The sequence below is a fragment of the Mytilus edulis genome, chromosome 3, assembly GCF_963676685.1.
Source record: "Mytilus edulis chromosome 3, xbMytEdul2.2, whole genome shotgun sequence".
In the NCBI taxonomy this organism is placed as follows: Eukaryota; Metazoa; Mollusca; class Bivalvia; order Mytilida; family Mytilidae; genus Mytilus; species Mytilus edulis.
The window spans coordinates 85,923,565-85,975,217 of NC_092346.1; the positions used below are offsets into that span (position 1 = coordinate 85,923,565).

The 51,653-nt window shown below is 32.4% G+C and overlaps 2 protein-coding genes across 3 annotated transcripts; both read left to right on the forward strand.

Moving 5' to 3' along the window:
• Window positions 1-16,642: 16,642 nt before the first annotated feature.
• On the forward strand, window positions 16,643-20,509 carry LOC139517670 (putative ankyrin repeat protein RF_0381). Its single transcript, XM_071308954.1, has 4 exons — window positions 16,643-16,738; window positions 17,577-18,147; window positions 18,527-18,839; window positions 19,937-20,509. The coding sequence occupies exons 2-4, from the start codon at window positions 17,593-17,595 to the stop codon at window positions 20,374-20,376; spliced, it is 1,308 nt and encodes a 435-aa protein (XP_071165055.1). The 5' UTR covers window positions 16,643-16,738; window positions 17,577-17,592; the 3' UTR covers window positions 20,377-20,509.
• A 1,210-nt stretch (window positions 20,510-21,719) lies between these two features.
• Window positions 21,720-33,340, forward strand: LOC139517669 (apicoplast pyruvate carrier 1-like). Of its 2 annotated transcripts, XM_071308953.1 has the most exons (12): window positions 21,720-21,874; window positions 22,124-22,216; window positions 25,317-25,506; window positions 26,222-26,348; window positions 26,994-27,133; window positions 27,450-27,567; window positions 27,999-28,054; window positions 28,735-28,855; window positions 29,268-29,390; window positions 30,806-31,015; window positions 31,767-31,866; window positions 33,209-33,340. In XM_071308953.1, coding segments are annotated over exons 1-12 (1,335 nt in total). In that variant the 5' UTR covers window positions 21,720-21,873; the 3' UTR covers window positions 33,265-33,340. The 2 variants fall into 2 exon arrangements, with proteins under 2 accessions (XP_071165054.1, XP_071165053.1); XM_071308952.1 differs by lacking the exon at window positions 21,720-21,874 and having other exon boundaries at window positions 22,059-22,216.
• The last annotated feature ends 18,313 nt before the right edge of the window (window positions 33,341-51,653 follow it).

Sequence of the window (51,653 nt, forward strand, 5' to 3'; positions counted from 1 at the left end):
ACTGGCAACATAATTTTGATAAGATATAAACTGCAGTTTAAGTAAAATTGTGCAAATTAAGAGACCCATATTATTTAATTTGAGCTCATTTTATCCTCATACTGGAAAAGCAAGTTACCTTCTAAAGACCTGCTGTAAATTCAATTTTCAGCAATAGTGCTTTATAAATGTTCATTTTTCCCCACCATACCTTAATATGAAATAATTCAAACTGATCTTCTAATCTTTCCATGAGTGATTTCCATCACTTTGATTAAAGTTCATATTAAGGATTTTTTATTGTTGGTCTAAGAAATAATAAGTCAGAGTCTTTTGAAGGTTTACTTTTGTATACACAAAAAAATATCCATCAAACAGTTGTAGACTTTAAAACCATTTATCGACATGTGAAATTCTGAGGTGGAGTGAATATAGTTTAAAAAAACAAACTTATTACAACATATTATCAATAAATTATACATACTATGCTGTTAAGCTGTTAATGACGTTAAATATTACAATGCATGAAGGTATATAAGTGTTCATCAAATTTTCTTGTTTTCATAAAACCATGACACATTTACTCACACAAATATCACAGATATAAAAGTCAGTAGCATAATTTATGGCAGTGTGCAAATATTCAACAGAAATGTTTATGTGTTTGTTTCTGTCCATCAATTTCAACATTGTTTTCATAAAGGAATCCTACAAGATATCACAACCGATTTGCTTTTTCAACAGTCATATAATTTTATGGAGATTCCATGATTGAACACATATTTCACACTTTAGAAACAGTTAAGAATATTGTTTAAATACAATGTATATTAAAATAGCATCTACATATCACCTATATATGACATCACCATTTGTTGTGACAGTGATGACATCCACAACGTAAAATATATCGGTAAGTGGCATATGCAAAATCGTCATCTTTACATTGTAATCTCACAGCTTTCATAATAGATAGTGACTGTCTACAACACTGACAGGTATATCTAAATGGTGTATATAGAACTGGAGAAAAAGATATCTCAGGCTCGGTTTTGGATTTTCTACAATGTCCCTCACACCTTGACATTAAAACATTCTGAAACGAAAAATAATTAAGAATAAGCATGTGACAAAAGTATAATAGGCACTACCACTGAAATAAGCATAAACATAAATTTACCAAAGCAATATTATAGTCTTAGAGTATGATGTTTAAGCTGGACCCTTAAGGAGCTACCTTTTTGTTGTAAATGGACGGACAGGGGGAAAGGTTACCGATATATTTAGTATAGTACACTCTTAAGGTTTACCTAAAGCCAAAGCCTTAAAAAATTCAAGACTAACTTTCTATGCATGGACAGCAACCAACTTTGTATACACAATTGAAGAAGTGTTGCAGATTTTGCAGATTGTGACAGGTAACTGCTAACAGATTTGTCGATGAAAGGCATCTGTCAACCCCAGAGCCAAAAAACGTATTTCTATACAAGAAGTGCAATTATTTGGATATTTTTTGCTGATATTCCAGATGGTACCTTATTCAATTTCGGTAGCATTTCTATGGGAGATTCCCATTCTGTGAAATAAACTTCTAGCTGTCAAACTTTCAATGTTTGCATACACATTTAAAATAAGGAGATGTGGTATATGCTTGCTAATCAGACAACTATTGGCCAGAGTCCTAATGACTGATATACGCAACTACAGGTTACCATACACTCTTCAACAATGAACAAAACCCATACCGTATAGTCCAGCTATTATATAAAAAGGGCCCTGACATGACAAATTGCGAAACAATTCAAACAGGTAAAACACAAAAAGAATGTGACCAGGTTAAACATGTTGAGATTGTTCAACCCTCCACATAATCTGGAACTGTGGTGAAAAAGCAAAACTAAACTAAAAATCATATGGGAATGGCTTTACTTGTCAGAACAGCACGAAGCAACAAAAGAAACACATTAAAGTAACGATATAAGAGTACAACATCCAGTTATGACTGAAAGCTAGCTTTAAACCCATTATATCTTATAAATACATCATGTTCTCCAAGACAAAATCATCAATCAGTATGTATACATCCAACAGATTTAGTGTAAAAACGTTACATTATTTTTACTGAAACTGTCGAAGAATTGTCAAAGTATGCATGGTATGTATAATCTTTAGAACATTCAAAATTTAAGACGGTTTGAAGTTTGTTTTGCACTACTGTATATTGTACAATCATCTGCTGAATTAGAGTGTCTTACGTAACTTCCTTATCTTAGAATTGGAACAATCAGGATACAATTCTTATTAAATGATTACCATAAGAACAATAATAAAACCTGAAATCAAAATCAAATGATTCTTCATCAGAATAAAAGCAATGGGCGTTGGAATGACGATTCTGAATTAAACTAATAGTAGTTCTCCATGTGATCTACATTTTTTTACCTTACATTACGTGTGCCTTTAGTCTAAATTTGAATGGTAATGTTCTCTTAATTCAGAAGGCTTAATTACACAGAAAATCACATTCAAGAGGAAAAATACTCTTCCGTCGTTTATTAAAAGCTGTAGGAATCATTCATAGACAGACTAATTCACTTATGTCTAATAAACCGAGAACAGCATTTATTAAACACATTAATTTACAGCAGGCCATGTGTGCATCCGTCTTATAAAATAACGTTAAAAAGGTTAATATAAGTGACGTCACAAGAACTGCAATCTACAATTTGGCGAATCATGATCTCCTTTCTTTAAATCAATGTAACCTGATTTTGGCGCCAATTGACCGTTTTACTACCTGGAAAAGCATCTGTTTGGCATACAAGTATATAATAAAAGTTTCGACTGTGGTTAATTTAGATTTTTGATTCCGTTATATCTCAACAAAGTAAAGGCGTGAAACAAAATATTAAGTGCATGTTTACCTTATGTTGTTTTTGATGAGGAGGAACAAGCTAGAATTTGACACAAAGAAGATAACATGACTTTTACGATACTTTAGTTTTATACAAAGTTGTTAGCTATGACGTGTATGAAGATTATGAAGGTCATATATCAAGGTCAAATCAAAAATATCACAATCGCAGGTGCCAGAGCAGAATTATAAAAGTGAAACAATTGGAATATCAAACTCAAAATCAAGCAAGACATGATCTTAAATGTGTCGACTTGAAAATTCATAGTACAAATATCAAGCATGTCCTGGATACAACAATGACTCTAGTATAGATTAAGAGTTGGTTCTATTCTTAGTGAATGTTAGGTTACCCATTTCAGCGAATCATTTGTTACTTCATGGTATGGTTATTCGTGTTGTTTCTACTTGTGTATTTGATATCTATTTGATCAGGGCTTTCCTGTACGAATTTTCCGCGTATGTTCTCATATGTCCATTTTGTTAGACTACTGAATGATTTTGAAAGATTGACTGTTTAAATTAACAAGCTTAAAGGCACCACCTATTGTCTAGGCTATCTCTTGAAAGTCAGAAGCATCGCCTTTGTCTAATCTTCATTTCACGTGTTTTTTTGTTTATCTGAAAGACGGTATATAGCTTTACTTCATTCATATCTTTGGATTGCTGTTGATATTTGACCAAATTTCGGTTCTAGACTATTAGCAGACGTTTATATCAGCAGTTTTAATTTTGTGATCTGTTAAGAAATAGGCGGTCATAATAACCGATGGTAATCCTACAGGCACTCGTCTCTGGAATTATTTTCCCTATATACCTCAAGATAAATGCAAGTAAGGTACCATGACTCATTTTATTTTTAAGGTATATAGGAACAAAGATTTCAGGAACAAGCGTCTATGGTAAATCATAAAGGTAGACTCGTGTACCCGACTGTCTGTGATACTGTTAATTTTAAGTTAAGATTGAAAGACAGACCTTTTGAAAATGCTCTCGTGTGAAAAACATCGAGTGTACTTGGTTCCATTATATTATGATTTTAATATTAATAAAAATGTAGTCTTTGTATACACACATGAATATATCAAATAGATACAGTAATGATAGCACATCATAACATATAGATAGTGTTAATCCTTTGCTTACCTTTGAATCACATTCTTTTGAAGGATGTTTGATAGTTGTAACAAAATAGTGGCGCATACATCTGTTTTCTCGTTTAACAGTTTCAACTGTTACAAATCCAATGTAAAACATAGTCCATACAAAGATTAGTCCATTTTCCATCTGGCGATATACCATGTTATGTCATCTGCATAAATAAAAATATATTTTTAATGACAATTGTGTGTAAATATTCATGGTCATTTGAAAAATTCCACACCACGTGAAATATTTATCTTAATAGTTTGCATGAAAGTTTTAGATAAATTGACAAAAATGTTTTAAATGCTAGAATTTGTTTAATCTATTAGTGGGGAGTTGAATTAACCATTTATTATAATACAACAAGTGTTTTACCGTGTGAAATACTTGTTGCTGATAAGGTTAACATTGTTTACAGAAATTTGTAGCTGACAGGTATATAAATTAATAATTCTTAAAACACATTAGCGACGGATAGAACACTTAAAATGTGTCAGAACTATGACAATTCTAAATATTATGTTATCGATAACTCCAAACTTTCACTGATCAAAAAGTTTGAATAATAAACTACTAAATGATGTAACGAAATATATTTGACATTTCAATTACCCCTTTGAATAAGCTACAGCTCGAGAATACGGTTGACTGATTTTTCGCAGAATTAATGCCCTTGGACGAAAATAATACTTGTCCAGAATTTTTTTAGTTAAGTGCCTTAAGATCTGCTTTATTTTGGTTCAATGGAGTATAATGATGACTTACAGGTCATGTTTGCGGTTCGCTCTGGCTGACCTATATTTATTGAAATCGAATTTCGTTTTTCTAAATCAACATTGTTCAGAAAGTCAACTTTTGCCTTCAAGTTTTTTTTCTAGAAATTATATGTTTTTGTCAAGACTTTTTACAACAACTAATATATAAAAATGTTGTTATCAATGGACATCTCTCTTACTTAGGGGTCAGAGAGATAACTCTTGAAATCAGCTATGCGTTTGTAAAAGACAAGTTTGTATTTTGTGAAACAGGTTCGACAGATGGTTTAGCAATTAAGCTAGCTAAGGTAGTCGTGGCTATTAGTTAATGTCTGACAACTTAATCCACAAGTGAACATCAGCTTCTTGTTGCAATGTCACGTGTTGTGTGTTGTGGACTGTTATTTGCTTCTTTGTCTTCCTTACGTGTTGTCTGTCCTTCATCGTGTTATTTTTTGTGAGTGCTCCTTGATATCGATATTTATGCCTTTTATGACAACCATAAAGTCCATATCTTTCAAACCATGTCTGATATGTCATTTTAAAGGACTTCTTGACAAATTTGAAATAACCAATATAAAAATAAATTTGTAAGCGCACAATTTTTATAATGTTCAGCTACATGAATAGGAAAATATCTTTCTTTTAAACATGTTTCAATTATCTGATGCTTTATTAAGTTTGGTGCACTAATTTTTCTTCAACACGATATTGGAATTATGTATGTAATATATTCATACGGATTAATACCTGACAATCTACAGATAGCCACTTGACAACTTAATCCACTACACTTGATAAACAGTCAACTGTGGTTTAAACAAAATTACCCTATGTACGCAAGCATGTGTTAAAAGTTAACTTAAATTGCTTTAGAAGAGAAACATTGGACATTCTATCTTGTATTTTCATCATTTATACTTTTTTAAAGTGTTAACGTCCAATGACCGGTATCACAAATAGTTTAAATATATATACTTGGATAAAAAAAAAACTTCAAATATCGGCCACTTTAAATATTACCGACTGATAAATTTGCTCAACAGTTTATGTTCAAGTTGAAACATTAATATAGTATTGCATTGGTTTCCATTTTTATCCTAATTTGGGCAGAAATTTTGTTCACTTATAACTAGGCACAAAATATTCATTTTACAATCAAGAACAACAAATTTAAATGGTGTAATGATACAAAATTCAAGAAAAAGTAGTAGATATTTGTAAAATTATTTGTATGGTAGGTTGCTGTCTTATGGACATTTATCGAACATATCCGGTTGTTATATCGTTAGTTTTACACTAGTAATAAACATTATTACTTTCACAATGCACAATGCTCAAATCATTTAATAAATCACTTGTTTTTGATATACACCATATTCTGCTTTTAAAAATATATAAGTATTTAGAAGTATACCAGTAACCTTAGCACAAAATTATTGTTGATCTTGTAAAATCATAAATTCCATATTATAAAAAAATATTGAGACTTCTTTACTTGTAATAATCATAAGATTCACTTTACAACACGGAAAAACATCATTCGTTCGCTACCTCAAGCCTATATGTATGTCACGTTCAAGCGTATACTTATGTCCCCTAGAGAGAAAGCTAGTGCCTTCATTTAGGCTTGTTACTAGGATTTAGTACAAACACAACAATATATAAATTTACATACCAGAAACTATAGAACCTCTTCTTTAAAATTAGTTTCCTAAAATGTAAATCCTTTCCCTTTTTTCTCGAATTCATTTCTTTTGTAAATTTATAAACTTGTTTAATTTCACTTCTTTAATTCTATAAATTGAAAATCATGGCATATCAATACAGCAACTATTTTTCATCGCAAGTCACTAAAATTATGTTCTGTTGCAAACTAAATGCTAATTATATTCGTCTTTTAAGAAAGATTAAGTGAGTTAAGCCGTATATTTATCTTACTATTTAAAATAATTCTACTAAATTTATCTTTTTTCTATTAGATTTATATTGGGAATCTTATTACTTTTGTCGTCACATGACTGATAGAGATTCAACCACTTCTCAACCAGTTAAATTTGCCGTGGTAATTGCAAAACACATGCAGTGCTTTACGCCTTTAATTTCTCTTCACAGCACGCGCATCAAAGGGATTTATCATGACCGCACGCATCAAGTGTATTTTTGTTTTTCACGGAAAATATAATAATTTATTAATGAACTCCAATGAAGTCTAGACAACGTCGAATTACAGCAAAATAAATTCAATAATGAATTTAACAAACTTTTATAAGACCTGCAAATTCTAATGATTTGGCTCGTTAATGATGATACATCAAAAGATTATACAGATCTTGTAGACTTTCTGCTTTTACAAAAAGATCATACCTATAAATTAACAAAATTGCAAGAGTCATCGAAAATTTGAACACGCCTTCACATTCAGTAATTGTTCTTCCCCTCACAATGATGTGCTATAACCATGTTCAAGAAGAGGAGCAATAGCTGATACATCGTTTTATTTTCGCTTAAGTTTGTAAGTTGAAATGAAAATCCGCCTCTAAAGATGTTAAAAGCTACTTACTACCTTATGATTTCATTGAAAATAAGATGAAACAACACCAACAGACATATATCATGGTATTTAGAACTAGGGACGACTGAGAACTCGTAAATACAAACCTTGTATCTTAACAATATACCATAAGTGTCCATGTACAACATGGACAGCTCATCTTAACATTCCAGATTTCAAATTATTGTGTGTATATATACAGAAGGAATCAAAGATCTTTCATCAATTCTAAATCATCAGAATGATAAAGTTGCAATCCCTGCTGAAATGCCAAAAGATGCCAATGGATAACAATAGATACAAGACCATTTAACTATTTCGGTTCCAATGAATCCTTGGCTTTCAAATACTCGGACACACAATATCTACAAAGTCTAGTAATTTTATATAGACACAAACAAATGAAGACGGCATAAAGCACTTTTTTAAGATTTTCAAAACTCAAGTGTAATGTTTTCTTGTTATTATGTTTACCCTACGTCTTTTTTTTTTTTTTTTTTTTCTTTTTTTTTTTTAGATAAATGCAGACTTAAACATAGTTTATCCAGAGTGAAGATTATTCAATAAACACGTCCTCACGGAAATCTAAGCATTTGTTTGTTTAACAATTCGGCAAGATTACTGTTGGTGCACTATCAGAGCCCGTAGATACAATCCGTTCTGTAGTCAGAACTTCGGTATTGGTATGTTTGACATTATTGGTCTATAAAATTCCAGTGTATAACAAGTGAATGTTCTAAAACCAAGGTTGCAACTTTGGCAATATCGATCTTAGACGACTTCCATTATGCTGTTTATTTGTTTGTTGTATGCTCAAACATTTTTTTCCCATTTTTTCCCCATAGCTTTCCTAATTTTTGTATACCTGTATACCGAGTGGACGTAATGAGGATGATTTAAGAAACATGTGACATATTATACTACCGACGTGTTAATACCGCTACTGACAGACTCACAGTCCACCCGATAATACCATCCGTCAGGTAGGTAGTGGTTCGCATCAATTTTGCATGATTCAGTTGTTTGTGGTTATGTCTGTTCTGTGGCCCTATTTGCGCTTTTTTACTATATATAAGTCCAATATTTTGGCACATTTGATCACTTTACGGTAAAAGCATGAAACTTTGCACATTGTTAGATATAATGTTATAAACATTTTGGGATATGGAGCCATCTGAACAAAATTCATAATGGCCGCCAAAATTCAAAATGGCCGCCATTTGTCAAGAGGCTATGTCCTATATGTTGGTTTGATTGACCCCTTTATAGTATAAGCATAAAACTTTGCACAGTGATAGTCATGATGCTAAAAAACATTTTTGGTTATGGAGCCATCTAAAAAAAATTCATAATGGCCGCCAAACACAAAATGGCCGTCAATAGTCAAGAGACTTATTCAATATATTGGTATAATTAATCTCTCTAGAGTAAAAGCATACACATTTGAAAAGTGGTAGTTATAATGTTTATAAACATATTTGGAAATGGACCCATTTTTAAAAAATCAAAAATGTCTGCCAAATTCAAAATGGCCGCCAATAGTTCGACTAAGAATATGAACGATATTGAATGTTCGGTCCAAACTGAATCAGCCTGACCAAACATTTTTTTCCAAAGAAAGAATTTACTTGGGTACAGAAACTTCTTAAGGACTTCATAAATGTCTACATATACTAAAATGTTCATTATTACCATAACTAACACTGTAGAAAGTGTCATGTCTTTACTTTTAAGAGGTCAAGTATACCAATGTATTGGAATTAGACACTTGACTGTTGGGCGGCTATTTTAAAATGGCGACCATAAAGGATTAAAATGGCTTCAGATTTAAAAGTGTTCATTAGCATCATTGCTAACAATGTGCAAAGTTTCATGTTTTACACCTAAGAGGTCGATATATTGGACTTTTAAAGTCTTATTAACAATAGTGTAGGTTTGAATAATTCATATTTCATTAACAGGAAATTTACAGAAAAGGGACATACTCATCAATAATAATTTATGTCAGCAAACATGTGCTGACTACTTTAATAGGGACAAAATGTTCGATCTAGTGATTGTAAAAACACACCAAAGATAGCAGGCTTAATTTGATAACGGTGATGTAAGTCTCGTTCAAAAACAGCTGGGGTGGCCAAATCAAATAAAAAATGAAATAGCATAATGAACCGAATTTCCCAAAAGTTATGTCAAATACGAATAAGGTAATATACACCTCCTGGTAAAATTAAATTGTTTTTATTATTTATTCCTCTTATGAACCGCAAATACAATTGTGTCAGCATAAAAGTGCTTGCAACAAGTCTGGTAATATAACTTTCGGAGACCAATCAAACCGTCACATGGAAGATCATAAACACCCTAATGTGTGCTTATATGTGAATCATGATCCACTGTAAGACTAGAAAAAAGTAATCATGTAGAGAATTTAGTCAAACTTGCACTATCTTTTTCTTACGACAGGGTGTTAGACCTGGCTTCTTCGAAGGCAACTGAGACTTATTGTCGTAGATATATCCAGAAAGGTATTGTTTGCCCTTCCCATCTACTACAAAATATATTAACTTCGTCTGATGCAGACACCATTGATCATAATTCAAGCAGTATATTATTAAAAGATTTATTTCATGATACCAGTATGCCTTTATAACATCATATTTTGAAGGAAGTTTAAGAATTTGTGTAAAGTTTTACCAAAGAGGTAAATGTACCTTCCACCAGCTGTATTAAGATTCAGCAAAACAGATATATTAGTGGAAAGAGAGCTATCAATTGATTTGTGTTCATTCCCACGGGGAACTAGAATGATTCAAACATCAGTGGATAATTGACGTGTTAAGACAGCACTAGGGACATCCATTTCATGGTCCAACTATCATGCTTTATGGTTGTCAGATTGGAATAAACTACCTGCAATGTCTGCCTTTCTATCTCTGTTTCACTAGCAAGCTAAATCTATAACAATGAGACGACATTCTTGGACATTTTTCAAAGAGCAGTAAGAAAGATAAATTGAGGTCAAACTCCCCTTGCGGCTTTTGACCAACCACTTTCCAAAGTAGCATCACTAATACAATGGAACTGGCCGAAGTTGGCTTGGAAATACTATTAGTGGATGGACTAGTGTTTTAGTATAAGCCCACTTTACATCATCCGTCACAGTAGATTCATTCTTGAGGGCTTCTCATTTTACAAAATCATGAAGAGCACACCAAGTTAAAGCTGGCATGCACAATTTACCGTTTATTGTCAAACACTTACTGTCGGTACATTTATTCTTTTGCGATTTGAATTGACAGTTTTGGTTTTTGTAAGGTCTATATATGTGATACTACCTTCTTTGTATATCTAGAAGCTCTCGCGAAAATTATCCCTTGGTTCTTTGCTTTGAATCACACCAACTATTCACGATGGTGATAATTGATTAACGTGATATGCTTTATTCACAGGCACTTGTCTCAAAATTGTTTTCCCTATATTAAGGTATAAGAAAATATTTTCTGAGACAAGTGCCTATGGCTTTATTTATCGACATCGAATCAAGATATTCATAGAGCATTCCTTGACTGAAATTGTTTGATTAACCAGACAAAGGAGAAATTTTCTGGTATGCCTATTGACCAAGCCCATGAAGAAAATAAAGCGTATGTTAAAACAGATGGTCGTGCTGTTGGATTAAAGCAAAATCCAGGAGCACTTGGTAGATGAATGTTTGCTAGGGCTTTTAAAAATGGATAGGTTGGAAAATAATCATGTGGACACTAATGAAACTTTGAAATCCGTTTTCAGAGCCTTAACTGATATTTCAGTTCATTGATTATGATTTTCTCTAGGATAAAGTTGAGAATGGAAATGGGGAATGTGCCAAAGAGACAACAACCCGACCATAGAAAAAAACAACAGCAGAAGGTCACCAACAGGTCTTCAATGTAGCGAGAAATTCCCGCACCCGGAGGCGTCCTTCAACTGGCCCCTAAACAAACATATACTAGTTAAGTGATAATGAACGCCATACTAATTTCCAAATTGTACACAATAAACTAGAATTAAAATTATACAAGACTAACAAAGGCCAGAGGCTCCTGACTTGGGACAGGCGCAAAAATGCGGCGGGGTTAAACATGTTTGTGAGATCTCAACCCCCCCCCTTTTACCTCTAGCCAATGTAGAAAAGTACACGCATAACAATACGCACATTAAAATTCAGTTCAAGAGAAGTCCGAGTCTGATGTCAGAAGATGTATAAAGAATATTTCCATAAAACATTGGATGTGAAATACCTGAACGTATAAGAAGTCTGCATGTTGAGCTATATTTACGAATGATGTCCTTATACCGATGATAAAATTTAGTAAATGTTTTGACTAGTTTGTTTGTGATATCGAAAACCCTGGTGTAATAATTTTTCAGTAATACATAAATTTCTCTCGTTAAAATCTAAAACATTGTTACATACACGAGCGAATCGTACAAGTTGAGATATATAAACACCGTAAGATGGTGACAAGGGAACGTCACCATCTAAAAATGGATAATTAACGATAGGAAATGAAAAATCATCTCTTTTATCATAAATTTTAGTATTCAGCTTTCCGTTAGTGATATAGATATCAAGATCGAGGAAAGGGCAGTGGTCATTGTTAGTATTAGCTTTATTTAAAGTAAGTTCAACAGAACATTGAAATAGAAAGACTTACCATTGTTCCATACCGTCACTGGTTGTGACAAAGTGTCAGTTATGTTTTAGAAGGATATAAGAAATCAGCTTTGGTCAATATATAAAGAATCATAAGAAGCATTTCTGCAGTTTTTGAAAATTCAAATAATGAAAGTGGAAATATGAAAAGTAATAAAAGTTAAAGAAGAGTATGTTGTGCTTCTGTGTGGTCGGTCTAGTTCATTTAATAAAGTGAGTGAATATAGAAAAAATCAATTCCACAGAAGACAAGACCAATTGACAATATTCCTCCGACAATGACACAGGAAACGTGCAGCTTACCAAGTTAGTGGTGTTTGGGGTTTTTTTTTGTCGCAAATTCTTGTATGCCATCACTAGAATCATCTGGTTGGCAAAAACTTTATGATACATGGGTGCCATTCGGATCAGTGCTTGCAAAAGCTGCGATGTAATGTTAAGAACGAATCCACTGTAGCTGTACGAAATTATTTCCAGGGTCATGCAAATGCTTGAAAGCAGCATTAAAATGCAAAGCATTATGTAACCGCTCACCGGACTGTGAAAGGGAAACTGTGCTTAATTTTATTTCCTACATTTGAATCTTATTTGATTATCAATAATTTGAATGTGTTCTTTAAAGCTGTTATGCAAAATAATTATTTTGATGCACCATTTTTATTTTCGCTCCCATCCAAATATAATACTTGTATTGTATCTTTGTAAAGTTAAAACATATTTTTCATCTATACATTTTCGGAAGTCATGTAAATATTAACTAAAACTGAAACTTTAGAGCTTGTCAGAGACGCCAGTTTGTATATATGGCATCGGCAATTTTTATTACATAGTTAACGCGCGTCTGGCGTACGAAATTACAATCCTGGTACCTTTGATAACTGTTATGTCATCTCTTACAAACATATGATATATTCGTTGGTATTGGTATCCAAATACACTTTTTATTATTCATTGTGTTATTTGTGTATCAATTTATACCACATTATTACACAAATTTTTTGGGCATTTTCCATGGCGCCATTTGAATTTTGCCGCCATTTTGAAAACAAAATTATAATTAATACACTGTAGGCCTGTGTCTACACCTCATGATCAGTTTCACAAATCTGTTAACTTTCTGTTCATTATTGATATTGAATATATATAAATCCCTTCAAACTTTGACATTTTTTACGGCGCCATTTTGAATTTAGACGCCATTTTGATTAATTGTGTATTTCATGAAGTTGAAAAAATATTTATTGACATGTCTTACAAGTATTTTCTTTAACTTGTGGTATCTACTGAACTATTGCATTATGGTAGACTTCATCAAATGTTTGATGTTGTAATCCCTGTACCTTATGTCAGCCATATTTAATTTGGCGGCCATTTTGGTTTTTTTTTCGTGGCTCCATATCTCAATTTTGTTTATACCCCTTAACCTTTCATTGTGCCAAGTTTCATCTTTTACCATAAAGTGATCAATTATGCTTATATCCGCTGGACTTTGTATAAGAGCAGATTGATAACATGTTCTGAACCATCCTCAACTGCAACATGAAAAGACGATCTGTCGTGCATATCCTGGGCATCGACTGTTTTCCTATCTTTTTCAATCAACATATTAGCTATATCTAAATAATGTGTACTGATACAATTACATTATAGGAAACAACCCCCATGTATATCGTAAACTGACGGTACCACCGTGGTTCAGTAATAGTTTAACAGTAAATCCTGTCTTGTCCACTAGCAAAATGTAAGGGCTTACACAAAAATGAAAATTTTGCAATTAAAAAATGCCAAAGATGGCAACATAGGATGTTTAGTTACTCCGTATCCAAGTTTGTGTTAGGACTTTTATTTTTATTTCTGTGAGATCTAGACTTTGTTAAAATGGCGAACGTGCGAATGAAGTAACAACTTTTGCCGTTCTTGTTGTGGAATAGAATTATAAAAATCTATACATTGGAAATTAACAGAACAGAAATTAGCAGCGTAGAATTGACGAAATATTCATTACTAAAATTTTGATAATCAATTGTAAGACTAAACTTTGATTTAACTACGGCCTGCTGGTATATTACAATAGATATTTGGGCGTTTTTCAATAAAAGCGTTCCGTTCAGACCTAATAAAAATGGAAAATCAACTAGTCTAAAATTTATTTTCAAGAGTTATTTTGAATACCTCTATTATAGACTTGTTTGTAAACAAAAAATGCAATCTTAAATACTCTTTAAAATTATATTATTTTCATAATTTATGCACTGTTTCGTAGGGGACTTTTGTCCCCTACGAAACAGCTTCTAAACACACATATTTTTGCAATTTTAAATGTTTCCTATAGACATTCCAGTTTGTTTACTTTTGTACTAGAAAATCTAATTTTTTTCTAAATTGGAGAACCATTTTTTATCGATAGTGGACATTTTGATGCGTTTCGTAGTTGACAAAACCGTTTCGTAGTGGACAAAAAGTTTCGTAGTTGACATCAACCCTATTCTATGTTAATAAAAACATAATAAAAATTACATGAAACTAACCTTTGTTATTTACTTTGCACGAATATAATTGAAAAAAGAGTAAAACAAGACTGCATGGTAGTGGTAGTGTCCACTACGAAACGTTTTTCTCCGAAACTTGTTTCGTAGGGGACCGTTTCGTAGGGGACGTATTCACATGTTTTATTTTTTTCTCACAACCCCAATATTGCAATAGTAACAAGACTGACTATATTCATCAAAGCGTTATTTAGCTGTACACTGATATTTTTTTCATAATTTTAAAACCAGTTACTGAAGGAGATTTGACCCGTTTCGTAGTGGACATTTACAAAAATACGGTATCACTCTGGTCCATTTGATGTGCTCAATTTTTCTTACCAACAGTTTAATTGCCGTTATAAAAGCATCACTTCTTTTGTAAGACCCTAATGTTTATATCTTTTGCAAACAAAAAATTACATTGATTTTATAAAACTGTTTATAAGAAAGTTTTAATGACTTCGTTTCGTAGTGGACATTGTGTTAGGGACACACCTTCTAAAATAAAAAATCCGCTATGTTAAAAGCTGTTTATTAAAATGTTGGCTCTAAACATACTTTTGAATTATTAAAGAACTGATATTAAGTAAAATTAATATTTATTTCTACATTTTTTACGATATTTGAGAGTATGAATGTTGAACAGGCGGTCTAGGGACATGCCATTTTGGTTGTTTTGGACCATTCAGGAATCAATATCTTATCAATCCCTCTAAAAAATAAACTGTTTCTTTGCTTAAAAATGTTATATCTAATTCAATGTACTGACTGCACAAAAAAATACTTGCAAAGATCAAACACATTTTTTTAAAGTGGCTGGGACAAGAAAGTACGTTTTTATTGAAAAACGCCCATTTACGTTCCTGTAATCGCAATCGCATGCACATAGGGTCGATAGTTTAAAAAATGCTAAGTTTGTAAATGTAAGCTATTAAAGGTTGCAGTCTTGTAATTGACTGCTCCATAGGCTTACATGCAAAACAGCTGATTTTGGAATCCATAGGCTTACATGCAAAACAGCTGATTTTAATAAAAAAAAAGGCTACATAGAATTTTTTTTCATATTCATACCATGTTTGTACTAATGTCAAATTGTGATTAAATCGGAAAAAAAGTGGGTCATGCCACGAAGAATAAATAGTGAAGTCAAAACATTTTTTTCTACTTTCTGTTTGCTGTTTTTACTAGGCTGCACCACTTCCAGTAAACATGATATCCTTCCACTTTCCTGGATTGATATCCCCAAAAAGATGCAAGATTTTTTTTTAAATCTATATATGTTTCAATTCAGCATAAACCTATAATCAAACAGAAAAAAATGAGTCCAGAAAAAAATTCAGAAAAAAATGGACTACTAGTATTCTGTTTCCCTCCATGTTACCGGAAACTGGAGTTGTAATACAAGACTGGTACCTAAAAAACGAGTATTGAAGATGAAGCGTTTCCGCGCTTCATGCAAAATGTGTTTCATCACCATATCATTCGTATCGTTTAAAACTTATATCATCGGCGTTCAATTTAATCTGATGTTTCCTTCCTATTTCATATTCGAATTAACGTACATATTAGTATTGTTTCCAAATAATATGGAATTGAAATTTGATTTAAAAAAAAGCGGTTATATTTTTTGACATGCCCGGTCTTAATTTAATGTTGAATAGAAACGGAAATACTATTATGTTGTTTGTAAAGTTTGGGCAAAAGTAAATCAGTCATTTTCTTGGCAAAACACAAGACCGAAAAGATGGTCAAGAACTATTATTTTAAGACAGTTACGGCACGCATCGAGGGAATCATTCCATGATTAGAAACACTCTCTGCATCGTATACTCTAAACAAATTGAAGTAATTTAAAAAAAAAAAAAAAAAAAAAAAAAAAAAAAAAAAAGAAAGAAGTAATTCAAATGTTTTTTTATATACTAGTAATGTATGGTAAAGGATTAATGAAACAACATAGACAATCCATATGCTTAGTGAAGTTTCACAAAATGTGTGATTTCAAATTAAAAACGCAGTAAGTGGAAGTAATTAGGAACTCTCTGTATTTTACCATATGAATATACTAAGCAGTATGACTGCATAGCAAGTTATTAGGAACTCTCTGTATTTTATCATAGGAATCTACCAAGCTGTTTATTTTATGACAGCACTAAAATAACTGATACGGTAATTAACGTTCACTTACTCTTTTCTTTTTAAATCTTCACGATCAGTAAAATATTAAAGATGATATTGAAAATAGAAATAGAGATTGTTTCTTAGGTTGATGATATTAATAGAAAAACACACATATATACATACTGTACACTTTTAATCAGTGCCAAGGGGTTCTTTGAGGGGCGATTATTTTTTTATAATTAACAGGGCAATTATTGTATTTCTTATTTTGTAAATTAGAAGATGTAAACATATTTTTTTATATCTGATATGCATATTATATAATTATCTTATTTACAAAATGTAGTTAAATTTAAAAAACACACACACATGATTGACTCAAACATTGTTTTGTATTAGCTATGTAAAACAAAGAAGCACACAGGTTTGTTGGATTATTGCATATAGTATATGATAGCATGTTTATATTGTGATACGCAAATATTATGCATTGTAGTAGACATATGTTCAGAGTTCCGATCGAGATAACCATGATAACATGGCAACAGTCTTAATGAAGACACTTACATATCATCATATATAACTACTACTCGCTACTAGCGTACTCTCACTGAGCCGACCTGCCTTAATTTTCTGTTACTAAAATGCAGCTTGCTAGACAAGGAATCAGCAATAAAAAAAGTCGCGAAATAAACCCAGGACCTCACTTTTTTTTAAACTTGACTACATTAATTGTAAAACTAAAAAAAGGAAATATTAAAAAAAAAATACAATATACCCATATAATGAAATAAGATTTAAAAAAAATACTAATTTCAATTTGTTTTAATTAACTATGTAACTTTTATTTCTGTCCTGTTATTATCTATGATTATTATCATTGCAGTGTTTGTGTAAACAAAATGGAAGATCTATCAAGTCGTTTGTACTATTCAGTTGTTGATGACAATGCTGATGAACTTCGGAGACTTATAGAAAATGGAGCGGATGTGAATCAGATTTTCGAAGATTCTGATAGAATCAGTACAAAATCTATTTTACATATCGCAAGTGAAAAAGGGAGACTCGATTGTGTGAAAGTTCTTCTGGAAAATGGTGCCTCTGTAAATGTTCGAGATCCATGGGGTATAACACCAATTGGATTTTGCATAAACGCTGACAATGAAGAGATAGCTGATCTTTTGATAAGACAAGACAATGACATTGCCGATTCCAAGGACAAATATGGAAAATCGGTTTTACATTCTGCCGTAGAAGAAGGGTCAGAAAAGTTTGTGAAGCTGTTTCTTCGCAATGGCGCTGATGTTGATATAACAACAGACGTCGGGGTAACTCCTCTGATGACATTGATGACGACAAAAGGACTTGATAATTACTTTGTAATCATGAAAATACTAGTTGATGCAGGTGCTGATATTCATGCTCATGATTTTAGAGATAAAAGGACAGCATTGCACGTAAGATTATTGTTACAAATTATACCTGACAACACACGCGGAATATGCATGTGAAGACAAAGGAAAGACTTAAATAAATTACTAAACACAAATTCCCAAAGAAACAGATTAATTTTTTTAGGCTTCAGATAGATTGTTATGAGCCGATTTTCGAGCATCGCAGTCTTCATATTATTTAAAAACAAACGGTGAAAATAAGGCTCTTATCTTATACCCCAAAGCAATTGCTATTTTATTTTTTAAAACACTACCTTCACAAGATAATTATTTAAACTAGATATTAAATTGATATTGACATGTTTAAAGTGTGCTCCTCGCCCTTTCTCGTCATTCAATTGTTCATCGCTTTTAAATTTATATCAACTGTTTGTCTTTTCAGCTAGCTGCTATCACAAAGAAGGTAGATGCGGTCGAACTGTTGCTTAGTCTCAATGCTGATCCAAATGAATTGGATAAAGGTTTAAAAACTCCACTGACCAACTTAATGTGTCATCATATCTCACTGAGAGGTCGAACAATGGCGGACATACAAGATGACGTTATGATACTAGTTGTTCTCTTGACACAAGCAGGAACCGAGTTGAACAATAATAAGACAGACTTCGCAAGTCCTTTGATAGTAGCAGTGTATCTTAAATGTTCACAATTGGTACGCTTTTTTCTTGATAGTGGTGCAAATGTCGATCTCAAATGTAAGTAAAAATTTTAAATGCATGCGGAACATTTCACTATAGGTTAAGCTTTTATTTTTTTGGACAAATGATGCTTTTATACAGTATCATATATTTGCTTTTATTCAGTTATTTAATCCATTGAAAAGGCTAGTTATGTCATTCGGCACCAATGTATTTTCAAATGAATGCAAAGATATCATGGATATGTGAGAGTTGACGCCAATTTTAAAAAACAGTAATGCAATGCCACAAAATATCTTTGGAGATCAATATACATAGGTATATATAAAGATAAAAGAAGACGTGGTATGAGTACCAATTAATGAGATAACTCTCCATCCAAGTCATAATTTGATAAAGTAAACCATTATAGGTCAAAGTACGGAGTCAACACGGAGCCTTGGCACACAGCGAACAGCAAGCTATAAATTTAAATAAAGAACCCGAAAAATGACTAGTGTAAAAACATTCAAACAGGAAAACCAACGGTCTAATCTTTATAACAAAAAAAACGAGAAACGAGAAACATTTAGAACCACATCTCCAAACGACAACAGCTGTACATTCTGTTCCTGACTTAGGACAGGTGCTTAGGACATACCACTATCTATGTGCCGAGAGGTGCAAAATACCAAAGTAATGATCTGTTATGTGGTCAGTTTGTTTTCTAGATATTCACATACGACTGTTGTAAGCTATTTTGTTAGTTGGTTTTCTAGATATTCACACAGAATTTCCGATCGTTTGTTATTTTTTAAAAGTCATTACAAATGTCCTTTGGTACTTATACATTCACAGACATGTATTCATGTTATGATCTTATAAAATATAGAATTGCTGAATTTCAATGATTTTCGATGGCATATTAAATATATCGTTTAGTTTGATAAAACACACACTTAAACACGCTATAACTAAAAAAGAGCGTGAAATAAATATATATTACACATACGATACTCCTTGTGTGAAGTTGACGGATAAATGCCACATTTCGTTTCCTTCTACATGTATACATATCAAATACAAGCATAAAAATAGATTAATATATCTTAGATAATTTCGCAAAACAATTATATTCAATGCTATCTACATTTTTTTCTCTCTCACTATGCCAGTGCCTTTCTCTGGATTAACGCCTCTTTTGATTGCTGTAAAGCAGAACGACATCGACTCTATAAAAGCTTTGATAGATTGGAATTGCCGACTTGATATCGTTGGAAGATGTCGTATTCGGGGAGATGATCATGAACTTGATCCATTTGAACTTGCCATCGACCAATCATATTGGGATATTGTTGAAATGCTGTTGTTTGCGGGATATAATACTTCTAAACATTTGTTTCTTCGAGATTTCGATTCTGATGCTGGTATGCCATGTACTTTGAAAGATAATCCTGATATGTTGAATGTATTACGGTTGACTGCTTCGACAACCCACACGTTAATGAAATGTTGCGCATTAGCGATTAACAAAGCTTTAAAATCAAACATTTCATGCAAAATAGATGCACTACCTTTGCCTGTTAGTATAAGAGAGTACTTAAAAAATCAATAATGACTACATATATATATGATATTATGTTTAACTGTTATATTGTACATACTTCATTTTTCTTTTTCTTTTTTATTGTGCAAGATTATATTTTCGCTAATTTCTTCTATTTCTGATACCAATTCTACCATAGTTATGTGATTGCTATAGTGATGATGCATTCCACAGGAAGATAACCATTCGGATTGTTGATGTTTTTCCGTATTAATTTTGATATAGTTCGATCTTCAATTATCTTGTTATAATCAGAAAATAGCAAACCCCTGAATTAAAGTTAATATTCTAGTGATATCGTAATTATTTCGTCGCTTTCATTTACACTAAACAAGAAACTACGAATTGCATTTTAAATTCATAATTCACAATATTAACAACAGTTTTAATATTAACCCGACCCAGAAAAGGTGCATGATGGGTTTTCAGTATTCATAATCTTTCGAATTTTTCTGGTATATAAAATTTAGTACTGCGAATACATGTCGCCAGTTAGTTGGGACATATATACATCTTATCGATCAACCAGTTCGTGATGGTGACTGTAAACTTGGGACGCGTGGATTTCAGTCATTCTTCTTCGTAATTCTTTCGGATCAGTTTTTGCGTAGGAAGTGTGATCCCGAAACACTTATTTGTTGGGTAGTTATTTTTTTTCGTATTTAAATTGGTGATGTCTGTTTTAAAACAATTTATTTGCTAAACAAATATTTAATTTTCCATACATTTAGCAACAGGATTAGAAACGCCCGGGCCCAATGTGCCTTGCTCTTTGCAGTATGTTGAAAACCTAATTAATTTGAAAGATCTTTAGATGGCTTGTTGCAAATTTAACACGCTCAGCTTTTCATTGGTAAAAAGATAACAATATGACGTAATGAATGAGATGGCAAACCAGGTTTTCTGCCTTTCGTCCCTGGTCTGTAAGCTTTTTCGTGAATGCCTATTAAATAAATGTTACTTTTTGTTCATCGATTTTGAATAGGCATGAACGATTTACCACTGGACGCTAGGCAAATAAACTTCAAAGTCATTTTCCCCGTTTCCGTGCAGTATTGATCAGCTAAAGTCACACGTGTGAGAAACAGCTATAGCAGACAGGTTTGTTATATTAAAATTCTATTATATTTTTTACACCGTTCATCGTTCATGAGCAGGTAATTCCTCTAATAAATACAGTAAAGTAAAGTCTCATTAAAACTGGAATATCATGTTGTTGCATTTTTACATGTAATTGTACTATTACGGTAAAAGAATGTGTTACATATAATTAATCAATGGACAACTATTTAATTTATATCAAACAATGTAAGTTACACCAAGATTAAGATAGTTATTTCATTATAAATCGATTGGTAATTAATCATGTCTTATTTGTGATACTCAAATATTGGCTACTGAACTTCTAAATGGATTTTATAATTAATTTTTAATTGAAGGAAAAATTACAAGTCCAAAGTTATGTTGTGCTATTGTTTCAATGAAAAATAAAACAGATATTAATTAAGTAAGTATTTTTTTAATTATTTGTTCTGTCCTCCATCAATCAATAAGTATAATGGTATAATGAAAAGAAAAAAAGTTAAATGAAGATATTAGGATTATAGTGGGGTTATATTCGGTTAATGTTTAACGTAATAACCTATTTATGGTATTTTATATTTATCTAGTATTGACTGATAAGAGTCACGTGACTTGGGTAATGTGACTGTCATAAACAAAATTATTTATTTTTACATTTGATACAATCACATAGTGCCATCTAAAATGACTGCCAAGTGGAGAGGGTTTTCTGTTGTGGTGGCCGGAATAATCGTACATTTGACATTAGGAACTATCTACACATTTGGTAAGTAATTTTTTATATTTAATCTGTTACAAGAACTAACCATGTGGTTGCTAATTTTACCAAAGGTACATATGTTTATTAATAATGTGGATTAGTGATGTCTTGTACAGCCCGAAGGTACGCGGAATATACTGTCATACTTCAGAAATAATCCTACTATAATCGTTTACCTTTATTCAAATATAAATAACTTGTAACTAATCATATTAAAAAAGTGATAGCCAAAAATAGATAGAGGAATTAGTAGTGAAATTTATGATAAACTGTAGCTACAATATTATAAAAAAAAAAAAACATTATAAGCATCAAAAGTAGTTTTAATTGCAACTATTGTTTGAGAATCAGATATTGACAACGGAGAAGGTCTGATACGGTCATATTTGGCTCGATCAAATAGCATGTTGTATATAATTGTTCTCAAGCCATCAATTTGTCGGCTTTCGGCATGGTATTTTTTTTAAATTTTGTATTACATATGTGTGCTAGGCTTTCAAATTTCCTACATTCTATACAAAACTGCAAAAGACTACCAAAATAATCTCATTTTGGGTTATTGTCATCGATCTACGTATGAGCTAAAGCCTGATCTAAAGAAAGATTGTTTAGATGTTTATGGGCAAGTTTTAAAAGGATCGATGTTAATTTCTCGTACAAGTAAATCAACAAGAAAGACAGAAAAAGGTAACTAACAGAAACTGAGGGAACCACAAAACGTTTTATACCTGATTTGGAAATAAGATTAAAAAAATTTTGAACTAATAACAAAACAATTAAAAAAATAAAAATAAAAACTTCACAGACATTATAGGTCAACTTGTGGAGAGGACTGACGTTACTTTTATGAGGGGGGCAAGGGGGGTCCCAATAAAAGCAAAACAGCAAATTAATTTGGCTCATAACAGATAACAAGGAATTAAAATGGACAAAAACAGATAACAGTAAATGAAATATTAAAATAATTCGGTCTTTGACAAATCAGTATTTCTTATTACGGATATAATCCTTTGTAATGCATTCCAGTTTTTATGACAATGTTTTTAGTATTAATTTATGTATCTAGAATGTGTTTTTAAATAACTACTCAATATTATAATATTTTTTATACGCTCGTTTACGGAACGTATTATGATATACTGTTGTCCGTCTGTTGTCAACATGTCGGACATTAACTCAAAAACTCTTTAACTATTTGCATTAAACTTTGGGAAATTGTTTATTTCTATTGACGTGAGCTCCCTTTTTTTTTATAAATTTTAGATTTTAAGTTTCTGGGTAATGGGTTTTTATTCAATAGAATTGGTGTTTTTTTTCAGTTTTCTGATAATATCTCAAAAATGCTTTCACAAAGCAAGGAATTTTGGTGAATTATTTATATCTATTAACATGAGGTAACTTTCAATTTTTATAAATTTTAGATTTTACGTTTACGGGTTTTATTAATTAAAAAGGGGTGATTTTCCTGTTTTCAGACATTAACACAAAAATGTTTTCAGCAGTTCGCATGAAACGTTGGTGTATTGTTTATATATATTGACTGAAGCTCCCTTTGTTGCTAATCAAAAAAGTGACCAAAAAGAGTTTGAATATTCTGACTTTTTCTAAATGACCATTTAATGAGGTGTGTGAATTTTTCTTAATAAAACTATGAGGCAAAGTGGTATATAGGGTAGAAAAATCAAAAGCACCAATTATAAGCATGCAATTTATCAAGTACTTCGAACGAATTTTGACACTCTAAAAGCAATTTATTCCACTATTTTCAAAGGCCTTATTTGAACAATTTTTTATCGGCTGATGTTTTTGATTGTACCAAGTGTACTAGTAAGTACAATACATAGTTTAGTAGGGAAACAATGGCTTGAAACGAAATAAATCTTTGTTTGTAATGAGTTATGTGCAGCTTCGGACCCAAGTACATGGTTTTGGAACTTTCATTGTACAATGCATTTGGTTCTGCTTTGAAAAGAATTACAGAGCTGGGTCTATGTACCATATTATATAAAAGGTTAAGTGGTTGTTAGGACCTAGCCTTAATTGAGATCCTTGTCAGATATTCCTGGCCATATGTTTTCCTTTTTGTCATATTAAGAATTGTTTTAATTTAATATGTTCGTACGGAAAACAAGGAACATTATTCTCATACAAAAAAATAAGATAATTCTAAATACACATTCATAAAAAAAATGGAATTTATTACAAAGGATAATCATAAGATATACTTGAATTGTCCTGGACCTCACTTCTGTGATGGGTATATGTTAATGGAATCCTTCTCTGAATACGGGACAAACATATTAGTAGTGGAAGACCCCAATGACCAATGATCTTCAATTTATACCGAATATTGACTGTCAAGAAAAATGCTAACATTCCAATTTTCAATAACAGTTAACAGCAAATACATAATCACAATAACAGATAACAAAAAAAAATAAAAGCCCAATAACAGCTAACAAAGAATAAGACAATAACAGCTAACAGCAAATATATTTTCAAAATAACAGATAACAAAGAATTAAATTGCCCCATAACAGCATAACAGTTAAACATCTTGCCCCCCTCTTTTATAGACTTTAAAGTATCCCACCAAAGATTGGTTTCATTTGGCCAAGCAGTTTCTGATACGATTTCGAAAGTTGTGTAATCAACCAGATACATTTTTGTATGGTATGGAACCTGACATTGTTAATTTGAAATGACCATCAGCCAAATTAATTCTAAGATGCAGTTAGTTTCAAGAACAAGTGTTTTCAGAGACATTGGTATTGGCCTTCCATAACTGTAGAATATTTTAATTAAAAGACTTTCGTGATTGTCGGTATAAGTACAATAGTAGACAACAGAAGGATCATTTTAAAATTCAGGCTGTTCAAAACGCAACCCTCTCCTTTAATGTAGATCAGACAGTGCGACCTTGGTTTGATTTCTCTGTGAATTTGTACTACCACCCATCTCCTTCGTGCAGTGGTGTCCATGCAAAGCAGGAAAATAACTGCTACATTAACCCTGCGAATTCTTAACCATTGAATTTCATAATTTTTTTCTGGAAACTTTTCGCGTTTGAATGTTGAAATACTAAGAAGTTATTTTCATATTTTAGGCAACATGACACCTTATATAACGTCGTATCTACGTCAAAAGGACATCGATAACGATTTGACGTACTCCAAAAGTATTTGGATATTTTCCTCAGCAGCCATGGGCCAAGGAGCATCTATGTTTATCGGAGGATTCATGTATGAGAAGATAGGACCACGATGGACTACCTTGATCGGGTCATGGATATCCAGGTAATTTACACAGAAATATAGGCTATGCTATGTATGTTGGTGTTTGATTTTGTTGCACGTTAGTCTTTCTGTTGTTTTCTTGTTTTCCACTTATAGTTGATGACTTTTTGTGTTTCCCTCAATTTTAGTTTGTAACCTGGATTTTTTTCTCTCACTCAATTTATGACTTTGAACAGCGATATACTCATATACTACTATTGCCTTTATTTACTTTCATAGATTACTTATGCTATTTGCATGCATTATCAACATACAGTAAAAAAAAGAAATGCTTTCGTTCAATTTAAATAAAGAAAAGCAAGCATCTTTTACATAGAAGACTTCATGCACAATTTAAAAACAACGTGTGACCATTTAAGATATATTGTTGCATTGTATTGTAAAAGGATATCGCAACGTACTTGTACGGTTTCTTTTATTCACTTTTATAATTTTTCATTACCAAATCTTGGATTTTAAAAGAAATTGTTTTACGAATATATTTACATTTTTTATGATAGTGATCTTTTTATTTATGTACAATGTATTTATTGTATTTATCTAGTATTGACTGATAAGAGTCACGTGACTTGGGTAATGTGACTGTCATAAACAAAATTATTTATTTTTACATTTGACGGAATTGTTGAAAAAGAGGGGGGAATTCACCATGCAGCTCACAAACATTTTTTTGTATATTTTCTATGTGAATAATTAATCTATCCTACATTTTTAGTGGCGGAGTCGCCCTGACTTATTTTTCCGTCCAGAAATCTTTCGAGCTTGTCGTGGCAACGTATGGTTTAATGTTTGGATTAGGCGTTGGAATTGCCTACGCTGTGCCTATCAATTGTGGACATAAGGTGAGACCTAAATGCTTTATTGTGTCCTCATTTGGAGTATCATGCATATGGTATTCAATGACAAAAATAATATTATACACATACGCATTTTGAGCAGAAACAACCTCAATCATAAAGGCTAAATGTACTCCTTTTGATTACAGGTACTGCACACATTTCAAGTACAAAAAAAATCATTACAGAAATTTTGTCGTAATCAAACATCCCATAATAATAATTTTGATGTCGTAGTACTGTTTTGTTCAATGATATATATATATATTTTTAATGTGATATTTGGTAATAGTAAACCTTATCAAAGGTACCTATTGCATTGTTCTACATGATATATTTATACTAATATGCATAAACATTTGTAAAGTTATACAAAAATGAGGCGAATTATAGGGGCAATCAATATTCACAAATAGAAGAGAAACCGACAAAACACCGCAAAAATAAAATACGACTAAAAGAACCAAAAGATAGTCAACAAAATACTATATGTAACAGCTAAATATTGAGTAACACACCTCCCCCACAAGAAACAAAGTTTTGTGTTCTAATGTGCTCCGGTAGGGCCGTTCCTACTTCACATGTGCTGGTGTACAAATGTAGCAATATCTATGTGACTTTATCTGATATTAATATGTTTAATTCATATAGTGGTTTCCTACACATAAAGGACTTGTAAGCGGGTTAGTTGTAGCGGGCTTTGGTAGTGGAGCATTTGTATTTGACCAAATACAAACAGTTTTTCTTAATCCAGAAAATAAAGAAGCAGATCTGAAAGTTGGGGGAGACAAGTAAGTTATAATAATTTAACACCAGTTCATCCTATCTGTTACTTGAAACTATATCCGAAATCATGATTGACCACATAAAAACAAATGAGATCTCACAGTAGGTTTAATGTTTATGATATGCACTCATTTTCGCGTCTGCCTAGAACATTTACAAGGATGCCGGACACGAGTCTGAGTTTAAACAAAACATTATCCTTTTATTAGGACGTAACAAATTGCATTCATTTCCTATTTGTCCCAAACAACTATATACAAAAATAATTTGTTCTCAAGACTATCTCATATCAAAATATGATAGAGCGTAATTTTTTTGTAGATATTTTACAGAAAATGCAGTATTGAAAAAAGTACCAAGTTGTTTCCTTCTGTTAGGAGGATGTTATGCTGCTTTACAGTTGATTGGATGTTTAATGTTAGCTGATCCTCCTCATCAAGTAAGAATTTGTCCTCATTTTTATATTGATAATAATAAAGTGAAATAAAATGGAAATGGAAATGGGGAACATGTCAAAGAGACAACAACGCAACCAAATAGCAGACAACAGCCAGAGGCCGTCGATGGGTCTTCAATGCAGCTAGAAAATCCCACACACCGGAGGTGGTCCTCAACTGGCCCCTAAATAAAAATGTGTTCAAGTTCAGTAAAAACGGACGTCATATTAAACTCCAAAAACATGTTAAAGAACTAAAATTAAAAAAACATAGAAGACTAACAAAGGCCAGAGGCTCCTGATTTAGGATAGGCGCAAAAATGCGGCGGGGTTAAACTCAAATTAAACTACAAACTATACTTCTTAACTTTCATGATCATGATGAGTGTATAATAATACGAAGGCCTCTGTCATCTGCTATTTTCTCTATTAAGTATCAGCAGTTACAACAGAATATGGGTGCAGAAGAAGACGAAGGTGTAGTTCAAAAGTATGTTGAATTATATTAAGAGATATAACCAATGTAATAATGTGCATGTAATCATTGTTTTTGTGTGTGTCGTTCGCCAACCGCTGCATCTTACATAACCGTTGATGTTTTGTTTACTGACGCTATCTTCTTATCGACAGAATTACCTTCCAATGATTGACATAGACTTATGTCACGTGTATTCTTTAGTTGTCAGTGCAAAATGAATGCAATCTTTACCTTCAGTGTTTGTAGAATAACCTTTATTGTGTTTTCATTAAACCAAAGGTTTTGTAGTCAAGATACATTGAATCTATATGTATCATTACATGATTCAAACAGTCTAAAGTTATCTTTACCGAGGAAGTTGTAATCTGAGTTTCAGGAGAACTACATCATTTGTAAACTGAAAATTTAAAATATGAAATTATGAAATGATTGATGATACTATCGAAGCACTGACGACTTACTGGCTCAAGAACTAACAGTTATATCAGCGGAATTAACATAATAGTGAGATACCTATTTCACTGTGCATGACTAGTGTTTATAGAACAGTCTATGATTTGGGTGAATAAACTGAAATCAATGTGATCGCATCGGTTTTGTGTTTGTTAGTTACTTTATATTCACTAGTACTGTTGATGAATCTTTGAACTGTGATTTAAAAGCAACCGTCCTTTTTTTATATTTCATTGCAGTACAGAAAGTGAGCCCAATTTTACATGGAGAGAAGCAATTACGAAAACTGCCTTCTACCAATTATGGTTTATATACTTGTTTAATGGACAAGGTATACAGTTTGTGTCGGGACTATATAAGGTACTACAATTAAAGATATTTCTATATATGTTTTAGATTATTTAGAATTAAAGTAAATATCAAATTTGTAAATGACCTGCTATGTGTATAGATCTTCAAAATATTATTATTTGATATAATCTTTTCATTTCTACAGTTCATAGTCATTTATACATTCGACAAAATAATCGTGCATATAACACATTAATATCAATTGATCAAAGGAGCTGTTGACTCTATAACTTTCTATTGTGTATTCCATGTTGTTTAAATTATTCTCTCAATATGTTCCAAATTTGTTTGTAATTTTTGTGTTAGAGTATTCCTATTTGTTTTTTTAATTTAACTTGCTATTTTTATATGAACATTATCATTTTTTAAAAACATTAACATGGTTATTATTAATGTATTTGTTATAAATTCCTTTGAACAGGCCTACGGACAAAGTTTTATAAAAGATGACCACTTTTTAGCTATAGTGGGATCTTTGGCAGCAGTATGTAATGGTTCTGGAAGGATTATGTGGGGACATTTAGCTGACAAATACTCATTTAGGGTAATGCAATAAAACATTTACAACTTATTACCGTCCCTGAGCATCGGAGCTCAACTTGGTTCATATTTCTAAATATCTTTAGTTTGTTTAAACATATTTATTTATATTGGATAATAAACAAGTTATTGCAACTTATTTATCCCTTTTCCCTTTGCTGGTACGACTGCTGCCTTGTAGCGGCATAAACCTGTTCTTTTCGAACTCTACAAGTGGGTCTTTTACGCACAAGAGATATTGTTCTATCTTAACACGGGCCAACAATGTATCGCGCCCTTCCAACTGACTATCATCGTTACGCTAGACCAAAATTGCAAATGGTGTCTAGGCAGAGCCGAAAATTCAGTCCCTGAAATTTTCTCTCCAGAACTAGGATCGAACCAGGCCACTTTATGTTTGTATTAGTGCTAACCACTATACCACGGCTCTCTATAGTTATCTGGTTAGTGTTTTGTGAACGTTGTTCGTTTGTTTATTAAAATTTAAAGAAAATGTGGCATGATTGAGAATAACACAACTCTCGGCCAGAGACATAATGACGTAGACAATATAACCTATAGGTCATCGTACGGCCTTCAACGATTAAAAATATTAAATGTAAAACAATTCAAACGAGAAAACTGAATGCATGATTAATGAAAATAATAACAACTACAGGGAATTACTGTCTTTTTATTCATTTGGCCAGGGTTTCGGTCTGTTTTCGTATGTTGGTTTCTGTATGCCGCCTAATTATCATTCTCTCATCTCACCCAAAATTTTATTGGAACAATTTTCAATACATATGATAATTTTCGGCAGCACTGTTTAGATAGAGACTTACCCCAATATCCGACGACTTTCATTGTTTTGTTAACGTTAGACTTTTGAGTAAAATATGTTTCTACAATGCATTTAAAGAGTTAGGTCTTATGATACTTCTACCATGTTCATTTTCAATGCCAAAGATAATAATGTTACTGTGTTTTCGACCTGAATCAGATAGAAAATGTCTTATTGAAGCATTGAAGCAAAAACCAAAGCAGAACACTTATGTACACACACCTCTATCATGTTGTATACATTTGATAAACAAAAAACTGAATCAAAGAAAATTTGGTGCAAACCAGGTCTACGCCATGTGTCGTGTACTGTATTCATTTTACGGCGGGTGATAAATAAAGGCAACAGTAGTATACCGCTGTTCGAAAGTCATAAATCGATTGAGAAAAAAAATCCGGGTTACAAACTTAAACTGTGGTAAACACATCAAATATAAAAGGAAACAAAACAACAGAAACACTAAAGTGCAAAAAAAAAAAACCAAACGACAATGCAACACGCACAGAAACGAACCATAAGATGACAATTCCCATTTTCCTGACTGTACATTTATCTTTATACTTTTGCAAAAATTGCCGTTGTTTCTCTACTTGCAGCTTGCTATGATGTTGTCCTGTGGAAGTTTTGCTGCATTGACTCTATCATTTGGATTAACAAGTTTATCTGGGAAAGGATTATATCTTATTTATGTTTGTTTATTATTTTTATGTTTTTCGGGAAATTTTTCACTACTACCCACAGCAACGTCGAAAGCTTTTGGTCTAAGAAATTATTCAATAATATATGGATTAGTATTTACTGCATCTGTAAGTATATCACACATATTACACGTTAACATAAAAAAAATAACCACAATTTCCGATTTTATACTTTAGTTTCATTTCATTAAAAAATATTCATTTGAATTCGATTTCTATTTTATGACCGTGCAATTCGCATTACCGTTCGATGATATATATATCAGCATTTTGTGTAGTGTAGTCTATATTGAAGGTCACCATCTAATTTATCATCGACATGTCCTCCGAAGACGACTATCATATAACTTAATATAAACATTTAAATAGACAAAATAGATAGCGAACCCGTGCAATTTAATTTTTCTATGTCTGTTTGATTTCATATTATGGGTATAGAATATATGTTAATCAATGTTTTTACCTGAATAAGAATCGGTTTTAGTGGATCGAATATGTCAATCAAATTGTTTACCATTTTTTTACTTTCAATGTTGACTTTTCCCTTTTAATAGCTGAACACGTGTACTTCATAGGTAATCAATCTTTAACTTATGGGTTAAATTGAAGGTCGCATGGATACGAATTCAATGAGTTCATACTCACTTGAAACCAAACTGGCTGCTTAAAGCCAATTATTATTTCACTTTAACTAATGAATAAACTAAACAAAATCATATTTTATTTCACATTATTCACGTGAAGTTTATACATTTTTGTTTTGTGGACAGACAAAAGAAATAAAAGTCCGTCGCAGTTTGAACAGATGAATTTAGATATCAGTATGGATACACAGTAATGGATTTATCCTTTCTTGTAGGTGATAACCTCTCCAATTGGGGCTATTTTATCCGATAATTTGAAATCTGTGATAGGGTGGTACTGGATGTTTATTATGTGTGCTGCATTTTCCTTGATTAGTAAGTATTTCAGTATAAAATGAACAATATTAATAAAGTGTAGCTTTCAATCCCAATTCTGAGATTTAACGGCAAATAATTAATAATTTTATCTACTCATTTGTGAATATTGCAGTATTTTATAAAATTATTGAGTATACACATTTTTCTGATAATCCACTGTTCTTCATAAAAAAATATTGGAATAGTAAAAATAGTTGACATACAATGTGATTTGCGCGATCGAATTTCCTTTTATGGTGTTTGTCTTTATTAATATTGCCGTGATCATGGTGATATGAGCCGTCCCTTGAATTATCATATTTTACCCCCTGGTATTACCTTTTTGTTCCAATATCATGTTCTGCAGGGGAATATGTTTACTCAAGTTATACTTACAAGGGTCAGTAACTTACTAATTTATAAGGATAATTGGTATATGTCATCATATTCTCATATCCATATTGTACTGTTATGTAGATTTTTAGACTTTTGCAGGAGTTACGGACTTCGATTATTTTTATCTATCATAACAGATAATGTTTTACTATAACTTTGAATAATGATTTCTTGCTGGAGTTAAGGAACCTTGACTATCGTTTTTATTAGTAGTATAACAATGAAACCTTGTTCGGAATCTAAACCGTTAGCCTGTGTGTTCGAAAGTTACTTGACAGATTTGTTGTCATATCTGTTATATACTCATACTATATACATGTTTAACCAATCCATATTGTCGTTTTGTCTTGACAATTCTTACTAAAGTTGTAAATTAAGATCTTTAGTCACTACTGTAATGCAATGGAACCGTGTTAACCCTTCTATTTCACCGTTTAACCAAAAACTTTAACTTTTAGTTGTTTAGACCTTCCATTCATTATGCGAAGTAAACCAGAGTTACGTCATTTTAAAAATTGAGAATGGAAATGGGAAATGTGTCAAAGAGCAGAAAACAGCCGAAGGCCATCAACAGGCTATCAACAGCGAGAAAGTTCCGCACTCGGAGGCGTGCTTCAGTTGGCCCCTATACAAACTATTTGTATTTTGTATTTGACTTGTATCAGAACCCTCGTCATAAGTGACATAATGTGCACTTTAGCTGGTAGAGTTATAGAAATAAAAAGATGTGATATAATTGCTTCCACCAGAGACAAAATGAAGTAGAAGGTTAGCTACTACTGTATTGAGATGACGTCACCTTTTAAGTGTTCTACGGGTCGATCTCGCAGAAGATATAGATCTGGAATATCAATTGTACATACTAGTAATTAATTTCTTTAGGAATATCTTCTCCCGACAAATACTGAATATTGTATTTATAGGATGTCGAGATATGTTTAACAATTGTTTTCTTTCTTTGCAGGTGTGATTATTTCGTTCAAGTTTAATGTTAGGAAGTCTAATGGTCAGCATATTTAAATGTGCAATTTATTTATTTTTTATTGTAAAGGCTTTTAAGATATTTGTTATATTTTTATAAATACGTTTTGTTGTCTATTGGTTATTTTAATGTTCGTAATACTATGAAAGAGAAATATTCAATTATGTAGTAGATTACTACAAAGGAGGGCGAAAGATACCAAAAGGACAGCCAAACTCCTAAATCGAAAAAAAACTGACAACGCCCGTCTAAAAAAGAAGACACAACATAGAAAAAAAAGACTAAGCCACACGAACCCCACAAGAAACTAGGGATGATCTCATGTGCCCCGGAAGGGTCGGCAGATCCTGATCCACATGTGGCACCCGTCGTGTTGCTTATGTTATTACAAATCCGGTAAATACTAATAGTCTAATTCGGTAGGTCACATTATAAACGCTAAATTGTCATATCAATGCGTTTAAATGTGCTCAATGGACTCCACACCTCACACTTGATTAGTTTAAAACTTGGATGTCGACTGCATGTTAAATTGTATCGATAAATTTGGCAGATGTAGCTCAATGCATTTAATAACAAATTTTGTTTCAATTAGCAAATTCTGACATAGTGGATTAATAAACCAAAACTGTGCATCAGGTTTTATTTCTATTCACTGTTTGTAATTGGAAAACAGTTTATTATGATAAATAAACTCATCATAGATACTAGGACTAAAATTTTACACTTACGCCAGACGCGCGTTTCGTCTACAAAAGACTCATCTAAACATTTTGCCATGCTTTAAATGACTCTTATGTTGATAAATAGCCAGCTCATCGAGTCCTTTAAACTCAATATTTTTAAAGATGTCTGTACACACATAAAGCTATCTTTTGTCGCATCTTATTTCCGTGGAATTTAAATAAGGCACTGAAAAGATGTATTGGTCTGGTCTAGATAAGAAAACAGATGCATGACTCAAAATTAATTCAGCTCAAATATGATACAGAACGACTAAAACGACTCTTTATAGTATCATGATCGTAACTAACTGAAGTCATAAAAACTCTGTATAAGATGAGTTTATATAGACCTCACACGACGCATGTTGTCGGATATGACGTTGATTTAATAACAAATTACATATACATATGAATGATTTTAAACCTTGTGATGCGACATTGTTTCACCTTGTTAGGAATTCTTTTTTCCTCTCGCAAGTTTTCGTTTGAACTATAAATCTATTTGTTTACCTATTTAACCCTCATCTCCGGAGTGCAAAAATTAAAATAACAAAATACCGAACTCATCCAGAGACATAAATCTTGTTAAGTTACACAACACATATACAAATTTAATGTGCAGTAAATTTGTGACAGTTATTAAAATAGACAAAATAGGCCTAGAGTGTGTTGGGAATCGAATGCTGGCATCCATTACAAATCAAAATTTACATGTTTGCTGCTTTCAATTTATAATTAGAACGATCTAATAGTTTAAGACGTAAATACTGCAGAATTAGGCTTAGAATTTGGTACACCAGATGCGCGTTTTTTTTTACATAAAAAATGATTTCGTACGAGAACAAGGCAAACCAAATATTTAAAAATGATGTATCAAATACAACTAAAGCTAGATGTAGAAAAGTCTTAGTGTCGAATAATGTTTACATTAAACATTTTATAAACAATAAAGTTATGATAACGATATACAAAAGCATATATCACGTAAATGACAAAGTTCTATCGACTGGACGGCTGATGCACACGGTAACAAAACGTCCACTTGGTGTGGCATCGATGCAGTGGTTATCACAACTCACCAAAGACAGCAGACTTTTAATTAAGCACGCCAGACATTTTATTTTTCATTATGGATTTTTTTCAAAAACGTTTTTGGCAACACATGAACAAGACAGAAAATATTTCATAAGATGTTGATTACAATCAAAGAAACTCATCATAGATACCAGGATTAAAATTTTGTATTTGCGCTAAACGCGCGTTTTGTCTACAAGTGACACTCGAATCAAAAAAGGTTAAAAAGCCAAATTAAAGTACGAAATTGAAAAGCATTGAGGACCAAAAATTCCTGAAAGTGTTGCCAAATGCAGCTAAGGTGTGCTATTCCTGAGTTAGAACACCCTTATTATTTAAAAAAAAATGTTTTGTTAACAGTTAATTTATAATCATGGCCCTATCAATGATATATCATGCCATTTCTGACTACTACGCTGGTAATGGCCTCAGGGAATAAAAAAAAACTACACCAGATTTTCATATGTTGATCACCATCAACAAGTATTTAACACAAATCTAATAATACATTATATACATGAAACACTTTCGAAAGTAACAAAGGTAATAATTGTGTACGACATACACAATAGACATAAAAGATATAAATTACCATCGAATCCAAAACATTAAAAAAGACCAAAAGGAGTTGAAGAGCATTGAAGACCTAAAACTCCGATTTTTTTTGTCACGTGCCCTTAGATAATGTGTTATAAATTCAAAGTTAATAAACAGTTAAATGTAGATAAAGGCAACAGTAGTATACCGCTGTTCGAAAATCATAAATCGATTGAGAAAATAATAAATCGGGGTTACAAACTAAAACTGAGGGAAACACATTAAACATAAGAGAACTACGAAACAACAGATACACAACATTAAAATGTAACACACACAGAAACGAACTATATTATAACAATGGCCATTTTCTTGACTTGGTATAGGACATTTTAAGAAAAAAAATGGTGGGTTGAACCTGGTTTTGTGGCATGCTGAACCTCCCGCTCTGTGGCAATGTTAAATATAGAACATTACATGACAGGACTATAATACAAATAAATAAGAGAACATATAGGACGTTGTTTTGTGGCATGCTAAACCTCCCGCTCTGTGGCAATGTTAAATATATAGAACATTACATGACAGGACTATAATACAAATAAATGGGAGAACATATAGGACGTTGTTTATATGATATGGCGAGAATTAAAAAAGCACTTTGGATCTGTTTTAAAATGTATCCCCGTTAATACTGTCATAACGATATGATAACATATCAGTGAAAAATCGAAGCTTCTAAGATTGCTTATGTTTTCCCTGAAACCCGACAAATGAGTTTCAAATATTAATTTTTTTCATCCATTAATGCAAGCATAGATTGTATATAAGTAGTATACTGTTTGTACACTTTTAAAGGGGCACTCGCTGTCAAATTCATGGTCACCAATTTGACTCAAATCTTCATATTTGATTTATAACAATGTAAAACATTTATCCAAACTATCAAAAGTCTAAAATAAACAGTTTACAGAGCATGGGGTAGATAATATATAGGTTCGTTTCGTGTGTATTTTATCCAGACGCCATCTAATTAACTATGGATTTGACCTCAGATGCCCATATAAGCGATGTAAACATAAATAAAGATATGAATAGATTAAACCAACAGGTGCAATAGGATTTTTATAGGTCTGTTTGATTTTATTTTATAGATTAAAAATATATGTTTCTCATTGTTTTTAACCGTATAAGAATTTTATGTGCATCGAATTGGTAATCAAATGATTTACCGTAGTTTCACGTTCATTGTTGACATTCTTTTTCTTTAAATAACCAGTACACGTACAATGCATGCGTTGTCAATCTCTAGCTAGGGGTTAAATAAAGGCAACAGTAGTATACCGCTGTTCAAAACTCATAAATCCATGGACAAAAAACAAAATCGGGATAACAAACTAAAACCGAGGGAAACGCATTAAATATAAGAGGAGAACAACGACATAACACTAAAATGTAACACATATAGACAAAATCCCACGAGAATAACAAATATAACATATATATATAACATCAAAACCAAATACATGAATTTGGGATAGACAAGTACCGTGACACGTCTTATCGCAATGTGAATTTACACTCAAAAATAAGAGAAAACAAACGACACAACGTTATAATGTAATACACACAGAAACGAACTATAATATAACAATGACCATATTCCTGACTTGGTACAGGGCATTTTTAAAGGAAAAAATGGTGGGTTGAACCTGGTTTTGTGGCATGCCAAACCTCGCACTTTTATGGCCATGTGAAATATAACATCAAAATGACAACACAGGACTACAATATAAATAAATTGGAGAACACAATTGACAAAGAATCACACGAACAACAGCCAACAAAAGGCAACAAGTTCAAAATTTTAATACGCCAGAAGTGTATTTTGTCCACACAAGACCTATGTGTGACGCACAGATACAAAAGTTTGAAAGCCGAAACGAGTACAAAGTTGAACAGCATCGAGGACCAAAAGATCAAAAAGGTTGTGCCAAAAACGGCAAGGGTTTTCTGTTAAGTTACCAGAAAATCCCTATAATTTAGAGTAATTTATACTTTTGCCAACAGTAAATTTAATAAAATGAATATTCAAAAGATGTACATGATAAAGCTGAAGTATTAACTAATTACAGGAAACAACTGAAATACATTTACATAACCAGACATTTGAAACACAAAAGTAGACACATCCGAATACGTTTAAACCTCTACGCCAAGTGACGTCCTATTTGAAACTGAAAAATGACGAAAAAATGACGTCATTTGAATTAGTAAAACAGAGCATCAAAAAATGAAAAATGACGTCACATAAGAATGAATAAGATAGAATTAGGATTAATTTAAGATTATATATTTGAACTAAATACTGATATTGCATTTAATAACAAAGCACATTTTAATTCTTATTAATATAAAACTGAGGTAGCAATTAACTATATTATAAAACTATGTCAGGTTTGTTATGAATCTAACTTCAAACGTAAAATATCGTACTGATTACTTTGAACGAAATCAAATCTGATAAATGAAGGCGGTGATTAATTTTCTTTACCATAACACATAAATATAATAGAAAAGACGTCAACACATTTGACAAAATCCGATGAGAATTACAAATATAACATTAAACATTTAAACTAAATACATGAATTTGAGATGGATAAGTACCGTACCACGTCTTATAGTAATGCGAGTTCACACTCGGCAAAACAGTCACAATCGGGAATAAGTCACGTTTGGTAATTAAAAGATTAGACGACATTATGACAAAACACAATCTACCATGTGGTAAAAATGTCCTTAGCTAGTTTGGTCAACGAAACATCGTATGGATCCACCAAATCGTGATGGTGTCCATAAAATTTACGGAGTGTCAATTTTAATCTGTCCTCCTCATAACTTTGTTGGAGCAGTTTCTGCGTAAGGAGCACACTCCTGTATATGAAGTCCGTATAGTGTGAACAAGCACGTGAATAACGTATCAATTGTGATATGTAAACACCATACGAAGGGGCAGAGGGTATGTTACTGCTGAGAAATGGGAAATTGATAATTGGGAAGTTGAAATCGTCCCGTTTATCATAGATTTTCGTGTGAAGTCGTCCATCTACGTCAATATTGAGGAAAAGATCAAGGTATGAAGCAGTCCTTCTAGTATCAGTGGTATTCTTAATTTCAAGTTCACTTGGATATATGAGATGTAAGTATTGGCTGAAATATGGGTTATTCAATGATAGAACATCATCAATATATCGGAAAGTAAAATTAAAGAATTTCGCAAGGTGCTTTTTCTTTTTGTCTTTTAGAAGGTTCTGAATGAATTCTGCTTCATACGAATACAAAAACAAATCAGCCAGCAGGGGTGCACAATTAGTACCCATTGGAATACCGACTGTCTGTTGAAATATAAATCCTCCAAACTCAACAAATATATTGTCGATCAAAAAGTCCAGCATTTTGATAATATCATCTTCTGTATATTTTCTGGGAGATTCAGTGTGATTTTTCACAAAATATGAATTATTGTAACCCAAAACAAGAAATTTGTATCTACGATTTCCATTTTTATAGAAAAAGCTCTGTTTTATGAGATGGTGTAGTCGATCTTTCAACTGAGCATGGGGAATAGTAGTATATAGCGTAGAAAAATCAAAAGTTTTTATGTTGCTGCAAAATTGCAAAGATTGTGATTGAAGGTTAAGCAGTAGATCTTTCGAATTTTTGAGAATCCACATCTGGTTAACACCACTGGTAGAATATATCTCCTCACAATATTTTTGAAGCCCATCTTTAACTGTCGAAAGAATAGTAGTCAGTACTTTAGAAAGATGTTTGGTTGAACATTTTGAAGACCCAGCTATGTATCGTTCTTTATATGGAGTTTTGTGTAATTTGGGTATCCAGTATAATGAAGGCAAGTTTTCTTCGTTTTCTTTGATGTTGATACCAAAAGAAAGAAGGACAGATTTATGATTTTGTAAAATTTCGTCCTTGTTAAATGATGTTAAAGAATATGTAGGATTACCAGTAGTTTTATCAATTCCAGGCTCTGTAGTGAGACATTGCAAATAATGTTTTTTACATATGAAGACAATATTATTGGAGGCTTTATCTGCTGGAACAACGACATATTTGTCATGCAAAGAGGATAAAGCATCCACAACCTCCGGATTCTTGAAAGGGTTAGAAACTTTAGTACTCATACTACATCGTAGTTTTTGTATGCGCCTCTGAATGCATGATCGAATAGCTTTGATCCATTCAGACAAAGTGTCCAGTTCTGGTTCGTCTGGTTCGCGCTTTACCCATTTTCTTGCATAGTCCTCAACTGCATCCATCAGTAACTTGAAATTCTGTTTCCAGTTGATGGGCTGGGGGATTCTATATTTTGGTCCCTTGGCTAACAACTCTCTTAGTTGTTCATTGGTAACGATGCCAAGGTCTCCAGTAATAATATGACCAGCTGGACTGTAATTGTATTGTGACGATGCACATGAGCAATCCGGAGGCTTAGATTTTGTATCTTTGAGGTTAAAAGCCTCTAAAACTCTCTTGTGGTTGAAAATCTTGGATGCAATAGACTTGGTGTAAGTATAAGAAATAACAGGTGTAGCTTTATTTTTGAAGTAATCAGGTATAGTTTTTTGTACAGATTTTTGATGGAAAATATTGCCAATATTTATAGCATCTAAACCTTTATTGGCGAATTCTACCTTAAAAAAATAACGTTTTTCCTCACTATTGGATGTAGTCGATACGGGTTTGAATAGTCTATGGTTAGCAATGTCCATGATAATTGCAACTAATCTATACAAAACAGAACGAGAATCAGTAACGGAAGTATTTTGGGCATCTTGAAATAGTAAAGAAAGTTTTGACAATGGAATGGAGTATAATTTAGTTCTAATATGATGAATTCCTAAAGGTTTTTGAAAATTGAAGTTCACTTGAATACGGATTTAAAGAGGTCGTCTCATTCACTTGCAAGTGAAGAATTAATTATCAATGTTTCTTAGCGTAATTTGACAAAATTGAACCTTTTTGGCTGCTAAAAGCAAATTATCATTTCATTATTGATTGAACAGAGAAAAAATCAAACTTTAGATTTTTTTATATATCTCGTAGCTAGTGCCCCTTTAAGCTCTTTTGTCTTGTATTATCAATCAACTTTTGATTTTTTGGAATTTTCAGCGTAACATAAGCTGTATGACAGATGACAGATGAGGCGTGAATAATAAATGGAAACAAATAATTAGCTTAAGTGACATAGCTGATGAATTATCCACCAGAGACCAAATGATGTTTATATAAGCTACTCTCTTTTGGGTTCTGGATATGTATTTTCATTTTATAATATGTTCCTTGTAGGGCGTCCACTTCTGATCTATTGACAAACGTTTTAAATTTCCACTTGAAACTCAAAACCCTTATTTTAAGATGTAAAATATGAACGTCCACTTGTCTTAAGATAAAAGTGTGGCAATATTAAAAAAAAAAAAGGAAGTTGATGAGTCTTTTGTTAAGTACTGTTTGAGTGCTAGCAAAAAAAAATTATTTACCCGTTTCATCTTTTTAAAGACTTTATATAAAGGCTAAATCAGTTATTTGAATGTATGTATATATGGGCGTTTTTCAATAAAAGCATTCCTTTCAGACCTAAAAAAAAAATGGAAAATCAACTAGTCTAAAATTTATTTTCAAGAGTTATTTTGAATACCTCTATTATAGACCTGTTTGTAAAAAAAAGTGCAATCTTAAATACTCTTTAAAATGATATTATTTTTATAATTTGTGTACTGTTTTGTAGGGGACTTTTGTCCCCTACGAAACTGCTTCTAAACACACATAGTTTTGCAATTTTAAATGTTTCCTATAGACATTCCAGTTTGTTTACTTTATATACCAGAAAAATCTCATTTTTTTCTGAATTGGAGAACCATTTTTTTATCGATAAAGATTAGACAGTACTTCACATATAAAGGTACAACTCATGTTACGTAGTGGACATTTTGATGCGTTTCGTAGTTGACAAAACCGTTTCGTAGTGGATAAAAAGTTTCGTAGCTGACATCAACCCTATTCTGTGTTAATAAAAACATAATAAAAATAACATGAAACTAACCTTTGTTATTTGCTTTGCACGAATATAATTGAAAAAAGAGTAAAAAAAGACTGCATGGTAGTGGTAGTGTCCACTACGAAACGTTTTTCTCCCAAACTTGTTTCGTAGGGGACCGTTTCGTAGGGGACGTATTCACATGTTTTATTTTTTTTCTCACAACCCCAATATTGCAATAGTAACAAGACTGACTGTATTCATCAAAGCGTTATTAAGCTGTACACTGGTATTTTTTTCATAATTTTAAAACCAGTTACTGAAGGAGATTTGACGCGTTTCGTAGTGGACATTTACAAAAATACGGTATCACTCTGGTCCATTTGATGTGCTCAATTTTTCTTACCAACAGTTTAATTGCCGTTATACATTGATTTTATAAAACTGTTTATAAGCAAGTTTTAATGACTTCGTTTCGTAGTGGACATTGTGTTAGGGACACACCTTCTAAAATAAAAAATCCTATGTTAAAAGCTGTTTATTAAAATATGTTGGCTCTAAACATACTTTTGAATTATTAAAGAACTTATATTAAGTAAAATTAATATTTATTTCTACATTTTTTTACGATATTTGAGAGTATGAATGTTGAACAGGCGGTCTAGGGACATGCCATTTTGGATGTTTTGGACCATTCAGGAATCAATATCTTATCAATCCCTCTAAAAAGAAACTGTTTCTTTGCTTAAAAATGTTATATCTAATTCAATGTACTGACTCCACAAAAATTACTTGCAAAGATCAAACACATTTTTTTTTAAAGTGGCTGGGACAAGAAAGTACGTTTTTATTGAAAAACGCCCATATATGATGTGGTATATCTGGGTTTCTCTAATGCTGCATCGTTATTGCCTAAACACATCTGTAAATGAAGAATACATGATTCAAATAATCTAAACATTCCAGGAATTAAAAAAAAATCCAGACATATTACTTATAAACTCGATGCGTAAAAAAAAAAGTAAAAAAAAGTCTGCAATGAGATCGGTTAGATATAACGTTGTTGTTTATATGTTTTATTCGGGTGGTAAGTCAGACTGATTTGGAATAAACGACAGCAATTTCATTCTCATACCGCAAATGAGATATCATTATGTGTTACTGTTCCATGTGAGATTGGAAGAAACATGCGATTTGGTAAATATCTAATCTGTGTCAATCCATTGTCCGAAATATAAAACGTGTTTAAAGTAACACAAACATGACAAAGTAAGACTTTTTATTTTTTTAAATTAACGTATATCGTGAATCATTTTTTGGAATGGTATTTGGGCAGCTGCAGTCCAAAATCAACATTTTATAATAATAATAAAAAAAAAGAACATGCACAGAAACTTATATATTATGTCAAAGGCTGCACAATAATAAGCAACTAGACAACATACAGTAAATTGTCGCAAAATTATGCCCGAATGGGGCATATAGTTCGTGTTGAATGCAGAACTATTTCGATAAATGAACTTGCTTATAGAGAGCAGATGACGTAGTTCACATCATGGAAGAGGGGAGAAAGATACCAGAGGGATAGTTAAACCCATAGATTGGAGATAAACTGACAACGCCATGGCTATAAATTCAAAATGACAAACAAACAAATAATAGTACACAAGACACAACATAGAAAACTAAAGACAAAGCAAGACGAACCCCACCAAAAACTTGGGGTGATATCAGGTGTTCAGGAAGTGTTCCCATATCCTGCTCCACATGTGGCACCTGTCGTGTTGCTCATGGTATTACAAACCCGGTAAATAGTCTAATTCGGTAGGTCGCATGCATTCGTTGTGAAAAGGGTTTCGATAGGTCACATGCATTCGTTGTGAAAAGAGGATTCGGTAGGTCGCATGCATTCGTTGTGAAAAGGAAGTTGAGTTTAACTACGACATAAGGGAAGTGGATTGTAACTAAGACATAAGGGAAATGGATGGTATCTACGACATAAGGAAAATATCCGGAAAAAAAAACATATTAGCTGAAGAAATACAAGACCTCACCCGGTATATTACCAAAATGTATCAAAATTGAAAAATGATTTAAGTGAAAATTAATGTAATTCTAAAAAGAATTTCCTTTTATTGACAAGCCTGCGAGAAACAGTTATTATATATTGAGGAGATAGATGATTTAATCAAATACAATGTATCATCGCTTCATTTATGACAGTTGGAATATTAGTTGAAAATCGGACAGAAGCGAATTCATGATAAAGCATCTTCTGAATGAACTTAGTTTTTGGCTGTCAATATTGTACTTTAACACTGCCAGCAGCAATCGTAGGCCAGACATAGGCTTTGTCAAAACCCTTTCAATTTCTGTGGGGAAAAAAATCATTCATCTAACTTTTTATATTTGTCAGCATTTTACACATAATTTTACAATATTTACATTTATAAAACATGTCCTGTCAAAATCATGATATATCCATTACGGAAGTACACCACTAATTAATGGCCCCACTTCTTTCTATTCTAGTCTACAATGATCATTCAGCTTTTTGATTCCATTTGATACCACAAATACCTAACTATTTTACATATTAAGAAAGTTACGCTTATGCGAAGGAACTATTTTGTGTTAAATATGTACTACTTTCTTGGATGTGCTTTATGGTCGGGCCCGAATTATTTGTGTTACACCTTAACTAAATAATAGAATGCAGCATTTTCTCCTAACTTTAAATATTTGAAAGATAAAATTCTTGTAAAATATAACTACAATTCAGAATTAAACGATAACTGTCATCTTATATTTTTGTATAGTTGAAATTGAATATGGGCAAAGATAGATGACACACTCAGAACATATATAGAAATAAAGAAATGTGGTATGATTGACAATGATACAACAATACACCAGTGGTTGTAAGCAATGATGCACCCGAACTGCCTTCAACAATGAGAAAAACATATACCGTATAGTCTGCTAAAAAAAGGAAACAATTCACTTGAAAAAACTAATAGTCTTATGTATATACAATTTTTTACGGTTAAGCAAGTTTGAAGGCGCCAACCCTCCCCTCAACCTTCGACAGTAGTGTAATAGTACAACATACTGTTCAGATCGATACAAAGCAGAAAAGATTCTAACAAAAACACATACCGGACGTCGCAAGGAGTTTACACATCCATTACAGCAAAAAATAGACACAAAGTTCAGATCTTAGAGTACTCGGAGTCACTGACAACTACTTCGAAGCTAATAACAACTAATAAAGAATGATGTATTGTTTTGAAATAAGATATTTCGTCATATCGTGATTTATAAAGACAAGTGTGATTTCGATACTTAAGTAATACCTATTCTACTGACCGTCAAGAAAAGGGGACAGTGGCGTTTAATCTAATTACGTGAAGAAATAGAAATCCGAAAAAGTATATTATATATAAACTCGTCGTAGATACACGCCTTATTTTTTTACGCTAGACGCGCGTTCCGTTTTCAAAAGACTCGTCAATGGCACTCGATTAAAATAGTTGTCCCTCTGAAAAGCTTTGTTCGTCAAAAAATTTAACCTAACAATGACTATCACTTACAAATGTTGTTGAAAATCTTATATGCCGAACATTTATGTTATACTGAACTTACACAATAATTTTACAGAAAATATTTAAATATCATTTTACATAAATATCAATTATATTTTCAATTTTATAAATTTATTGTTTTCAAAAGTATGATTTTTTTAAATACTAAGGATTTTGTTATCCCAGGCATAGATTACCAAAGCCGTATTTGGCACAACATTTTGGAATTTTGGGTCTTCAATGCTCTTAAACTTTGTACTTGTTTGGCTTTATAACTATTTTGATCTGATCGTCAATGATGAGTCTTATGTAGACAAAATGCGCGTCTGTCGAATCAAATTATAAGCTTTTGATACCTATTTACACCACTGGGTTGAGTCCACTGCATGTGGACGTTTCGTTCCCGAAGGTATCACCAACCCAGTAGTCAGCACTACGGGGTTGACATGAATATCAATTATATTGTCATTTTATTAAATTTCCTGTTTACAAAAGTATAAATTTTTCTAAATATTAAGGATTTTCATATTACAGGCATAGATTACCAAAGCCGTATTTGGCACAACTTTTTGGAATTTTGGGTCTTCAATGCTCATCAACTTTGTACTGAATTGATCTGAGCGTCACTAATGAGTCTTATGTAGACGAAACGCGTGTCTGGCGTACTAAATTATAATTCTGGTACCTTTGATAACTATTTTCAGATAAAAGTGAAGGTGTGTACCTATTTTAAAACATGTTTAAACCCGCTGCATTTGCTTGCACCTGTCAGGAATCTGGTGTTGAGTGGTTGTCGTTTGTTGATGTTGTTCTGGTGCGTCTGGCGTATTCAATTACAAGCCTGATACCTTTGATAACTAGTTACTAATGACCAATTATGTTGAAGACAAACACAGGTAGGTGAAATGATCTGAAAGTTCTAATCTTATTGTTATCAAGGTTGATGTGTTTAAACTCAAATTTGTACGTGTTGATTCGAGCTCTTTTGGTTAGTTTGTGACTGTTATGTCCAGCAGCTATTTTGACAAAGATGTGACGGATATAATTACGGAAACGGTGAGTCGGATGTAAAAGTTGCTAGCACATAATAACATGTTATTCTGACTCCAACACGACCATGAACTCAGTATCCCGCTTCCTATCTGCCGCGTGTTTAGCGTTGAAACAATATTTACAATGTACAAGTTTAACGTCTTTAATTTGACAAGACCAGGAGTGAACATACGTCATCCTGCAGTCTAGGTTAATATCCTACCACAAGATAATAGAGGCGATTATGAATTTTTACCCCTATATTGTCATGAATTCATCAATTCTAATAAATAACTTTTTTTTATCTTATATAACCTATGAAATATTTCTACTGTGCCCCAAGGTAATTGACTATCCACAACTTTATAAATTGTTTAAAATCTGTATTCTAATTTTATTATAAGTGAGTTGTAACGAAGGAATATATATATACTACTTTGCCATGTATAATAATGTCCATGACAAAAAGGGAAGTACTTAATGGAACACACACGGAAACAAAAACTTAACAACACTTGAAGCATCACTTTTGGACTATAAAGCTAAGCAACATATACGGTAGACCTTAAACTAACATAAAACGATTTTGTTTTGTATCTCATAGCCACAAACAGAGAAACAGCGCTCAAGTACAAAATGTTGTTCATGCTGATTGCTAGAATTCCGTTTTGGATCAATACAATAACAGGACCAACATTGGCATACATGTCTATAGTGATGAATAGTGTTGTATTTGTTGCATTGTTCAATAAGAAAATAGTATCACCAGCAACTGTTTTTATGCAAGGACTTGCATTGGCCGATTGTTTAGCAGCATTTTGTACGTATGGCCTGGAACCATTGTTCATGCTCTTCTATGACGAAATAGGACATTCAGACAGAAAAGACGTAGTTGATGGTAATAAGAGTAATATTTTTATTGAAGAAACCGGAAGTCTAGTCAGTTTGGAATTTCCTTATTGCTTAATGCATTTTTTGTTATCAAACCTTGCTGACATGTTCCACCTTGTATCGATTTTACTGACGGCAAGTCTTGGATTGCAGAAATTTCTGGCTGTAGCTTGTCCAATATGGAGCAAATTAAATATGTCTAGAAGAAAGTCGGCAGTCATTAGTATTGTCTGCTTTCTCTTTTCGATAAGTATTACTATGCCGAGAATGTTTGTTGTAAGCATGAATCGTGGACAAGATAATACTTGTTTAGTATCAAATCCACATGAAATCGTAGAAAAGTATGTTCTCGCGTTTCATCCAATTATATACGCTGGTGTGATGGCAATTGCGATAGGAGTTATGATTGTATCAACGTTTGTTATCGTCTATACTTTATGTCGACGGAAGATTATAAGAGGACATGCTACGGTATCTTAAAGCGAAGGGAGATCCTGCATTTTGATTATATGCGTTATGATGGTTTTCTTATTATCTGAAGTACCTCGAATTTACATTAACTCAGTCATATTTAAAACGTTTAGATCTGATTTAGATAGGAAAAATATAGCCGAGTACAAAGTTAAAAGACAACTTGAACCAAACATGATAGCTTGCTTCGGTAATATCTTTGATGAAACAAAACAGGACACAATAGTTATGTTTAACATTACGGAAGATGATACTTGTACAGATGACCGTCAGCTTCAACCTAATTTTACAGTAACAGATTTTATGCGATTATTAAAGAAGACACTATCGAACCTATTGCCTCAATTATATACTGATTTGAAAACAAAACCGATTCTGTCTAGGAATTCTCACAATATCAATATGATATCCGACAAGTTCAACTCATTTTTAAGGTATTCTATAGATTTTCTTACAAACCGTCATTTGAATTTCGTTCGACTATTCATCTGCAGAGAAAACCCAACAAAAATATTTCTTTGGTACATGAAGGAGTACGCGGTTAGACAAGCTAACCAAGACGAAAAGTGTTCCCATCAATTTGGTGCTTCCATTGACAGTTATTTGCCTTTCTTGATTTTAGGAGGTACACCCTATAGTGAGCCAATGAACTACATACTCAACATTATCTGGGGGAATGTAGATATGAGCTTGGAACATTTGAAATGGCTGATGGAGATTCTTAAACTCACTATGGTAGCAGGATGCGCGTCAAACTTTGTAATTTACATTATAATGAGTAAAGGTATCAGAGAAGCTATTGCTGAACTAATTATGTGTTTGAAAAGAAAGAAAAGAGGGTCAGACATTGAAATGCACAGGCGATAATTAGGTTCCAAAAAACTAATTTAGTCGAATTACATGTAGCATTAATATGAATTATACAGTTTGTATTTATCCTATAGCTAGATGATTAACATTTTGTTCATAAGGTATATTTTTCTAAATGCATTATATATTGATGGCATGATGAAATAACTTTAGTAATTAAAAATGATACAATTATGCATTTAAAAATTATAATCACAAAAATACTGAACTCCAAGGAAAATTCAAAACGGAAAGTCCCTAATCAAATTGCAAAATCAAAAGCTCAAACACATCGAACGAATGGGTAACAATAGTTATCAAAGGTACCAGGATTATAATTTAGTACGCCAGACGCGCGTTTCGTCTACATAAGACTCATCAGTGACGCTCAAATCAAAAATATTTATAAACCCAAACTAGTACAAAGTTGAAGAGCATTGAGGATCCAAAATTCCAAAAAGTTGAGTTGAGGCTAAGGTAACTGTCATATTCCTGACTTGGTACAGGCATTTTCGTATGTAGAAAATGGTGTAGTAAACCTGGTTGTATAGCTATTTAAATATCTTACTTGTATGAAAGTCGCATCAAATTCCATTATATTGACAACGATGAGTGAACAAAACAAACAGACATAATTGGTAAAAATGTAAAAAAATAGGGGTAAATTAAAATGTTTTAAACATTATTTGAAGAGGCAAAATTTTGCTTTGAGCCAGTCTTCGGGTAGCATTCCAGTGTCTTTTGATGTCTGAAGATGGCAGTTAGTCTTGGTGCTATTTATGTTGCTCATTCTAATAGTATTTTGTTTAGTATATCGTCTGGTCCAGATGTTTTCGATTGATTCACATCTTTGAGTAGATTTTCGAGACCTTTAGTAGTTATTAGAAATTCATGTATTGGTTGTTCGATGTTGTTTTGTGTTTTAGATATCGATGTTGATATGTCAATTGTGAATACGAATCTAAATTGTTAAATAACAATTTCAGCCTTTCCTAAGCTATTACTGATCAGCTTTACTTTATTTTGAAAGGTGATACTCTGATGTTATCTGGTTTCCTGATCTTGATGTACTACGAGAATGACCTAGTTTGGGGTTTTTTGGATGCTTTTGACGATAGTATCATTAATGTTAGAATTTTTTGCTTTCCTGAACTGATATATAGACAAACCTTTTCACCAATTTAGAAAATGAATTGCGTTCTTTATATTCACATGTGACATCATCAGGCATGCCCAATTTTTTCATGACGTCACAATCAGATTTTCAGAGGACACCATAACGAATATTGGCCTATGAGTAAAAAGTCAAATAACAAAAATACAGTACTCCGAGGAAAATTTAAAACGAAAAGTCCTTGATCAAATGGCAAAACTAAAAGCTCAAACAAATCAAACGAATGAATAACAACTGTCATAATCCTAACTTGGTACAGACATTTTCTTATGTAGAAAAAGGGTGGATTAATCTTGGTTTTATGGCTAGTTGAACCTCTCACTTGTATGACAGTCGCAAAACATTCGATTATATTGACAACAATATGTGAACAAAATAAACAGATATCATGTTTTTCTCTGGCTGTTTATGACGTCTTTACACTAAATCCATTGGATGTTGGATGTGTACGGATTGATAGTTTAGTCTTAGATGCATGATTTTTTTATTAGTTGGTAGTGGTTTTGAACTAGCTGTCAGATAATTGCGAGTACTCTCAGATCTGTTCATTGTGTCTTTTTGTGTAGGGATGTATAAGTACCCGGCCACTTCCACTTGTATTTTTTGTTCATCTGATGAGTTAAGCCTTTTTCAACTGATTTTTATAGTTCGTTCTTATGATGTACTGTTATACCACTGTCCCAGGTTTAGGGGAGGTTTGGGATCCGCTAACATGTTTAACCCCGCCACATTATTTATGTATGTGCCTGTCCCAAGTAAGGAGCCTGTAATTCAGTGGTTGTCGTTTGTTTATGTGTTACATGTTTGTTTTTCTTTCTTTTTTTTACATAAATAAGGCCGTTAGTTATCTCGTTTGAATTGTTTTACATTGTCTTATCGGGGCCTTTTATAGCTGACTATGCGGTATGGGCTTTGTTAATGTCTGTGTCATTTTGGTCTTTTGTGGATAGTTGTCTAATTGGCAATCATACCACATCTTCTTTTTTTATATGATAGGTGACAATGACAAAAGTAGGGTCACAACAGTCGACATTGTGTTATAATGTCATTTTTTTTTTAATTATTATTTTTGTGATGAATTATGTAATGTGCTTTTTTTTCTTTTCATGTATGCCATCGACACCATTGAGGAATAATTGTGCGTTATTTCAATAAACTCATACAATCTAAATCAGTATTAAAACAAACACATATGTCAACAAAGGAAAAATAAAAAAAGCGAGATTATAAAAAATGGAAGACAAGAATACAAAAATTTACCATAGCACAATACTACAATGACGGGATGGAGCCATGTCACATGGGTATTTCCAAAAGATACTGAACAGTAGAAGTAAAACGTAAAATCACAAAAATACTGAACTTAGAGGAAAATCAATTCGGAAAGTCCATAATAACATGGCAAAATTAAATAACAAAACGCATCAAAAACGAATGGACAAGAACTGTCATATTCCTGACTTGGTACAGGCATGTTCAAATGTAGAAAATGGTGGATTAAACCTCGTTTTGTAGCGCTAATCCTCTCACTTTGATGACAGTCTCCTCAAATTCCGTTATATTTACATTGATGCGTTAACTGAACAGACACAATAAATAAAATAGTCAAAATAAGTGTACATCAGTCATCATCGTATAACAATTTTAAAAGGAAAAATTTAACAGAACACAAAATAGGTTACAAACACTAATACATGAATACTATAACACGTTATTAAGATGGTAAACAACGTCAGTACCTAGAATCTATACTTCAAGATCATCCTGTATAATTTGTGAAGTTGATACGGAATATTTGTCAACAAGGTCTTTGTATCTTCCGATGAACTTTTTTCAGAAAAAGAAAAAGAGGTTATTTGACATAACTCTGATTCATCAACTTTCTGCTCAGACACTGGTGACGTTTCACAAATCTGAGTAGCAGCTGCAAGCTCTTGACTAGAGAATGAGTTTGGAAATGTTTATCCTATATGCAGGTGAATTTTGTATATTGCTACTAAGGTTGGGGAAATAGGTGATTTCAAAAGTAAAA

Bases quoted from the DNA above. Each gene is read 5' to 3' on its own strand.
- LOC139517669 (XM_071308953.1), top strand. The intron at 27,568-27,998 runs GTAAGAATTTGT...TTCTCTATTAAG, and splicing joins TAGCTGATCCTCCTCATCAA to TATCAGCAGTTACAACAGAA. The intron at 31,867-33,208 runs GTAAGTATTTCA...CTTTCTTTGCAG, and splicing joins TGCTGCATTTTCCTTGATTA to GTGTGATTATTTCGTTCAAG.
- LOC139517670 (XM_071308954.1), top strand. From the start codon at position 17,593: ATGGAAGATCTATCAAGTCGTTTGTACTATTCAGTTGTTGATGACAAT. The intron at 18,148-18,526 runs GTAAGATTATTG...TTGTCTTTTCAG, and splicing joins ATAAAAGGACAGCATTGCAC to CTAGCTGCTATCACAAAGAA. The intron at 18,840-19,936 runs GTAAGTAAAAAT...TCACTATGCCAG, and splicing joins TGCAAATGTCGATCTCAAAT to TGCCTTTCTCTGGATTAACG.